This window comes from Mobula birostris, chromosome 4 (genome assembly GCF_030028105.1).
Source record: "Mobula birostris isolate sMobBir1 chromosome 4, sMobBir1.hap1, whole genome shotgun sequence".
NCBI classification, from domain to species: Eukaryota; Metazoa; Chordata; class Chondrichthyes; order Myliobatiformes; family Myliobatidae; genus Mobula; species Mobula birostris.
The window spans coordinates 174553692-174625780 of NC_092373.1; the positions used below are offsets into that span (position 1 = coordinate 174553692).

At 43.1% G+C, this 72089-nt stretch overlaps 1 protein-coding gene across 1 annotated transcript; it reads right to left on the reverse strand.

Moving 5' to 3' along the window:
• Positions 1-15537: 15537 nt before the first annotated feature.
• On the reverse strand, positions 15538-50061 carry rchy1 (ring finger and CHY zinc finger domain containing 1). Its single transcript, XM_072256518.1, has 9 exons — positions 49964-50061; positions 48474-48593; positions 40948-41063; positions 36412-36490; positions 29791-29835; positions 29025-29083; positions 24167-24196; positions 20496-20616; positions 15538-17002 (listed from the first exon to the last, which is right to left on the reverse strand). The coding sequence occupies exons 1-9, from the start codon at positions 50015-50017 to the stop codon at positions 16880-16882; spliced, it is 747 nt and encodes a 248-aa protein (XP_072112619.1). The 5' UTR covers positions 50018-50061; the 3' UTR covers positions 15538-16879.
• Between the last annotated feature and the right edge of the window lie 22028 nt (positions 50062-72089).

Below are 72089 nucleotides of genomic sequence, written 5' to 3' on the forward strand. Positions count from 1 at the left end.
CCTTCAGCCCCCTGCCAAGCCTCGCCTCGTCTCTTGCCTGGCCTCGAGCCTGTAGACTCCAGCCTCAAGCCTCGAGCCTCTTGCCAAGCCAAGCCAAGTCTCTAGCCGCTAGCTTCTACCCTGAAGACTCCAGCCTCATCCTGCCTGCTTGCCAAGCCTCGTCCTTGCCTAGTTCTGGGGTCTGAGCCAGAGGCAAGACCCAGGTACTGGGTCCTTGTCCAGTCTCTGGCTTGGAGTCCAAGCACGGGCTCCTAGCTCTCTTGTTCAGTCCTGTTACAGGTTCCTGGTTTTCCTGTCCTTGTCCTTGCCATTGCCCTGTATCCTAGTCCTGTCCCTAGTACTTCAGTGTCTGTGTCTTGCACTTGGGTCCGTTCCCAGCCGTGCCCTTATGACAGAACGATCCAGCCAACCATGGACCCAGCGACACAGAGACTGTCGTTTTCCTCTTGCCACCCGGGGTTCCTTTCTGTTACATACCCTCCCACCCGCCCGGGTCGTCCATAGTCTGGATACCCTGTTTGGTCGCCCGGAGGCTCCCGTGGGGGGGTGGGGGGTGGTGTACTGTCATACTCCAGTCCGTTTTTCATATTCCGGTTCACAGTCCGGTCCATCGACCCTTGCTCCAGGTTTTCCTATCTACCCTGTTTCTGTCCTTGTTGAGCTATTTGAGGCAGCTGATGCTAGTTGGGGCTGGCTGCATAAATACCTTCAGACACCAGGGTGTGGCTGCTGGATTGTTCTTGTCCTTACTCCTTGGATCCCATCCCCTGCCTTCTGTCTCCAGCCTCCAGCCTCGCCTCTAGTCTCCAGCCTCCAGCCTCCGGCCTCGTCTCAAGCCTCCATCCTCCGGCCTCGCCTCTAGTCTCAAGCCTCCAGCCCCCTGCCAAGCCTCGCCTCGTCTCTTGCCTGGCCTCGAGCCTGTAGACTCCAGCCTCTAGCCTCGAGCCTCTTGCCAAGCCAAGCCAAGTCTCTAGCCGCTAGCTTCTACCCTGAAGACTCCAGCCTCGTCCTGCCTGCCTGCCAGCCAAGCCTCGTCCTTGCCTGGTTCTGGGGTCCGAGCCAGAGGCAAGACCCAGGTACTGGGTCCTTGTCCAGTCTCTGGCTCGGAGTCCAAGCCTGGGCTCCTAGCTCTCTTGTTCAGTCCTGTTCCAGGTTCCTGGTTTTCCTGTCCATGTCCTTGCCATCGCCCTGTATCCTAGTTCTGTCCCTAGTACTTCAGTGTCTGGGTCCGTTCCCAGCCTGTTCCCTGATGACAACTCTTCATTCTCATAAAGGTGTCTTCTACCATCCCTATTCTTCTTTTGATGTCCATGTTGCACCTGCCATCTGATTCTACCCAGCTTCCTAAGTAGCAAAAGTTCTGTACATGTTTTATGTCTTCCCCATTTATTCTCAGCCTGCAGATAGGATTCTCCTTCTTTTTGGATATCACCATACATTCTGTCTTTTTGCAATTGATAGATAGACCCATTTTTGCACGTTCTTCAACAACTATAACAATTAAGTTTTGTAGTTCTTCCTCCGTACTTGCAATTAACACAGAGTCAACTGCATATCTGAAACTATCGATGTTTTCACCGCTAACTTTGATTCCCAAGATGTCTCTTATTTTTTGTAATATTGTTTCACTGTACACATTAAATAAATCAGGGGAGAAAACACACCCTTGTCTAACGCCCCTCTTGATTTTTGTAAACTGACTCACTTCTCCATCTATTCTTACAGCGGCAGTTTGTTTACAGTACAGATTTCTGATTAGGCGGAGGTCTTTCAAACTTAGATCTAGAGTTTCCTGTAATATTTCAAATAACCTATTGTGCTTCACTTTATCAAATACTTTTATGTAGTCGATAAAACAAACAAACAAATCTTTTTGCACTTGAATAGCTCGTTCTGATAGCATCCTTTGCATCAATATCACGTTTCTTGTACCCTTGTCTTTCACAAAACCACATTGTTCTTTGCCTATTTCAGCTTGTATCTTACTTTTAGCTCTTGTCATCAAAATTCTTAGAAGTATCTTGGTGATATGACTCATTAAACTTATGGTCCTATGTAATTCACTTTCTATTGCTCCAGGTTTCTTAGGAAGAGTGATAAATACTGATTTTGTTCACCTCTTCTGGTATTATTCCAGTCTCATAAATGTCATTGATTAAATCAGTAAGTTTTTCAATTCCATAATCCTCAAGGGTGATAATTTGTTCTATTACTAATTCATCAGGACCTGCTGCCTTTCCTTTCTTCGTCTTATTTATTGGTTTACGAACTTCAGATTTTAAAATACTTGGACTTTTAATGTTTTTCTTAATTTCTGGTTTGTCGCCTCGATCGTCTTCAAACAATTCTTGAACATACTCAGTCCATCTGTTCCTAATGCGAGAGTAAGAGTTCGGCACGGACTAGAAGGGCTGAGATGGCCTGTTTCCGTGCTGTAATTGTTACATGGTTATATGGTTACATAATCTCATCTTTTTCCATGATATTGGTACTGTCTTTTGCTTTCAAACATCTGCCTGAAGAACAGGAGCTTTTTACCAGTGATATTCTTGATTTGTTGATGCACCCTTTTTGGATCAATAATAGAGATTCTTTCTAGTTGTTCACATTCCTGGTTTAACCATTCTTCTTTGGCTTTTTGACATAAGCTTTTAACTTTTTTATCTAAGGACATATATTCCATAGGATTTGCTTTCTTCTGTCTCCTTTCTTCCATTAGATTTTTGATTTCACCTGTCATCCATTTATTCTTTGTGCATTTTCTTTTTTTAGGAATCACTGACTTTGCTGACTCTACCAAGGCATCCTTCAGAGAGTTAAACTTCATTTCTACATGACTGCTGTAATCTTCAACAGATTCTATTTCTAGACTTTGAAATCTGTTCCTTACTTCAATTGTAAATCCTTGTCTGAAGTTTTCTTTAGTTAATTGCAAGTAGTCAAGGGATTGTTCAGGCTTTTGTAGTTTTTCAAGTTTTACTTTTATACTTTTACATGACATACTACTGGGTTACGGTCACTATTACAGTCTGCACCTGGAGATGTTTTGCATTGAATCACTGAGTTTCTAAATATTTGGTTTATAGTAATAAAGTCAGTTTGATTTCTAGTTTTATCACCTGGACTTTTCCAGGTCCACAAGCATCTTGGATGGTTTTTAAAGTAGGTATTCATAATGACCTGATTATTCATCTTACACCATTCTACCCATTTCTCACCTCTTTCATTTCTTTCCCCCAGTCCAAATTTTCCTATGGTATTTCCATCAGCACCTTGTCCTACTTTAGCATTTAGATCTCCCATGACAATAACAATATCTTGAGATTTGCATCCATTCTTTGCTTGTTCAAGCTCTTCATAGAATTTATCTATATCCTCATTTGTTCCATCTGTTGTTGGTGCATAAACCTGTATAATTGTAAAATCAATTGGTTGTCCTCTGAATCTAACAAGGAGCACTCTTTCTGATATTGCCCAATGTCCTAAAACACTTTTTGCCATGTTTTCATCCATAAGAATTCCTACTCCATTAGTATGGGATGTTCCACAAGAATAAATTAGTGTTTTATTTCTATTCTGACATGTCCCAGCACCTGTCCAAAGAACTTCGTTAATTCCCATGATGTTAATCTTTTGTCTTTCCATTTCATTTATCACATTGTCCAATTTTCCTGCTTGATATAGGGTTCTTACATTGCAAGTGGCAATAATTTTCTTTTGTGTTACTTGAATTTTATGAGCAGTAGCTTGATGACAGTGGGGGATCCCCTACTGACCAGAATCATCTCTACCGAGCAAAGCATCTTCAGAATTGTCTTGAAGATCCTCTTGATACTGTTGTGTGATACATTTTGTGAGTTCGGCCATGGTTTTCTTAGCAAATAGATTCTAGGAAACCTAGTATCTAGCAGCAGTGGTTTGCTATTGCCTTCCATTGGGTGAACTAAAGAAATCGCTATTTCTCTTCCCAGATGTTCATCCGCCTGTACTATAGCCATTGACATTGTCGTAGCTCATCCGCCTTCTCCGTCATAAGTTCAGTTACTGAACCTGCCGGATCTGCCGTTGGCCTTCGCTCGTATCCTGAGCAGGAACCCTTGCAGGTGCTACCGTTCCGGGTTAGAGCGACCCTGGGAGCAATGAATGACTGAGGGGTAACTCCACTTTCTCCAAAGCTCTGAAAGTCCCCAGTCAGAGCCTCATCACCGGTTGCAGGTTAGAGTCATACCCAGGGCAACTAATCAGATTACACTTCTCTAAATGCTCATAAATCATATCTTTAAGAATCCTCTTCAATAGTTTGCCCACCACTGATGTAAGACTCACTGGTCTATAATTCCCAATGTTACTCCAATTAGCTTTCTTGAACAAAGAAGTAACATCTCCTCTCCTCTATTATTCAGGTACTACTCCTGTGGTCAGTGAAGTCATAAAGATCATTGCCAATGGTGTGAAAATCTTTTCCATCACTTCCTGCAATACTATATTCCATCCAGCCTCAGGGGCATATTTATCCTAATATTTTTCAAAAGTTTCAACACTGTTTCTTTCTTAACCTTGACATGTTCCGGCATATTAGCCTGTTCTACACTGATCTCACATTCGTCAAAGTCCCTGGTGAATATTGAAGCAAAATATTCATTAAAGACCTCCCTACCTCCTTTGTTCTCTTTTATCCCTAATCGATCATACCCTCACTCTATCCTCATGTTCTTTGCGTATGTGTAGAATGTACTTGCTAAGACCTTCTAGCTCTCCTAGGTCTTGTGTGGGTGGGTGAGAGTGGAGTTTGTGGGGGTAGAAGGTCATGGGCACATGAGGGAGGCAGGAAAGTAAGCAGGGAAAGGGATCGATGAAAACACTTAGTGATCTGGCATAGAACCAATGAGCCAAATAGCCTCTGTCTTTGTCAAAGAAAGTATCAAAAAAAACCTTGCTAAAACTCCTATCTCTGGCCACTCATTTCGAAAAACCATCTGGATTCATGTTTGATCAGTGCATATATATTCAATGGTTCAATGACAGAGTGTGGTTCCATTTATTTGTTGACACATAATGGCCACAGAACCATTATTGTATCACTGTTATTTCAACAGAGACAAGTCTCACTCTGCATACAGTAATGACAAAACCCATTAAAGTAATATAAGACTCACAGGGAAAGAAACAGAAGGCATGTTTTCATATGGATGGCAATTAAGTGTGAGCCATACACTCGATCTGTAACAGCACAGACCTATGTTATTAGCAAGGGGCACATGAAAGGGTTGCAGTAAAAGCTTCCTGGAGATTAAGAAATACAATGCAGAGAAAGGTATAATACAGTTAGCAGCACAATAGTGTAGCAGTTAACATAATGTTGTCATAGCGCCAGTGACCCAGGTTCAATTCCACCACTGCGTGTTATGTTCTCCCCATGACCACATGGGTTTCCTTTGGGTGCTCTGATTTCCTCCCACATTCCAAAGATCGTATGGGTTAGTAGACTTATCGGCCACATGAGTGTAAACTGGACAGTGCTGGCTCATTGGGCCAGAAAGACCTGTTACCGTGCGGTATCGCTGAGTAAAAATAAATAAATAAAAGCTGCCAGTAGTGATGCTGTATCAGGGTCTAAATTGGTATTTAATTTGTTATTTTTTCCTGTAATCTTGTTTTCTTTATGCTCCCTTATATATTTGTATAATCACCTCTTGGTCTCTAAACTTTCAGATTTGTAATATTGTTGATCCTGTACTTCTGGAATTTTCTTTTTGTCTGTGAACCTGAGATGGCATAGCGGTGTAAATCAAGATTGTTGTTGTTTCACAAACTGTTCTTCTCAACGAAACTCCCTTTTTAAAACCAGTTTCTACTAGCTTGCAGTATAAAGAGAGAACAGAAGGTCCAGTCCTTTGGTATTTCCCTTTTCTCTTGACTTGTTGCTTGCTGTTGTGATACTTGCCTCACTGGTACAGACTAATTCTATCTGATCTGTACTACGATGAACATCAAACAAAATAGCTGTAACCATTAGATTTGTTCCTCATTCTTGACTTCTGAAGAGCCTCCTGGACAATCTCCAGATCCGACAGTAACTTTGACCAGGGTGCCAAAAGCTTTCAAAAGGGAAACGTGAGAATAGGACACAGAGCTCACTGTCTTGGAGGGGGAGAAAACAGCTGAAAAACAGCTTTTTCCTCAGGGCTGATGTGCAACTGAACAATGCCCCCCCCCACTCACCCACCCATAGTCCACAGGCAGTATAGACATTCAATAAGTGCAATACATGGGCATGAGCAACATTTCAGTTTAAAAGGGGTGGCTACTTTGATTTCAGAGCTCTCTTTTTAAAATCTCAGCTTTAATTCTAGATGCCATTTTCTACTGAATTTAATAACATGGCCATGTGCAATACTTGTATAGAGCAGCTACTGTTTTTTTAAAAGTTGTTTGCTTTTAATTCAATTGAAACTTAGGTGTCACTCTAAATAACTCAGACATTATTTTAAATTTAGTCATGGTGTTTTTAGTAATTGAATTGCCAGGATGCTGTATTGAATGGAGAAGCACTGCAATCTCATTACCTTCAGCAATGACAACAAAGCTTTCAACGAACTAAAAAAAAAGCAGAGGATCACAGCAGAAGCTTGAAGGCCCTCACCACCAGGTTTGATAACAGCTATATGGTTCCAATTATTTAGTTCTTGAACCAACTAATCACTAGGTTTCAGCAACACAATGAAAACTTTGATTAATTCACATGAAAATGGATTTTTTTTGTTCTTTCTTGTAACTATCACACACTGATAAAAAAGCTAACACTACCAAATTCAGTTTCCTTTAAAAGATTCACAGACAATGAACTTATAGAAGCCGTGGCCACTGATTGTGTTGTCACATAATCATATCTATGCCTATGTGCAGTTCAAAGTACGTGGGGCCATATTATTGCATGGATCATTTGTTGTAAAGTAATGTGTCTTTACCTCAAGATAGTGCGAGTCCCTTCACATCAACCCTTGGTTTCTGACTGGCTCCTCTGATAATATTTATCATTTTCCATTTTTTAAGCAACCCCTCTAAATGTTTTTGGATTTCCAATGTACAATGGATTTTACTTTATCCTATTGCTTCAAGGGAGAATCGGACAGAATAAAAAGATCAACAGCAAGACACTTTCATTTCAAAGGGAAGGGACAAAGTCATGTTTATTGTCATATGCACAAGTGCAGGAAGATCCCAATCATGTCTTTGCCTCTATAGATGCTGCTTGACCCATTGAGATCCTCTAACAGTTAGATTATTGCAGTTGTTTAAATAATGCAGTGTCTATATTTAGATGGAATAATTAACTACTGTCAGCCTGATTTGTTTTGGGCACAGAGCAGCAGAACCTCAGTAAAGGCTGCTTCCACTCTCTCCACACCAATTCTAATCTTACTATCAAACCCACAGACAAAGGGTTTGCTGCTGTAGTGTGGCAGATTTACCTCTACCTTTTTGAGGCCAGGCGGCAACTCTCAGACACCTCCCTTTACTTACCCCTTGAAAAGGTTCTCACTCTGGACCATGCGAAAATTGTCTCCAACACCATCTCTAACCTCATCAACTCTGAAGAATTCTATCCACTGCTACCAAACTTAGTTCCCTGACCCCACAATGCACATTTCTATCTCCTACCCAAGATCCACAAAACTGACTGTCTGGGTAGGTCCACTGTCTCTGCCTGCTCCTGCCCCACTGAACGTGTGTCTACATATCTCAACTCCATTCTATCCCCCTTGGTTCAGACCTTACTCACCTACATCCATGACACTTCACCTTCTCTTAACCTCACAGCTTTCCATTTCCTGGCCCTGATTGCCTCATTTTCACCATGAATGTCCAGCCCCTAAACACTTCATTCCCTATCAAGAAAACCTTAAATCGCTCTGCATCTTTCTCAAAAAAAAAGACCCAACCAGTTCCTCTCCACCACCACCCTCTTCCATTAGGCAGAACTGGTCCTCACCCTTAACAATTTCTCCTTTGGCTCCTCTCACTTTCCCATAACTCAAGGGGTAGCCATGAGTCCCACCTATGCCTGGCTTTTTGGTAGCTACATAGGAAATTCCATGTTCCAAGTCCTTCCCAGTAATGCTCCCCAACTCTTCCTCTGCTATATTGACAACTCCATTGGTGTTGCTTTATGTATTCACACTGAGCTCATCAATTTCATCAACTTTGCCTCCAATTTCCACCCTGCACTTAAATTCACTTGGTATCTTTCTTGATCTCTCTGTCTCAATCTTTGGTTACAAACTGTCTATCAACATCTTTTATAAATCTACTGATTCCCACGGCGATCTTAACTATACCCCTTCCCATCCTGTCCCCTGTAAAAATACTATTTCCTTTTCTCAGTTCCTTTGTCTCTGCCAAATCTGTTCCCAGAATGAGGCTTTTCTTTCCAGGATATCAGAGATGTCTTCCTTCTTCAAAGGACAGGGTTTCCCTTCCTCCATAATCAATGCTGACCTCACCAGAATCTCCTCCAATTCCTGGACATTTGAGCTCACCCCATCTTCCCAACACTGTAACAGGGATGGAGTTCCTCTTGTCCTCACCTACCAGCCCTTAAGCCTCTGCATCCAAAACATCATTCTCTATCACTTTTACCATCTTCAACAGGATCCTACCACCAAACACATCTTTACTTCCTCCCCATTCTCTGCTTTCCACAGGGATTGCTCCCTCCACGATTCCCTTGTCCATTCATCCCTCCCCACTAATATCCCTCCTAGCTACACCTGCTCATTCACCTCTTCCCTTACCTCCATTCAGGGCCACAGTCCTTCCAGGTGAGACAATTCACCAGCAAATCTGTTGGGGTTGTCTATTATATTCGGTGCTCCTGAAGCGGCCTCCTCTATGTTGGCGAGACCCGACATAAATTAGCAGACCTCTTTGTTGAGCACTTAGAAACATATAGAGACATAGAAAATAGGTGCAGGAGTAGGCCATTCAGCCCTTCAAGCCTGCACTACCATTTATTATGATCATGGCTGATCATCCAACTCAGAACCCTGCACCAGCCTTCCCTCCATACCCCCTGATCCCCGTAGCCACAAGGGCCATATCTAACTCCCTCTTAAACATAGCCAGTGAACCGGCCTCAACTGTTTCCTGTGACAGAGAATTCCACAGATTCACCACTCTCTGTGTGAAGAAGTTTTTCCTAATCTCAGTCCTAAAAGGCTTCCCCTTTATCCTCAAACTGTGACCCCTCGTTCTGGACTTCCCCAACATCGGGAACAATCTTCCTGCATCTAGCCTGTCCAATCCCTTTAGGATTTTATATGTTTCAATAAGATCCCCCCTCAATCTTCTAAATTCCAACGAGTACAAGCCCAGTTCATCCAGTCTTTCTTCATATGAAAGTCCTGCCATCCCAGGAATCAATCTGGTGAACCTTCTTTGTACTCCCTCTATGGCAATGATGTCTTTCCTCAGATTAGGGGACCAAAACTGCATACAATACTCCAGGTGTGGTCTCACCAAGGCCTTGTACAACTGCAGTAGTACCTCCCTGCTCCTGTACTCGAATCCTCACGCTATAAATGCCAGCATACCATTTGCCTTTTTCACCGCCTGCTGTACCTGCATGCCCACTTTCAATGACTGGTGTATAATGACACCCAGGTCTCGTTGCACCTCCCCTTTTCCTAATCGGCCACCATTCAGATAATAATCTGTTTTCCTATTTTTACCACCAAAGTGGATAACTTCACATTTATCCACATTAAATTGCATCTGCCATGAATTTGCCCACTCACCCAACCTATCCAAGTCACCCTGCATCCTCTTAGCATCCTCCTCACAGCTAACACTGCCGCCCAGCTTCATGTCATCCGCAAACTTGGAGATGCTGCATTTAATTCCCTCATCCAAGTCATTAATATATATTGTAAACAACTGGGGTCCCAGCACTGAGCCTTGCGGTACCCCACTAGTCACCGCCTGCCATTCTGAAAAGGTCCCGTTTATTTCCACTCTTTGCTTCCTGTCTGCTAACCAATTCTCTATCCACATCAATACCTTACCCCCAATACCGTGTGCTTTAAGTTTGCACACTAATCTCTTTGTGGGACCTTGTCAAAAGCCTTTTGAAAATCCAAATATACCACATCCACTGGTTCTCCCCTATCCACTCTACTAGTTACATCCTCAAAAAATCTATGAGATTCGTCAGACATGATTTTCCTTTCACAAATCCATGCTTTGTCCGATGATTTCACCGCTTTCCAAATGTGCTGTTATCACATCTTTGATAACTGACTCCAGCAGTTTCCCCACCACCAACGTTAGGCTAACTGGTCTATAATTCCCTGGTTTCTCTCTCCCTCCTTTTTTAAAAAGTAGGGTTACATTAGCCACCCTCCAATCCTCAGGAACTAGTCCAGAATCTAACAAGTTTTGAAAAATTATCACTAATACATCCACTATTTCTTGGGCTACTTCCTTAAGCACTCTGGGATGCAGACCATCTGGCCCTGGGGATTTATCTGCCTTTAATCCCTTCAATTTACCTAACACCACTTCCCTACTAACATGTATTTCGCTCAGTTCCTCCAACTCACTGGACCCTCTGTCCCCTACTATTTCTGGAAGATTATTTATGTCCTCCTTAGTGAAGACAGAACCAAAGTAGTTATTCAATTGGTCTGCCATGTCCTTGCTCCCCATAATCAATTCACCTGTTTCTGTCTGTAGGGGACCTACATTTGTCTTTACCAGTCTTTTCCTTTTTACATATCTATAAAAGCTTTTAGTCAGTTTTTATGTTCCCTGCCAGTTTTCTCTCATAATCTTTTTTCCCCTTCCTAATTAAGCCCTTTGTCCTCCTCTGCTGAACTCTGAATTTCTCCCAGTCCTCAAGTGAGCCACTTTTTCTGGCTAATTTTCTGTTCCATCTGCCAAAAGTGGGAATTTCCCAGTGACTAACCATTTTAATTCCTATCCACAGTCCCATATGTCAGTCCACAGCATCCCATTTTGCCACAATGAGGCCACTCTCAGGGTGGAGGTGAAACACCTCATATTCCTATATAGCCCCCAACCTGATGGCATAAATATCAATTTTTCCTTCTGGTAAATTTTCCCTCCCCCTCCCTCTGCTTCTATTCCCCACTCTTCTCCTCACCTGCCTACCACCTCCCCTGGTACCCCTCTTCCCTTTTTCCCATGGTCTACTCTCCTCTATCAGATTCCTGCATCACCAGCCATTACCATTCCCACCCACCTGGCTACACCTCACCTTCCAGCTAATCCTTTCCCTCCTCCTGCTTTTATACTCTGGCGTCTTCCCCTTTCCTTTCCACTCCTGAAGAAGGGTTTTGGCCCAAAATGTTGATTATTCATTTTCATAGGTGCTGCCTGAGCTGCTGAGTTCCTCCAGCATTTTGTACCTGTTGCTCTGGATTTCCAGCATCTGCAGAATCTCATCTTAACTATTGAATAGTTCCCTAGTACACTAAGATGGACGCTTGACCTCACAATCTACCTCACCATGATCCTGCACCTTATTTGTTTATATACACTGCACTTTTTCTGAGCTGTTACACTTTATTCTGCATTATTGGTTTCCCTTTCTCTGCCTCAGTGCACTGTGTAAGGATTTGATCAGTTTGTACAGTATGCAACACAATCTTTTCACTGTATCTTGATACATGTGACAATCATAAACCAATCCAATGGTGGGTTGTACTCATGAGGGAGCTGGGCGAGTTATTAACTCAATTGTTTTCTTTCTTCATCTGATGCCTTGGATATTACAGTTCCAGCTCTCCATGTGTGCCTTTGTAGACTGCAGCTTTCCGTAAAATTCCTGAGATGAGCAGCACAATCAAGCTGAAAGCATCTGCCTGTAAAGTGATGATCTGAAGCTGCAGTTAGACCCACTGTATTGTGTCATGGTTAATTGCAAAAGGGAATTCAGAAGTGTGTAAAGGGCAACCTGATATTATGAAATACTGAATAAGGTTGACATGATGTTTCTTGTGGGGAATGTAAAGTGATGGCTAACAGAAGCAGGAGAGAATTCAGAGGGAGCTGACTTTCTCAGAGAGTAAATCAGACAAAACACATCTAAAGGAACCTGATGAAATTCAGCAGAGGAAGAAGCCTAAGCTCTGATCTTCAGCTGGTAAAGCCACTGTCTCTCAACTCTGGGGACTCTGATTCAATGCTGACTTCTGGTGCTGGCCGTGATGTGCTTGCACATTCCCTGTGACTACATGGGTTTCTTCCCACATCCCCAGCACATGCAGCTGGTGAGTTTAATCAGGCAATATAAATTGAGCCTAGTGCGTGTAGGTGGGTGATTAAATCTGGGGGTGTTTACAGAGAAAATTGGAGGGGGATAAGATTATTCTGGGTGTTCACCTAGATTTATTCAAAGTAAATTTATTATATTGCCATATACTATCTTGAGATTCATTTTCTTACAGGCATTTATACAAAAAATACATTAAAATTTTACAAAAAAACTACACATAAATAAAGATGGACGAGCACCAATAAGCAAAAGACAAATAGCAAATAAAAATAATACTAAAACTATGAGATGTCAAGTCCTTGAGAGTGGGTCTGCAGGGCACAGAATCTGTTAATAGTGGTGACTGAAGCTATCCACGCTGGCTCAGGAGCCTGATGCTTGTATGGTAATAACTGCGGAACCCAAGGCTTCTTTACCTCCTGGATGATTGATGGTAGAAGTGAGAAGAGGCCATGGTCTGGATGGTGGGGTCTTTGACGATGGATTCTGCTTTCTTGTGACAGTGCTCTATGTAAATGTACTGAACGGTGGGATGGACTTTGCCTGTGACGGCCTGAGCCACATCTATCATTTTCTGAAGCCTTTCCATTTCTGGGCATTACTGGTTCTATACCAGCCTGTGATACAAATAGTTAGGATACTCTCCTTTGACAGACTGAATAGGCTCCAGGTCACACAGAAACTGCTGATAAGTCAAAGGAAGGAGCATTAATGAGGCACAAACAGCGGCAGAGAGTAAATAGGCCTGTTTCCATGCTACATCCAGATTGTGTAAGCAGCTCAATTAGCCACGTGTGGAACTCCTGGCTATTCTGAGTCATTTTTCCAGACTTGTCCCTTTATTACACTGCCCAACCACCATCACTCCTTCAGTCATTCTCGAACCATCACAATGTCATAGAATCAGGTGCTGAGAACCCATTTAGCCCTTCCATTCTACACTGGCACTATCAAACTCTCTTCCATCAATCATTTATTTGTTCACCACCCCACCTTCACCAGTCTTTCTCCAAATGCATAATTTCCATCTTTAAAAAGCAAATTTAGTTTAAACTGCTTCCACTGCATTTTCAAATACCACATTTTACATTAAAGCATTTGTCACAAAACATTCTCATCTGTCTTCTGATTTGGTTGCCAAAATGAATTCCATAAGACCATAAGATACAAGAGCAGAATTAGGCCATATGGCCCATTGAGTCTGCTCTGCCATTTCATCATGGCTGATCCATTTTCCCTCTCAGCCCCAATCTCCTGCCTTCTCCCCGTATCCCTTCATGCCCTGACTAATCAAGAATTTATCAACCTCTGCCTTAAATATACCTAATGACTTGGCCTCCACAGCTGGCTGTGGCAATGGATTCCACAGATTCACCACTCTCTGGCTAAAGCAGCTCCTCCTTATCTCTGTTCTTAAAGGATATTCCTCTATTCTGGGGCTGTGTCCTCTGGTCTTAGATACTCCCACCAAAGGAAACATCCTCTCCACTCTTTCGAGGCCTTTCAACATTCATTGAGGTCACCCCTCATTCTTCTGAATTCCCGTGAGTAAAGACACAGAGCTGTCAAACACTCCTCGTTAGACAAGCCTTTCAATCCCAGAATTATTCTTGTAAACCTCCTTTGAACCTTCTCCAATGTCAGCACATCCTTTTTTAAGATAACGGCCCTAAAACTGCTCTAAGTGAGGCCTCACTAGTGCTTCATAAAGCCTCAGCATTGCATCCTTGCTTTTATATTCTAGTCCTTGAGATATTTGGACAGGTACACAGTAGGAATACGGGCCAAATCTAGGGAAATAGAATTTGCTCACATAGGCAACTAGGTTGGCAATGGACAAGTAGGGCCAAAAGGCCTCTTTCCATTCGGTACAACTCTGACTCCTGCTACTTATTTAGTGATAAAGATACATCAGCAGCTTAGTCATTCCAATATTTACTGATGGCTTCACGTGTTCTAGTTGTGAAATCAAAGCAGCAGCACCAGGAAATGGACAATAATTGCAGGGCAGTGTTCTGTCCACACCCAGTAGGTTTCAGTGTCAGTGAAAAAGCATCACCAGGAAAGTGAAAAGTGAAACCTTTTGGAAAGGGAGAGTTGGAGTAGGAAAAGGAAAAGAGAGACAGCAGGGAGGGAGGGAAGAAAGTTGGTGGGAGGAGAGGGGTGAGAGGGGAGTTGGTCATGAGGTGGGGTGAAGAGGTGAGTCGGATGGGGGAGAAGAATTCGGGTGGGGGGGTAGAGTTGTTGTCTCCAGGCAACAATTAGTATATTTCTCTATTGCATAATTTCATCTACTCCATCATTATTCAGTGTTGATTATCTTACACACGTTTGTAGTTCATACAATTTAAAGTGAAATTACACTGACAGAACACTCAAACCCAGCAAAGCTCGTTACCGAACATTGACAAACTTTTACAGATGTACTGTTGATTAGTTGCATCATGGTCTGGTAGAGCACTTCCAATGTGCCAGAATTTAAGGGGCTGCGCAGAGTAGTATCTATAGGAGGTACTGACTCAAGAAAGCAACATCTATCAAAGCTCAACATCATCCAGGTTCAAGAACAGCTAACTTCCAGCTACTACATTACCTTAGTATAGCAACACTATACCACTTTGGACCAAATGACTTTGTTTTTGTTCTAATTCTTTTGTTTTAAAATTTGTGCATAATTTATGTTTATGCTTCACTTGTGAATACCCTTATGTGATGGTATGTGTCTGTGATACTGCTGCAAGTTTATAATGGCACCTGTGTATATGACAATAAACTCCACATTGACTTTTCATACATCGTCTGCTTCCATTGTATTGAATGGGCACCTAAATCCTAGGCATTGTCTATCTGTTCTGTAAGATACCGGCGCCATCTAGCAGTTGAAAAGACCAAGATGCACAGTTAAAACCAAAGTTCTCACTGCTGTTGTACACGAGGGCGAGGAGATAAACCTACTGAAATGAGGCATTTGGAATGATAGACATACTATTCACAAAATGGGGCAGCCTGGTAGTGTAGTGGCTAGTGCAATCCTATTACAGCTTGGGCATCAGAGTTCAATTGCACTGTCCTCTGTAAGAAAGTCTGTATGTCCTTCCAAAGAAACATAATGTACTGCCTAATAGGTAGGGGTGTGTGTCTCTGTATGTGTATGTATATGTAAAAAATAAAATCAATGTATAGTGGACAGTGAAGAAGATTGCCTACAAGCTTTTTACTCTATCTTGGTACATGTAACAATAATAAAGTAATAAGAAAGCAACACAATTGTTTTAAGGTTAAAACATAATATTGAGTTTTGGGCAATAAATACAATCCATAGAGATTCACATCCATCTGGTTAAATGACAGCTTAAATAATTTGTACACTTGTCCCTGCAATCACACCAAATCAAAATGTTACCAGGAGATAATGAAAGTAGCTGGGATCTGATGTATTAGGCACATTTCAGATCTATGGACTCCAATTACATTTCCAGGATATATACACTCCATGTGGTAACTATTATCCCTTTCATTTATTATAGAACTTCTCATGATGTCAGAAAATCTTAAACAGCTTTGAAGCCAAAGAAGTATTTTTGAATTACTGATAAAATGGAGGAAATATGGTGTATACTTTTCACATAGCAATTAAATATTTTAGCTGTTGGTTGAAGAGAAAGAATGCCCTTGCTAGTCTTCAAGACTGCCACAAGACACTTTTTAGAATCTGATTAGGCAACAGTTAATTTCAAAACTGGCACCTTTGACAGTGCTGCACTCCTTTGCTACTAAACTGGGCCTGATGAAGGGTCTCAGCCAGAAGCATTGACAATACTTTTTTCCACAGATGCTGCCTGGCCTGCTGAGTTCCTCCAGCATTTTGTGTGTGTTGCTTGGCTTTCCGGCTGCTGCAGATTTTCTCGTTTGTGACGTCAGCCTAATTTTTTGTTTGAACCTCTTGACTCAACGGAAGATGTGCTACCCACTGAGCTAATGTTAGCTCTAACCAAGTTGGTAGCACACTATGAATGGGTCACCTGTAATTACTGGGCTGTGTCACTAAGTGTGTAACCCAAAATCGTCCTGTTAAAATCACAGAGGAAATTGTATAAAACAATACAGCATTCAAATGTCACAGAGGAGTAAACTAAAGTCACCTTAGAATAAGTGTTATACATTTATCATGCTTAAAAGATCTTCTGATATTTCTAGAGTATGTTGCCAACATAGGTACTCTTGGAAAGAATAACGAGACATGGAAAACTTGCATCAGAAATTTTGAATTGCAGACTGAAAGAGATTTTTCCAATAGCCAAAATTATAGGTCATGAAGATGTCCAAAATAAAGCGTCTTACAGAACATTATGATGAACAATAAGAACACTTCTTCTAAATAATTGGCTCTTGTAAGAGGCAGGAAATTGTTAGGAAACGGAGACAATAACAGAACATACTGCTGAAGAGCTGAAAAGTATGACTGGTTTCTGAATCAATTAGAATCAAGATTGCTGGTTGAAAAATAGTCCAAAGGAATGAGATATTGCAAGCCTACTTTTAAGAGTTTAATTGCGCATTCTACAGAATATGGGTTGTGTATCATTGCTGCAGAGTGATTAGTCCTCCATCCTGGGCAGTGTTGTACGATCCACACCCACTGCACTTCAGACCCAACACATGAAATGGCACAGTACTGTGGAGCTGACAGTCATTACACATGATCTACAGAGGTAATCACAAATATAAAGTATTCATTAGCAATAATGACAGAACATGATGCATACACAGATGCTTGCATTTCTATAGCACCTTTAATGTCCTTAGGACACCCCAAAGTACTTTCAACCCATGAAGAAAATTGATTTCTGCACAGTAAGCTCCCACAGGCAACAATAAGATAACAATCAGATGTTGACGTAGAAAAAGCGAGAGACCTACTACTACTAAAAGGGAAGCTAGGAACTTGCTCCCTTGGCTCTTCCCAAGACATCTGTTTGCTTATCGTGCAGTATTCTTCAGTACAAGCACTGGGACTCCCAAGATGGTTCATTGGAGTGAAATGGGAACCAGCCGCTATGTTCTGATTCAAGAACGAAGATCAAGTATCCATAGAAACCATAGAAACTACAGCACAGAAACAGGCCTTTTGGCCCTTCTTGGCTGTGCCAAACCATTTTCTGCCTAGTCCCACTGACTTGCACACGGACCATATCCCTCCATACACCTCCCATCCATGTATCTGTCCAATTCATTCTTAAATGTTACAAAAGAACCCACACTTACCACCTCGTCTGGCAGCTCATTCCATACTCCCACCACTCTCTGTGTGAAGAAGCCCCCCCTAATGTTCCCTTTAAACTTTTCCCCCCTCACCCTTAACCCATGTCCTCTGGTTTTTTTCTCCCCTTGCCTCAGTGGAAAAAGCCTGCTTGCATTCACTCTATCTATACCCATCATAATTTTATACACCTCTATCAAATCTCCCCTCATTCTTCTACGCTCCAGGGAATAAAGTCCTAACCTATTCAACCTTTCTCTGTAACTGAGTTTCTCAAGTCCTGGCAACATCCTTGTAAACCTTCTCTGCACTCTTTCAACCTTACTTATATCCTTCCTGTAATTTGGTGACCAAAACTGAACACAATACTCCAGATTCGGCCTCACCAATGCCTTATACAACCTCATCATAACATTCTAGCTCTTATACTCAATACTTCGATTAATAAAGGCCAATGTACCAAAAGCTCTCTTTACGACCCTATCTACCTGTGACGACACTTTTAGGGAATTTTGTATCTGTATTCCCAGATCCCTCTGTTCCACTGCACTCCTCAGTGCCTTACCATTAACCCTGTATGTTCTACATTGGTTTGTCCTTCCAACGTGCAATACCTCACACTTGTCAGTATTAAACTCCATCTGCCATTTTTCAGCCCATTTTTCCAGCTGGTCCAAGTCCCTCCGCAGGCTCTGAAAACCTTCCTCACTGTCTACTACACCTCCAATCTTTGTATCATCAGCAAACTTGCTGATCCAATTTACCACATTATCATCCAGATCATTGATATAGATGACAAATAACAATGGACCCAACACTGATCCCTGTGGCACACCACTAGTCACAGGCCTCCACTCAGAGAAGCAATTCTCTACCACCACTCTCTGGCTTCTTCCATCGAGCCAATGTCTAATCCAATTTACCACCTCTCCATGTATACCTAGCGACTGAATTTTCCTAACTAACCTCCCATGCGGGACCTTGTCAAAGGCCTTACTGAAGTCCATCATTTCAAAACTAAAGTTACATAACAGTAAAAACCTAGAATGTTATAAACAGAGCAGAATAAAAAAAAAAATTCAGAATCAGATTTAACATCACCAGCATATGTTGTGAAATTTGTTAACTTTGCGGCAGCAGTGCAATACAATATATAACAATACAGAAATAAACAAAACATATCAAATAGTTAAATTAAATAAGTACTGCAAAAAATAGAAATAATATAGCAGTGAGGCAGTGTTCATGGGCTGAATGTCCATTCAGAAATCAGATGGCAGAGGGGAAGAAGCAGTTTCTGAATTGTTAAGTGTGTGCCTTCAGGTTTCTGTACCTCCTAACTCGGTGGTCCCCAACCTCCGGGCCATGGACCGATATCAGGCCGCGAAGAATGCAGCGATAGCTGGAGTGCACCCAGCACATCTTTAAGAAAAAAGCCAAAATAAACAAGCTAATTAATTAGGTGCCGCCCGGCACATTAATGTCTGCCCAGATCAGAGGTGATTGCCAATTGCGTCACCTCTGATCTGGGCCGACATTTACGTGCCAGGCGGCACCTAATTAATTAGCTTGTTTATTTCCGCTTTTTTCTTAAAGATGTGCTGGGTACGTTCGGGCTACCGCTGCACCGCTGCATTCTTCACGGCTCCGTATCAGTCCGTGGCCTGGAGGTTGGGGACCACTGCCCTAACTGATAGTAGCAATGAGAAGAGGGTATGTCCTGGGTGAAAGGGCTTATTCTCACAATTGCAGACAGAAATCACTCAGAGGAACAAGCTGCCAGCGGAAGTGGTGGATGCAGGTTCCTTTGCAACATTTAGGAAAGGTTTGGAATGGAAAGGGTATGAAGAGCTACAGTCCAATGGGATGAGGCAGAATAAAATGTCAGCACAGACTAGATGGGCCAAAGGGTCTGTTTCTGTGCTATAGCACTCTATGACTCTAAGTGGCAGGCTAAGATTTAAATTACCAACTGAGGCAATCAAATGACTGGTCAGACCATTTCCGAGGGCTTCACGTCAACATGCGGTACAGGATGGGAGTTACCTGCAGACCAGCTAGGAAGAGTAGAGCCCCTCTTGTGAGAGATATCACACGGCCCTGGCACATGGAACTGGAACTCCTGCTGTCTCCGTTAGTGGTCCATCACTACAGTTACTGAACTGTCAGAAGCTAAACTGTCATAAATATAGCAGTACAGACACAAAGTGCAGAGTTTGGAAATTAGTGTAAAGAACAAAACGTTAGAGGAACTCAGCGGGTCAGGGAGCACCTGTGAAGGGTAATGCTTAGTTGGTGTTTTGGGTTGATACCCTTCATCTGGACTGCAGGAGTAGATTGAGGGTGAGACTGGAAAGATTTCAAAGGGACCTGAGGGATAACTTTTTTTCTACAGAGGGTGATCGAGTATATGGAATGAGCTGTCAGAAGAAGTGGTTGAGTTAGGTACAGAAGTATTATTTAAGCAGCACTTGGACAGGTACATGGAGAAAAACAACATAAAGGAATATGTGCTGAAAACAAGAAACTGGTATTTCTGGGAAGAGGGATGGCACAATGGCCAGCATAGACTGGTTGGGTCAAGGGACCTACATCTATGCTGTATTGATCTGTGACTCTAGTGTAAATGGGTGGTTGATAGCTGATGTGGAATCAGTTGGCCAAAAGGCCTGTTTCACTGCAATGTGCCTCTACATTTTGTTCCATGTAATAGCATGTGTTTCCTAGGTCCATAAGGCAGTTAAGTGAAGTTTAAACAAGGACATCATCAGTAGTATAATCACTGCAGAATCTGTTTAATGGATTAACTTTGCAGCCTTAGGCAGTGCCTGGAATTATGGAAATGGTCAGCATGGGTTCCCTGAGCTAAATAGTCTCGCTGTATGGCTCTAATACTCTTATGACTAACACATTAGTTGCGTACAATTGAACTCTTACCTTAACAGCCATGTTCTGATAGTCAGATGGCATTGGTGTCTGAGCGATTTCTGTATCCAGCTCTTCCCAGTACTTACTCATGTCCGTCGCAGACTGCATACACAAAGGACACCGATAGGCTCTGAAACAACAGGTATATAGATGAGTTTAGGTAGGCCAGTCAAACACCATGGGCTGGATTTCACTGTTATCAGAAGAGACACAAGAGACTCTAGAACCAGGAATTTGGGGCAACAAATAACCTGTTGAAAGAACTCAAAGGGGCAAGTAGTGAGAAAAACTGTTGATGGTTTGAGTTAAAACTAGAAAGAATTCCTCTCCCCTGCACAGAAAACCTTGAGCCACTGAGTTTATCTAGCAGCCTGTTTGTTATATGCTGTTGGACTTGTGCTGTTCCTTCATATGCTGCCGGGAAAGGCATCCCTCTCTCTGGCTCTCCAAAAGTACCAAGTGCCATGAAATTAAGTTACACTGATGTCTTATGATACACATGTGAACATTTCTTAATTTTAAAGCAGAGCACAACGGCAATCATTTCTAGGTTAGGTCCATAAGACCATAAGCTATAGGAGCAGAAATAGACCATTTGGCCAATCGAGTCTGCTCCGTCATCATCATGGCAGATCTAACTTTCCCTCTGAGCCCCAACCTCCTGCATTCATCCTGTATCCCTTCATGCCCTGACTGATCAAGAAACTATTAACTTCAGTCTTAACTATACATAAAAACTTGGCCTCCACAGCTGCCTGTGACAAAGAATTCCCCAGATTCACCACTTTCTGGCTAAAGGAATTCCTCCTCATTTCCATTCTAAAAGGACACCCCTCTATTCTGAGGCTGTCCCCCCCAGTCTTCGGCTCTCCCACCACAGGAATCATCTTCTCCACATTCACTCTATCAAGGCCTTTCACCATTTGATAAGTTTCAATGAGATTACCTCTCATTCTTCTGAATTCTAGTGAATACAGGCCTAGAGCCATCCAGCACTCTTCATATGACAAGCCATTCAATCCTGGAATCGTTTTGTGCACCTCCTTTGAACCCTCTCCAGTTTCAGCACATCCTTTCTGTTCACAAACTGTTCACAATACTCCAAGTGAGGCCTCATCAATGCTTAATAAAATCTCAACATTACATCTTTGCTTTTATAGTCTAATCCTCTTGAAATAAATGCTAACAACACATTTGACTTCCTCATCACAGACTCAACCTGCAAATTAACCTTTAGGGAATCCTGTACAAGGACTCCCAAGACCCTTTGCACCTCAGTACTTTTTTTGTATTTTCTCTCCATTTAGAAAAGAGTCAAGCATATTATCTCTTCTACCAAGATGCATGACACTACACTTCCCAACATTGTATTCCATATGCAATTTCTTTGCTCATTCTCCTAATCTGGCTAAATCCTTCTGTAGCCTCTCTACTTCAAAACTACCTATCCATAATCATCAGCAAACTTTGTAAAAAGCCATCAATTCCATCATCCAAATTATTGACATAACGTAAAAACAATCAGTTCCAACAGAGACCCCTGTGGAACACCACTAGCCTCCAGCAACCAGCCAGAAAATGCTCCCTTAATTCTCATTCTTTCCCTCCTGACAGTCAACCACTGCTTTATCCATGCTAGAATCTTCCCTGTAATATCATGGGCTCGTAGTTTGTTAGGCAGCCTCATGTGTGGCACTTTGTCAAAGGCCTTCTGAAAATCCAAGTACACATCAACCAATTCTCCTTTGTCTATCCTGCTTGATATTTCTTCAAATAATTCCAACAGATTTGCCAGGCTAGATTTTCCCTTGAAGAAACCATGCTGACTACAGCCTATTTTATCATGTGCCTCCAAGTAGCCTGAGACCTCATCCTTAATAATCAACTCCAACATCTTCCCAACCACCAAGGTTAGAATAACTGGTCTATCACTTCCTTTCTTCTGACCCTCTCCTTTCTTGAAAGATAGAGTGATATTTGCAATTTTCCAGTCTTCTGAAACCATTCCATAATCTAGTGATTCTTGAAAGATCATTACTAATGCCTCCACAATCTCTTCAGCCACCTCTTTCAGATGTACAGCATCTGGTCCAGGTGACTTATCTACCTTCAGACTTTTCAGTTTCCTGCAAACCTTCTCTCCAGTAATGATAACTTCAAACAGTTCATGACCTCTGACACCTGGAACTTCCACCATACTGCTAGTGTCTTCCACAGTGAAAACTGATGCAAACTACTTAATCAATTCATCCGCCATTTCCTTGTTCCCCCCATTACTACCTCACCAGCATAGTTTTTCAGCGGTCTGATATCCAATCTTGCTTCTCTTTTACACTTCATGTATCTGAAGAAACTTCTGGTATCCTCTTTAATATTATTGGCTAACTTACTTTCATATTTCATCTTCACCTTCTTAATTACTTTTTTAGTTGCCTTCTATTGGCTTTTAAAAGCTTCCCAATCCTCTAATTTCTCACTAATTGCTGTTGTGCTGTCATCCCTGCCAATGTTCCTTTCCAACTAGTTCTGGCCAACTCCTCTCTCATGCCTCCAATTCTCTTTACTCCATTGTAATACTGATATATTTGACTTTAAGCATCTCGTTCTCAAATTTCAGGGTGAATTTGATCATATTCTGATCACTTACCCTCAAGGGTTCTCTTACCTTAAGCTCTCTATCAATTCTGGTTCACTGCACAACACCCAATCCAGAATTGTTGATCGCCCTAGTGGGCTCAGCCATGAGCTGCACAAAAAAAGCTATCTTGTAGGCACTTTAGAAACTTCCTTTCCTGGAATCCAGCACCAATTTGATCTTCCCAATCTAGCTGCATAATGAAATCCTCCATAACTATTGTAACATTGCCTTTTGGCATGCATTTTCTATCTCTTGTAATTTGTAGACCACATCCTAACTACTGTTTAGGTATCTATATACAACTCCTATCAAGGAGTTTTTACCCTTGCCGTTCCTTAGCTCTATCCACAATAATTTAACTCCTTCTGACCCTATGTCTCCTCTTTTATTTATCTGATTTCCTTTTTTACTAACAGAGCAATACCTTTCTGTCTGTCCTTTTGATTCAGTGGTGTACCCTAGGACATTAAGCTTTCAGCTATAATCTTTTCAGCCATGATACAGAGATGCCTGCAACATTATACATGCCAATCTGCAACTATGCTACAAATTCAGCTACCTCATTCCGTATATTGCGCACATTCAAATGTAACACCTTCAGTCCTGTATTTACCTTTTTCAATTCTGTTGGCCTTTTACATTGCAACTCATCCTGCTGACTGCAATTTTGCCCCATCAACAGCCTCTCCTCACTACACTTTGCCTGTTTGTAATCCAGCTATCTCATCTTCAGCACGATCACCTGTCTTTCCTACAACTTGCACTGATATTTACACAACTCAAGACACCAGTTGCACCATGCTCAACCTTTTCATTTCCAACTTTGTCAGAGGTATTACCAACACCTGCCTCCACAACCTCTCCACCAAGCGTTCTGGCACTCTGGTTCCCATTACCCGCAAGTCATGCCGCTCTGGAAATTTAAACATACACTTCTGATGGGCTGGGAATGCTACATGTTAGTTTCTAGGCAATGTTCCTTTGGTATGTTGCTCAGAATTTATTTTGCTTTCCTAAGATGGGTCAGGAAGTAAAGACTCACCCTTTATTAAACAGCATTTCATGGCAAGTCCTGGAAAGAAAAATAAAAAGTAAATAAAGTTGTGTTAAGGTTCACACCAACCAATTTTCATGTCTACCTACATTTGCATCAGAAACTGGATGCATGCATTCATTTTCAGGAAAATATTGATTCACTGTTATTGAGTCTCTATAAACAATTCTGGTCCAGATGAAATAGTTCAAATTAATCCAATCCTCACAAAACTTAAAATTTAACACCAAGCAGCAACAAGTAACTTGTAAACTTTTCCTCCTTTCCTGTGATGTTAACCTGAGCACAACCATAGTAAGGGAATTGAAACCGCTTCATTATTGGGACTGCTTTGTTCAATATTCACTGGGCCCAGGCATAGCCTTTTATGGTGATTAACAGTAACCTATGGAAAGTTTGCCATGGGAAGGGGACCTGCATGGTTAGGAAGATGCATTTGATAACTACCATTTAACTTTTAGACATTTAATTTTTAGTAGTTAGCACACTAACAAGGCTATAGGTCATGTGAGCACAACAGACCCCAGCATGGTTCTGAGGGGAGTGTAGTCTTGGCAAAGGCCTTAATTACCTCAATTGGTTCCTCAATTTCTTCACTTGCAGACACCGGTCTGTTCAGATTGACAACATTTCCTCCACAATTACCATCAGCAAAGATGCGTCACAGGTTGTGTGCTTATCCCCCTGCTCTACTTGCTTTTTACTTATGACTGGGAGACTAAACACAGCTCCAATGCCATATTTAAGTTTGCTGATGACACCACTGTCATTCGCCAAATCAAAGGTGGTGACGAATCAGCATACAGGAGTGATATTGAAAATCTGGCTGAATGGTTTATTGTCTACAGGATGAAGAAACTGGAGGCCCATTAACCTGACCCTATCAGGGGATCAAAGATGGAGAGGGTCAGCGCTAATGTTTCAGAGAATCTGTCGATCTCAGTGCCATTACAAAGAAGGCACGGCAGCGCCTCCACTTTCTCAGAAGTTTGCTAAAATTCAGCATGTCATCTAAAACTTTGACAAAATTCTATAGATGCACGGTGGAGAGTATAGTGACTGACTGCATCGTGGCCTGGTACAGTATAGAACACCAATGCTCTTGAATGGAAAAACCTACAAAAAGTAGTGGGTACAGCCCAAATACAAGAAAGTCTGCAGATGCTGGAAGTCCAAAGCAACACACACAAAAAAGACTGGAGGAACTCAGGTCAGGCAGCGTCTGTGGAAAAGAATAAACAGTCGATGCTTTGGGCAGATACCCATCTTTAGGACCCTGGTCATACAGCCCAGTTCATCATGGTGAAGCCCTCCTCACCATTGAGCACAACTGCACTGTTGCAGGAAAGCAGCATCCATCATCAAAGACCCTCACCATCTAGGCCATGCTCTCTTCCCACTGCTGCCATCAGGAAGGAGGTGTCAGCCTCAAGTCCCACACCACCAACTCCAGCAACAGTTATTACCCCTCAGCCATCATGCTCTTGAGCCAAGGGGGAACAACTTAACTCACACGAAAACTGAAGTGATTCCACAACCTATGGACTGACTCACTTTAAGGACTCTACAAAACTTGAGCTCTTGATATTTATTGTTTTTTTTTTCTAATTTGTATTTGCACAGCTTGTTGTCTTTTGCACATTGGTCGTTTGTTTGCCTCTGTAATCTGCAGTTTTTCATTGATTCTATTGTGTTTCTTTCTATTTACTATGAATGCCCTCAAGAAAGTGAATCTCAGGGTAGTATGTGGTGACATACATGTAGCTTGATAATAAATTTACTTTGAATTTTCAGGTATTAGGCACCAGACTAAAGTTGTTAAAAGACAGAAGAGCAGGAAAGTTCTCTCTAAAGTTCCTGATAATACTTAATCCTAAAATGACATTACCCTATCACTGAACATAATTACACTGAGCTTGTGAGAGCTTGCTGTACACAAATTGGCTTTTGCATTAAAATGGACACTACAGAGTCAAAGATAGTGCAATAGCTGTGAATCAGTTTCAGACATACCAATAGATGCAAGAGGCTAAAGAAACAAATTTTTCTAGGTTTTATCTAATTGTACACTGTAAACTCAAATTACCCTTTGAAGTGATATTACTGGCCATTTAATTTATTGTATCTGCACTGCCTTTTTCCATAAACCTAGTAGGAAGTTTACATATACATCTCCAATTCTCCTTTGAAAGTTCCTTCTGCATCCACTTCCATATTTTAGATAGCACATTCCAGAACTTCACTACATTATGTAAAAGAACTCGCATTTTCTTCACATCTCCTCCAAAGCATTCTTTTTTTTTTTTATTTTTTTACCTTGAGGAAGATAACCCCAGCTTCTCCAGTGTCTCCATGGAAATGAAGTTCTTCATTCCTGAAGCTATTCTAATAACTCTCCCCTACATCATTCCTAAACTGCGAAGCCCAGAACTGGACAAAAATCTCCAGCTGAATCTGAACCGGGGGTTTGGCACACTGTCACTCCATTTGAGTGAAATGTTTAAATAATTGGAACTTCCCTACCAGGTTGATGAAGCCATCTAACAGGAAGCTCAACGATGTTAAAGGTTTAAAAACAATAAGCAATTTACAACTTGGTGCTTATCATTATCATAATGGGGAGATTCTTTGCAGGATTGTTGCCCATCAGAATCTGATATTAAGTCAGGGACATACAGCATGAATACAGGCCCTTATGCCCACTGAGTCCAGGCTGGTCACCTAATGCTGACCCTACAATATTCCCTTCTTTTCCCCGCCATACAGTCAACTCAAGATATATGCTAACTCTTCCCTACATAAGACACAATTTACAGTGCCAATTAGTATACCAACCTGCATGACTTTAGGACATGGGAAGAAGCTGGGGTAGCTGCAGAAAATCCACTGGTTCACAAAAAGTACAAACTCCAAAACCAGCATCGGAGGTCAGGATGGAACGCGCATCACTGCAGTCGTGTGGCAGCACAGTTGGAGTTACAATACTACTCATGACAGGAATCCAGGCCAGGCTACAAACTAATGCATAGAATGAAAATTTCTGTTCTCTTGTGGCCAAGCAGAGAGAAATTATGGGCTTGAATTTGTCCAAGTACCAGTATGCCATCCTTTAATGGTGACCATGTATGAGATACTAGGCAGATGATCAGAAACATTAGTAAATGTGGGATTTAAACAGTGGTCCTGAAACCAGAGCTTTATAAACCTAATTCCAGATATTGGGCAAAAATAGCCAAAGCCATGGCCAGTGATAATTAACATCAACACACTATAACTTTTTTGAGCTAGAGGTGAAGGGAAAGGTCCCATAGAGCATGACTCACTTGGACAAATTCAAGTCCATAATTTCTCTCTGCTTGACCACAACAGAACAGAGATTTTCATGCTATGCACTAGTTTGTAGCCTGGCCTGGATTCCTGTCATGAGTAGTGTTGTAACTCCAACTGACGTGATCACCGAGTCTCAAAGATTCAATACATTTCATTCCCAACATACTGCAACAAGATCAATAAGTTGAGAAAAATGGTGAAGACTTTCAACTTTCATTTGCACCACTGAGGTGCCCACCATATAAAGATGCAGCTACATAGGCACATTACAATCAATAACGTCAAGAATTGCAGTGAGAAAATAACACCAGGCAGACGTGGGACAACAGACAGGCAGTATGCTATTTCTTATTTTGCTCTGATGCAAGACAAGGGGACAATTGATTTGTTCTCTCTTAGCCTGCTTAATTTCAAGCTTTCCACTCCAATGACAGATGCTCACGAGTACATGGATCACTATTTAAAGAATACACCATACCAAATGTTATTACTTCACCTGTCAAAGACACAATGTACATTTACATTAACTTAAACTTTGGCAGAGTGCATCAAAATGATTCTAATAATGCTTCTCCTGTACATTCTGCGTCATGTAGGTGGTCACATTACAATAAAATTCCAATAATCTGACTTTGGTGGTGCCATATTGGCAGATTTCCAAGACAACTGAATGTTCTTCCCATTAATGCCTCATCGACATTTAATTTCTTGTTTTACGTCACACCATATTATTATAAATTTTCTAGGAACTGGGGCCCTGCAAGTGAAACCAGAGTGGGATGGAGAGTGCAGGAACCAGAGCTACATGAGTGGACAAGGAACATGGCAAATATCACCTGGAAAGTGGATTATCAGAATAGTGATATTTCATGTTGAAACTGTGCAGAGTGGAGAGGCAAGATCTCCTCTCGGGACAAATACTGCTCATCCCAGAGTTCCTCCAGCAGATTGTTCGTTGTTTCAAATTCCAGCATCTGCAGTCTCCTACATCTTGAGCAGATTAGTTTTACTGTACAATGCAAACAGCCCCTAAGGGAGAACTTAATAGCATACTGTCCCAGCTTACCACTAAACTATTTTAAAACCTTTAGGATCACAATAGTACATGTGCTGCTGATAATACTCTAAGAGTAAACTTTAGCCACCAAAAGAGATGAATTAAGAATGTGCCCATTCATAGCTTAAACTCTTGCTTTGGTGCTATTAGTTCCAATATGTATCTACAGGTCTGAAACTGACTGCTGCAGGAAGACACAGCTCAAGGAAGAAGAATAAAGCACCGGGTCCAAACCTTTAACACACAGTATACTTTTCATTTTCATTTCTTTCAGCCAATTGTCAAGTGTTGACAGATACCCAAGAATGCTTCTAAGGAGGTATACTTCTAGCTGCACTGGATCATCACTGCACTTCATCAATTGCTTTAATGAATAGCTGCAGATCTCACAAGATGCAACAGAATGCACATTTACCCAAGTCACCTGCTTGGTGAAAAGTTAGAATTAAGTTCACCTACTTGTGAAGAAGATGCCCACAGGCAAGGACGTGAGCGCCAATACGAGACGTATGAATGTCCTGTTACAGTAAAAATGAGAGAGTCAGGAGAAATAACTGGTAAAGTGTAGAGACAGAGGGAATTTTAGTTCCCAAGATAGATTCCCTGCCGGGACAGGTGAACCTGTTTCAAAGAAAGCAAGGCTCAGGAAATCAACACAATTTTGTTACCACCATACGAGAGTAACTTCCTGTGGAGTGGAAATCCCCAGCAAGTACCCCTGGACCCAAAGGCTGTATTTTGAGCTGTATATCCAGCACACATTTCATTTGAGTGTGCCAAAGATATGTGAACACAGCTCAATGCAGTGACCTTTTCACTTAGACTCAACTCAGAGTCTGAACCAAAGCCTCTTATTTAATAGTCACGTGCTCTGGCTCCTCCATCATACAATCCTCATGGAAAGGATTAGTAGTGTCGACAACCTACTAAGAATCAATCATTGTTGGAGATCCATGTGTTATTCATGACTCTAGGGCAATGTTTTGTTGTTCACAATAACTTGTGCTTGGTTAGTTTATGATGAAAACTGTTGCCTTCAGAAGGTGGACAAATCTGTAATGTATATGCCTAACACCCAACTGCTCAATTTATCCGTTGTGAACTGGATGAGAGGAATTGGGTGGCTAAGGTTAGGAGCTAGTGGTCAGTTCTGGAATATAGAAATACTTGTAGTCAGCAACAGACCCAGCACCAATTCTATCTACAACAAATGCTTTGATCTTACCTCCATGCATACTGGGCAGTTCTGTCGTGAAACGTTTTCAACACACTGAAAGACATAATACTCAAGTCAGTATTCAAATACCATTAATGATAGCAATGAACAGAAAAGGTTAAACATACCAACAATAAATACACCGATACAACTCCGATGACAACTAACATTATTTTGATTAAAAACCACAGACCACGTTAAGCTAGTGTATTTAGTGAAGTTTTCATGACAGTGGGCATGAAGTAAAATGAGAAAATTGACAAATCAAGTGCAAGAAATGGCTCTGCCTGCAGTGAATGAGAGAAAAAGGGCCAGTATTGGAACTCCAGTGGAATAAATGACTACAAAAGCAATGCTTGATAGAAAGCGAACAATTGAAGGGTGGAGGGTATAGTCCCAAAATTGAGGGTGAAGGGGCCCCAAACTCATTCTCTCTTCTTTTAAGACAGTCCTTCGATCTCATCTTGCTGAGCAAACTGTTAGCTCCCCCGATTAGCTCCTTATGCAATTCTATAATCAAACAACGCATTTGTTATCTGTCACTCCTTCTGCATGTAAAAGCCTCATTTTTTGACCCAGCCTAAACAGAAAATCTAAACAAAATTCTAGATGAAGTGACAAGTCACATTTTCATGACTCAGAACTATTTTCATCCTGATGCTCACAAGAGCAGGGGTATTATTGGTCTTTAATTCTGTTATCACTCTTGAACAGAGCTCTTGTACAAGATGACTCGACTCGACCTCACAATCTACCTTGTCATGATCTTGCACTTTATCATTTAACTGCACTGCACTTTTTCAGTAGTCTTTACACTTTATTCTGTATTGATACCATTTAAAAAAAAATAAATTTAGAAATACAACGTGGAATAGGCCCTTCTGGCCCTTTGAGCCACACTGCCAGCAACCCCCGATTCAACTCTAAGCCTAAACAGTGGACAATTTACAATGACCAATTAACCTACTAACCAGTACATCTTTGGACTGTGAGAGGAAATCAGAGCACATGGAGAGTATCCAGGCATTCCACGGGGAGAACGTACAAACTCCTTACAGAGGATGCTGAGATTGAACTCCAAACTCTAATGCCCCGAGCTGTAATAGCTTGCATTAATCACTATGCCACCATGGCATGCTCACTGAAGCACAGAAGCTACAGGCCAAGTACTAGAAAATGAGATGAATATAGATGGTCAACAGAATTAGGCCATCTGACCCAGAGTCTGCTCTGCCATTCAATCATCGCTGATCCTTTTTCTACCCCTCCTCAGTCCCACTCCCCGGTCTTCTCCCTGTAACGTTTGATGCCGTGTCCAATCAAGAACCTATCAAGCTTTGCCTTAAATACACCCAATGACCTGGCCTCCATAGCTGCATGTGGTAATAAATTCACCACACTCCGGCTAAAGAAATTTCTCCACATCTGTTTTAAATGGATGCCCCTCTATCCTGAGGCTGTGCCCTCTTGTCCTAGACTCCCCCACAATGAGAAACATCCTTTCCACATTTACTCTGTCTAGGCCTTTCAACATTTGAAAAATTTCAATAAGATTCTCCCCCTCATCCTAAATTCCAGCAAGTACAGACCCAGAGTCAAACATTCCTCGGATGATAACCCTTTCATTCCTGGAATCGTCCTTCTGAATTCCCTCTGGACCCTCTCCAATGCCAGCACTACTTTTCTTAGATGAGGAGCTCAAAACTGTTCGCAATACTCAAAGTGAGGCCTCTCCAGTGCCTTATAAAGCCTCAGCATCACATCCCTGCTCTTGTATTCAAGACCTCTTGAAATGAATGTTAACAATGCATTTGCCTTCCTCACCCCCAACTCAACCTGCAAGTTAACCTCTAGTGTGTTCTGCACAAGGACTTCCAAGTCCCTTTGCATCTCAGATTTTTGGATCTTCTCCCCATTTAGAAAATAGTATGTACATTTGTTTCTACTACCAAAGTGCATGATCATGCATTTTCCAACATTGTATGGGGTGTCTAGGGAGGGGTAGCACCTCTGGTGGGGGGGGGGCCTCCCGTGCCCTTTTTAGGACAGTTCGTCCACCTTTGGTTCCCACCTGGCGCTCAGCTCTCACCTGTGGCTCCAAGTAGCTATAACACACGCAGCGACCACACCCTGGTAAACCGTCTCAGCAGACGGGCCAGACCAGGTGAGGGTAGCTGACGGGTCTTCGACCCTCGGTGAGGTAGGGAATCTGTCTATCTCAGCGTGTGAAGTCTGGCCCTGGCAGATTGAGTGGAGGAGACTGATTAATGGTCCAACAGTCAAGAAGGCAGGCCCAGCAGGTGTTGTGGAGCGCTAAGAGCATGACAAGACACTTAGATGTCCTGGTCATCCACTGCAGCAGCAGAGGTCTCCAGCCGTAACGGTTGTCTGTGCCACTGGATCAAGGTCTCATCTGCTGAGAGTGGGATTGCCCCTGTGCAACGGCTGTTTCAAACTCCATCACGCACAGGTTTCTGTTGTGCGATTCATCTCAGTCCAAACTCAACTCGTCAAGCCCTGCGGCGATGGAGGAGTGGCGAAGCGACAGGTGGAAATAACCACCAGCAGTCGTAGTCACAGACCTGCACATAGGCGGCCTTTGAACCCAGTGGTCGTTCGTCTCTGTACCCGGGGCAGCAGAGATGTCCGGCAGCATCCAGGGCGACTGGGCAGCCTTTTTTAGGACAGCACTGCCCACCCTCGCATGAGGGAGGGGGTAAGAAAAGGTCCCTAAACATTGCCTGCACCACAACATCTGGCTAGCTAACTGCAGCTGGCGGATCATCTCCTTAGCAGTCAACATGCATCAAGAAAAACAAATCAAAGAAAGCCCATCTTTGGAGCCTGGAACATCCGCACCCTGCTGCATAGAGACAAGGTGGCAAGGCCTGAAAGACGAACAGCACTCACAGCGGCCGAACTTCGCCGTTATTGCACTGACATCACTGCACTCAGTGAGACCAGGCTTGCAGACGAGTGTTCATTACCGGAAGCAGTGAGTGGATATACGTTCTTTTGGAAAGGGAAACCACAGACTGACGACAGGATCCATGGAGTAGGTTTTGCAATCAAAACTGCTCCGTTGAAGAACATCCCTACTCTACCCACTGGAATAACTGAACGTTTCATTAAGTTCCGCTTTCCTCTCAGCAAGTCCTGCTATATCACCATTGTCAGTGTCTATGCACCAACTCTCATGAGTCCAGACAAAGACAAGGAAAGTTTCTACGAGGACCTGGACCAGATTATTTGGACAATCCCCGCCAGCGACAAATTCGTCACCTTGGGCGACTTCAATGCTAGGGTGAGGACAGACAGCGACAACTGGGATGGCGTCCTTGGGAGACATGGGGTGGGAAAACTAAACAGTAACGGCCTGCTGCTTCTGAGCAAGTGTGCCGAGCACAATCTGTGCATCACTAACACGATGTTCATACTTGCAAACAAATACAAAACAAACTGGATGCATCCCAGGTCCAAACACTGGCACCTACTCGACCATGTTATAGTACGCCAGCGTGACCTTCAAGACGTCACCATCACCCGGGCCGTGCGAGGTGCTGAGTGTTGGACAGATCACAGGCTGGTTTGGTCGGTCCTCAACCTGCACATAGCCGCTTTGCATCGTAAGCAACCAAAGACTGTCAGAGTGTCATTCAACATCGGCAGACTGCAAGACCCAGGTCAAGTCCAACATTTTCAAGATGCACTTAATGAAAAACCCTCCGGCAATTCACCGCTTGTGGGAACCTGGTCCGAAAGGTGGACGCAGTTCAAAGATGTCATCACGCAGACTGCAACAACCGTACTCGGACTGAAAACCCGAGTGCATCAAGACTGGTTTGATGAAAACCACAAGACCATCTCAGTAGCCCTTCGGGCCAAGAACAAGGGCTATGCAGACTGGCAGAATAATCCATCATCTGTCTCAAAGAAAGACAAGTTTAAACACCTGCAGTCCAAAGTACACGCAGAACTGCGAGAAATGCAGGACGAGTGGTGGCAAAGAAAGGCTGAGCAGGTGGAACGCTATGCAGACATACATGCCACCACAGAGTTCTTCAGCACCATAAAGTCAGTTTATGGTCCTTCTAAATCTGGATGCTCCCCCTTGCTGTCATCTGATAGGTCGAGCCTGATCAAAGACCAGGAAGGACTGAAAAACTACTGGGCTGAACACTTTACAAACCTACTCAGTAGGCCGTCCACAGTTGATCCTGATGTCTTACAGCAGATCCCTCAGCAGCCAGTCCTGGACGACCTAGACCTGCCACCCTCTACTGATGAGATCAAGAAAGCGATCTCGCAGATGAACTCAAATAAAGCAACAGGGCAGGATGGCATTCCTGCCGAGATCTACAAAGCATTAGGCGCAAACGCCTTACAGGCGTTCCAAGACACCCTGGAAGACATCTGGATCACAGAGGAGATGCCTGATGACTTCCGTGATGCCCTCATCGTGGCTCTCTACAAAAACAAGGGAATTAAATCAGACAGCGGAAACTACAGGGGTATCTCACTGCTGTCCGTCGCAAGCAAGATTTTTGCCCGCATTCTCCTGAACAGACTTGTCACTGTCTTGGAAAGGAACCTCCTGGAGGCGCAGTGTGGATTTCGGCCAGAATGGAGTACAGTAGACATGATATTTGCTGCGAGGCAAATCCAGGAGAAGTGCATCGAGCAGAACAAGCCTCTTTACTCTGTCCTCATTGACCTGACAAAGGCATTTGACACTGTAAATAGGGAGGCTCTTTGGATCATCCTGAGACGTTACGGATGCCCGAGGAAATTCGTGAAGATGATTCAGTTGCTCCACGACGGAATGACAGGACAGGTCCTTTGCTGTGGTGATACGTCAGCTGCATTTGCCATTTCCAGTGGAGTGAAGCAGGGCTGTGTACTAGCCCCAGTCCTGTTCAATCTGTTCTTCACTTGCATGTTATCATGTGCTGTCCAAGGTCCGAAGGAGGGAGTGTACATCAGGTACCGATTGGATGGCTCTCTCATTGACCTTTCCCGCTTGAACGCACGGACAAAATGTCATTCAAGAAACCCTCTTTGCTGATGACTGTGTGCTCCTGGCATACAAGACAGTGATCTACAGTTGCTGAACAAATTCTCAGCTGCTGCTATGCCCTTTGGCCTATCAGCCTGAACAAGACTGAAGTACTTCACCAACCCGTGCCAAACACCAATCCCATAGATCCAAAAATCACTGCTGATGATGCCCAGCTGACAAATGTAAACAGCTTCAAGTACTTGGGAAGCATCATCTCGAGTGATGGGTCTTTGGACAAAGAAATTGACTCCAGGATCAGCAAGGCCAGCCAGGCTCTGGGGAGGCTGCGTACCAGAGTGCTCAATCAACACAACGTCCACACCTCCACAAAGCTGAAAGTCTACAGAGCCGTGGTCATCCCTTCTCTCCTATATGGATGTGAGACCTGGACTCTGTACCAACGACACATCAAACAACCGGAGAAATTTCACATGCGCGCCCTCCGCTCCATCCTTGGCATTCGTTGGCAAGACCGTGTCTCCAGCCTGGAGGTCTTGGATCACGCGGAGCCCACCAGCATTGAGTCCCTGATCATCAGAGCCCAGATGCGGTGGGTACGACACGCCATCAGAATGGACGACCACCGTATGCCTCGCCAGCTGCTCTATGGTGAACTGGAGACTGGAAAGAGACCTCAAGGTCGTCCACGCAAGCGCTACAAAGACGCTGTGACGGAAACCCTACGCTACTGTGACATCAGCCAAGGGAACTAGACGCTGCGGCTGCTAACAGAACCCGCTGGCGAGCCCTGTGCTACGAAGCCTACACCAGTTTTGAAGACAGGTGCTACCAAAAACTGATGGAAAACCATGAGCGGCGTCACAGAACAGCAGCCACAATTATTACAACAACGGACTTCCAGTGCCCCCATTGTGCTAGACTCTGCGCTTCCAGACTGGGACTGCAGAGCCACCTCCGCGTCCACAGATGAACTGCACAACAGCGTGTCTTCTTCGAATCCGAAGGACTACCAATTAGTATTAATTAATTATTTCATTTGCCACTTCTTTACCCATTCTCCTAATCTGTCTAAGTCCTTCTGCAGCCTACATATTTCCTCAATACTATCTGCCCCTCCACCAATCTATCTTATCGAACTTGGCAACAAAGCCATTTATTCTATCATCTAAATCATTGATATACAGCACAAAAAGAAGCGGTCCCAACACTGACCCTGACAAGGGAGTGCAAAGAGTCTACTTCTGTGTGTACATGGTTCGAAACAGGCTAATCAGTCTAAATGATTTTATATTTACCCTCTAAGAGTCCCAACTTAATCCCATCACTACTTTTCTTCTGTATAGGCTGGTGACCTATTTAAATCCCAACTTTACAATAAACTTTGCTTTCAAGCAAATTCTTTGTATTTTCATATAAAACAGAAGGTTTTTATTTTGTCTTTTCACCAAATGGAGCTTTGGTGGCATCTCGAGGCCAGGTGCTGCAAGTTTCCACCCTACATGATCGGGAACTCTTGAAAACTCCAGGAATCTGCATCTCTCTACTCAGAAAGGTAAAAGGACAAGAGATACATTGAGGACCAATGAACCCTTAAACCTGGTCTCACTAACCTTGTGGTTCCCACGGAGATGAGTAGCTAGACACAAGTTACACTTCACACAGTGGAAAAAATCATCCTTTGGCCCAATCCTGTAACGAAAAGCGAAAGGCTAAAATAGCATAAAGTCTAGAGGTATGCATTCTGACTAATCCATTGCAAATGGTGTGCCACATTCATATGAGATGATACAGTAACTTACAGGTAGAGGAAGGTATCCAAAGTAGTAGTATAAAGATAGCAGGGCTTCCCAGAGACCTGGAGCCAACATTCATCCCAACGAAGATGATTAAGATCTGATATGATCATTAAACTCCCACGGCCAACATAACCTTGTGCTCAAATTTGATGCTGATTTTTTTCATTGCAGAAGTGATTCATAAAAGTGCACAGAAAAAAAAAATCACCCAAATATTCCTTTCCACAGCTCAACCAATACAAGCAACTCATGTACAGGTTTAGTTTGAAAATTGCTGTAGTAGTGACATCAATGTCACCTTTTGCTCTTCTTTGAGAGAACTATACAAGTCACATATAATTAATGGCAACTTAATTCAAGTGGAAGTCAGAAATAATACCCCAATAGCTGCGTATGATGTCATTAGGAATCAAAGTGTTTACAAGCAACCTCATAAGGAAATGGAAACCATGTGTAATGCCCTGGGTGAGATTTCTACTGTCATACTCTGTGGGAGGAGGATATGGCAGTGCAACGCAGCGCATGCGGCCGTTCCGAATGAATATCGATATGTGTAACTAGGGGGCCGTGCATCAATCTGGATTTGATGGGACAGCCGTGAAAGCGCAGAGGAACATCTGGAGCAACTTCTGAAATGCCTCCTTCGCTGCCGCTGCTACTGTGCGATCGAGAATCTCTGGAGATGTAGGCCCCAAATCCCCGGCTTTGCGCATCGCCTGTTGCCAGGGCCGGGGTCGAAATGCTCGGCAGAGATGGTGCTTGGAGTCTTTCGGACAGACTTGGAGTCGGACTGTGGTCGGATGCTTCCGGGATGCTGCATCGGCAAGTTGGCAGTGCTGGGGGTTTACCGTCTGCATGAGATGATGGGACTTTTGAGAGACCCTGAGACTTTTACTGTGCCATGGTCTGTTCTTATCAAATTACAGTACTGCTTTGCACTGTTGTAACTATATGTTATAATTATGTGGTTTTTGTTAGTTTTTACGTCAGTTTGTCATGTGTTTTCGTGATATTCTGGGAAAACATTTTTATCATTTCTTAATGCATGCATTACTAAATGACAATAAAAGGGGATTGTGTGTCCTCATAATCATAATAATAATATTTTTATTTTAGCAGTTTTCTGTAAAAGTAGTGTCTCCTGCTAGTAAGAACACTTTGGCTTCAGCTAAAGGTAAGGAGCCATGTTGTCCAACTTAGGAATGTGGTGTCAGCCAATCAGGATTGTCTTGGTACGTGTAACTTTCTGCCCAGTGGAACATCTGGAAGTGCTGGGCGGAAGGAGATTTCTGAGGGACAGTAGTTTGGTTTGGGGTCTTTTGGCAGGAGCTGCGGAGAGGAGCACAAGGGAAGATGTCACAGAATGCCATTCAAAGGAGAAACCCCGTTGTAAGAAGTGCTTTGTGCAGATGAATGGTTCCAAGGAGGAAAAGTCAGTACTCCTGAGTTAACCATTTCATTTGAGATGGTCCTTAAGGGAAGTATGAACTATGGCTGGTATCCTTCATACAGAATGTGGGTTCAGCGCAAGAGTAAAGCATTACACCCAACTATTCCAGAAACAAGCTCCAATGTTTATGTGCACATTTAGACTGGTTTAGCTGCAATGCGCCCTTTTTCTATGCAACAGTTTGTTGAAGTTGAAAATTTGGTAAATATATTTCCTTCGTAATTTTATGATCTGTTAATTTTCCGGTGAATGATAACTTTACATGGAGCAGTATTTACACAGCATTCGCTACAACCCATGTTCCTTAATTGGAACATCCTACCTTCCCTGTTTGGTTGAACCCCAAATTATACTGACGCTAGATGTATAATGTTCATGAAAAGTGGCCTTCTCGCTGCTGAGTCACGTGGCTGTTAGCAGAGTTAGCTAACGAACCAAGTTTGTATATTGTTACATACCTTGTGGGTATCTTATGACTGTCTTATGACCATGATGTAATTGAGTGTCTTGTGAGCATGATGTAATGGTCTTCTGATGGTGGGGCGATGTAATTTTCCCGCCAGTGTGAGGTCACTTGATGACATGTTCCTAACAGGTATATAAGGGGAAACCCCTTTTGTCACGCAGTTTAGTTTGTTGTTTAATTTGTCAGTTACTCCGTTATGCTGCGTATTCGTCTCATGACGTAGTTTCGTTTTAAAGTGGAGTTTTACTTTCTATTGTAAGGTAAAATCATTGTGCCGGCAGTTTCGCCAATCGCTGACAGTTTTGTTTGGGGTACCTTTGATTTACTTTTACAGTCTAGTATTGAAGAGTGAAGACCCTACCACAGTACGGGAATCTGAAGGATTGAGTAAAGCTGGTGTCGTTCGGCGGTTTCATAAAGGTTCGACCTTATTTAATCTTCGTTCAGAAATAGTGCCCTACATCTGAGATAACCCCTGCAAGATCAGGAAGGTTTGTGCAGTGTTCACCATCCAGGAAAAAGATCAGTTCCTTTAAGCCATTTTATTTCCTTCGTTGTGAATCGTTTGGACGGGATCAGCAGTAACGTCACCTCTTCGAAGAAATCAGTTTCCAGAGAAGTCTCTCCTTATAGACTGTATAAATCACTTGGACTTTCGAATTTACCACTTTAAGAACTGTTCCAGAGTTGCCGTATAGCAGTTAACTTCCAGTTAACTTAGTCGTTTGAATACTTTTCACTATTGTTGAGCAGAGTTTAATAAACGTTTATGTTTGTTTATAAAACCTGACTCAATTCTACATTCATTGTTGCTGATGATGTAACAATAACAAGCCGGTATCAGGATTGCACATGAATGAAGGGAAAGGTTATTTAGTCCAATACTTCCACCTCTGGCAAAGACCAACATAATCTGTTCTGTCTTAGACACAAAAATCAGGGCAAAATATACCAATACACCCTGACCCTCAAAACTGATTATTTATCCAATTTCATTTTTAAAGTAGCCCATTGCCTTCCACAGGTAACACACTCCATGATCAGGGGAGTAGAGAAAGAAAGTATCCCAGAAAGGGTTTTGCTATCACAATGTGCATAGAGTTTACAGCATGGAAACATGATCTTCGATCCACCTTGTCCATGCCAACCAAATTGCCTACCTCAGCTAGTCCCATTAGCCTGTGTTTGATCCCTATCATTTGTTCTCTGTCACCTCTAAAAGCACAATCCAGATGGCATTGACCAATTCTTTAAATCCAGACGTGAGAGCATGGAGGAACATCTGGTGAAACTTCTGAAATGCCTGCTTCGCTGCCGCTGCTACTGTGTGATCCAAAATCTCTGGAGGGGAAGGCCCCAAATCCTCGGCTTTGCCTGTTGTTTAACGGCCAGGGCCGGGGTCAAAGCGCTCAACAGAGAGGGTGCTCGGTGTTGAAGGCTTGAAGCTTTCGGACAGACTCAGAGTCGGGTGCTTCCAGGATGCTGTATCGGCAAGTTTGCGGCGCTGGAAGCTCATGGCAGGGAGAGTTTCTTCCTTCTACCGTCTGCGTGAGATGCTGGGGCTATCGGGACTTTGAGACTTTTTTTTAAACCATGCCCATGGTCTGCTCTTATCAAATTACGGTATTGCTTTGCACTGTTGTAACTATATGTTATAATTATGTGATTTTTGTCAGTTTTAGTCTTGGTCTGTCTTGTGTTTCTGTGATATCATACCGGAGGAACATTGTATCATTTCTTAATGCATGCATTTCTAAATGACAATAAACAAGGACTGAGTGTCCTAATAATCTAAAAAATCCTTAATTGCCTTAACATTTCTTAACATACAAGAACATATTTTAAGAAATACTATATTTCTTAGCATTTTTTTTTAATCAGCACATTTGGCCCATCATACCTATGCCAGGTCTCTGAAGGAGCTCTCCACTCATTCCTTCCTCTTCAATCTCTCTTCCCAGAACTGCAATTTCTTCAGTTTCTCCAATCCCCTTGTGAAGGTCTCTACTGATCCGTATAGACTTTCTTTCAAGCTTTGGATTATCTCACTTATGTGGCTCAGTACCAAATTTTCTTTTGAGAAATCTTGTATTGCTTTACATCAGAATAGCTTACATCAATATAGCCCTTTTTTCCCCATCTGTTTCAATCTCATTTTACACTGTTCTTTCTGGATCATAAACAACAAAATGTGTTTAAAAATATTCAGCTCCCTTCTGCTTCTTCTGAAGAATATCAATTTTCACAGTTACAACTGACAGCTATTTTAATATGTAAATTATTCTCAATCAGACTGTGCTACCAAATATTTCTCAATGTATTTGCTTCTCTCAACTTTTAAACAACACCAAATTAAGATTACTTCAATAAGCAAACATTAGTGTAAAATCAAAACACAAAAACTAAACATTAGAAAGCATGTCCTAGTACTCACCTGCATATACCACAAGATTGGCAGTGGTACTGTTTCTTGTCCACATCAAACAGATGACACGTGTCACAGTAATATTCCCCAAATACAGTTTTACAGCTTTCACAGCTCTGTTGAACCTGCAGTGAAAATGTTCAGGATGATATTTGACTTTCCCAACAGACTGACCAGCAACAATACAACATAATTAGTACACAAACTGGCCATGTTCTGGAAAAAATGGTTTATTTGATTTAAAAAAATTAAATGTTGCATATTGAAAACATCTGGCCTCTCATTTTAATTTTGCATAATTAAATTCAATTCCCCATGTCTTCTATTAGCAGAAAACTAAGTTAAATAAACTGTTAGTGACTTCTTGGTAAATTGGTTTATTATTGTCACATGTACCGAGGCACGTGAAAAACATGCCTTGCAACCATTTATACAGACCAATTCATTACAACAAAACATTGAGGTAGAATAAAGGAAAACAGTAAGAGTGCAGAATAAAGTTTTACAGTTACAGAGAAAGTACATTGCAAGGTGGATTGTGAGGTCAGGAGTCCTTGGAACTGTTCAACAGTCAGCAGGATTAAAGCTGCCCTTGAGCCTGGTGGTACGTGTTTTCAGACCTTTGCATTTTCTGCCCAGTGGAAGAGAGGAGAAGAGGGAATGACCAAAGTAGGTGGGGCTTTGATTATGTTCAATGCCTACCAAGACAGCAAGAAGTGTAGACAAAGCCCATGGAGGGGAAGCTGGTGACCTTTCCTAGCATGGCATCAAAATAATTGGACCCAGACAGGATATCAGTGATCTCAACCTTCTCAGGACTGTAGATGTAAACAGGAGCACATGCACTTTCTCCTTTCCTGAAGTCAATGACTAGCTTCTTCCCCACTGCCATCAGGTTAATGACCCCGAAGACCATAAAATGACCACAACATAACCATAACATAAACCAAAGCCATAACATCTGGAATGTTTTTTCCTTTCTCCCAATCTTGCACTAGCATCATTGTGTATATCTTGCATGTGCACATTATGTATAATTGATATTAATTTTAACTTGTGTAAACTTAGAGTACCGTGCAAACGTCTTAGACACATATAGATAGCTAGGCTGCCCAAGACTCTTGCACAGTACTGTATCTGTCAACAAGAGGAGAGAGAGTTTGTAAATCTAGCGAGCGCAAAAGATGTTGGGAATGGCGAAGGTGGAGTGCTGTGAGAGGGGTGTGGGACAGGGGGCAGAGGAGTGCCAGGGGCAGGGCGTGACATGGGTGCAGACACAACCAGCCCCAACCAGCCCCGAGACACCTGGCAAGATCATTTGGTTCAAACATTCCGTTTATTGATCTTTACAGAATGATTCTGGTGCTTCCTGCTCCCTCCCCTTACCCATTTCCTTTGTCCAAGCATGATTCCCCTCTCCCTGTCACCATCCACCTTTCAGTCCACAGGAGACCTATATCAGAATATGTCATGAAATTTGCTTTTTTCTACTGAAGCAGTACAGTACAACGCACAAGACTAAAAGACGAGAGGCAAGGGTGGACCACTGGAAAACGATGCTGGAGAGGTAGAAATGAGGGACAACGAATTGACAGATGGGCTGATTAAGAGATTTTCTTAATCTTTTAATCACTCCAACTCTTTAATCTTCTCTTTTATAAGAGAAGTCAAAGCCAACATAAAAGCCAAAGAGGGGGAATATAATAGAGTGAAAATTAGTAATAAGTTAAAGAATTAGGAAGCTTTTAAAAACCAATAGAAGGCAACTAAAAAAGTCATTAAAGACAGAATATGAAAGTAAGCTAGCCAATAATATTAAAGAGGATACCACAAGTTCCTTCAAATAGGTAAAGTGTAAAAGAAAGGTGGGAGTGGACATTGAAGTGCTGAAAAACTATGCTGGAGAGGTAGAAATGGGGGACAAGTAAATGGCGAATGAACTGTTTGAGTATTTTGCATCAGTCTTCACTGTGGAAGACACAAGCAGTATGGTGGAAGTTCCAGGTGTCAGGGGGCATCAAGTGTGTAAAGTTACCGTTATTAGAGAGAAGGTTCTTGGGAAACTGAAAGGTCTGAAGGTAGATAAGTCACCTGAACTAGATGCCGTACACCCCAGGGTTCTGAAAGAGGTGGCTGTAGAGATTGTGGAGGCATCAGTAATGATCTTTCAAGAATTCCTCAGAGATTCTGATCCACGTTGACATAATAGCATCACACAGTTGTTTCAGATTTGTCGGTTACACATTCAAGTTGCGAATCTCCCATTCTGCCACAACCCAAGGATTACCATCTGGTGACTATGGTGGCCACTGGAATACACTGAACTTGTCATGTTTGTGGAACCAGCTTGAGATGATGTGTACTTTGTGATACGGCATGTTATCCTGCTGGAAATCCTTTGGAGGATGGGTAGACTGCGGCCATAAATCAATACACACGGTCAGCAACAATACTCAGATAGGCTGTGGCATTTAAATGATGCTCAACTGGTATTAAGGGGCCTAATGCGTGCCAAGAAAACATTCCCAATATCATTACACCACCATCACCAACCTGAGCCATTGACACAAGGAGGATGGATCCTTGCCATCTGCACACTGCAGTAGAAATCCAGTTTCGTCAACCCAGATAATGTTTTTCCCATCTTCAACTACCCAGTCTTGGTGAGCCTGTCCCCACGGTAGCCTCAGTTCCCTATTGTTAGCTGACAGGATTAGAGGCCGGTGTGGTCTTCTGTTGCTGTAGCCCATCCACTTCAAGGTTCAACATGTTGTGCATTCAGAGATGCTCTTCTGCACACCACTGTTGTAACGCGTCATTATTTGAGTTACTGTCGTCTTCTTGTCAGCTTAAAACGCTCTGGCCATTCTCCTCTGGCCTCTCTCATTAACAAGATGTTTTTGCTTACTGCCACTCACTGGCTGGTTTTTGTTTTTTTGCACCATTCTCTATAAACTCTAGAAACTATTGTGTGTGAAAATTCCAGGAGTTCAGCAGTTTCTGAGATACTCCAACAATCCTGTCTGGCAACAACAATCATTCCATGGTCAGTCACTTAGATCACATTTCTCCCTCATTCTGATGTTTGGTGTGAACAACAATTGGAGACCTTGACCATGTCTGCGTGCTTTTATGTATTGAGTTGCTTCTACATGATTAACCAGTTAGATCTTTGCATCAATGAGGTGTAGAGGTATGCCTAATAAAGTAAATACTGAGTGCATGTCCTATGATTAAACATAGGGAAGCATCAAAATGAGTAACTAAAAAATTATATTGCAAGTGTTTGCAGCATACAAATTAAACTAATAATAGAACCAGCATTACCAAACCAATCTACATCTGATTATTCATCCCCATTACTATTGAGAGATGGTGAAAAGCTCGAAAGACATTGAACAAGATCAGTCACGATCCTGATGAATGGCTAGAGCAGGCTCGAATGGCTAGAGTAGGCTCAAAAGGCTAGATGGCCAACTCCTGCCCGTATTTATGTCCTTATTACTCAAAATAATTCTTTACATCCAAAACTTGAAATATTCTTTTGACACTATCTCTTTCTTTGCTCAGAATTTACCAAAACTTTGGTCCTCTTGTGTAAAGTTGATGGTGGGATAGAGATAGATTTCTATCAAAGGAGGTTTAAGGCGCTCCTTCCCTCCACTACCCTTCAGGCCACCCTTGGGCAAGGTGTAGCACCTGCTTAGCCCCCCTAGTCAGGGTCATGTGAAGCCATGGGATCAGGTGCTGGATGGTTGTATAAGCAGTTAAGTACCTATCACAAGTCCTGGGTCACCCATCTTGTAAACACCCTACCCAGAAGGTAATGGCAAACCACTTCTGTAGGAAAATTTGTTAAGACCAATCATGATCATGGAAAGACAATGATCAACCAAGTCATACAACACAGCACAAAATGAATGAACGTTTGTGTGAAGTACCTCAAGATAGTGGAACTTGGGAGACGGTGACACCTAATGGCGACTCTTTGCTTGCACCTTTGGAAACAGCTCTTTTTCTATCTTTATTATCTCTATTTTTCCCTTTCAGGGTTCATTTCAAAACCCTGACCTGGAGTTACATGCTGGCTTCAGTTCTTTGCGGGAATGGGACCCGCTATCGGGATCTTACGACTGGCCGCTATTCAACATACCACAGACACGGCCTAGGATACTAGCACACTTACAGGGTTCTGGGATTTCATGGCTCTGGATGCGGGCGGACGTGAGGTCAGTGGCTCCGCAGGAAATCGTTGTGTCGTGGGAGACGGAAGATTGAAAGCAACAAGCTGTCTGCTGGCTGTGTGCCCACAGACTCAAGTTCTTTAGGCACAGAGCTCAGAAAAAGCGATGCAAGAGAGTTTTAACATCATAAATCAGCGAGTTTGATATGTCTCCCCTCTCACTGTGAAACGGGGACACCTCTTTTTCCCTTATTAGAGAGAGAGAGAGCGCGCGAGCCTGTGGTATGTCAAATTACCGGGTGGACAAGTAGTCTTTGGAGTACTGCAAGTCTGTGTCTTTACTGATGCTTTGCTGCACGCTTGAGTGCTCGGTGGGGGGCGCCGATGCTTTTTGCTGGTGGGGGGGGGGTCGTTGCTTTGTTGCTGCTTATGTGTGGGAGGGGGGAGATGGGGGAGCTTTGGGGTTCTAACATTTAACTGTCATTCATTCTTTGGGGGCACTCTTCTGTTTTCGTGGATAGTTGTGAAGAAAAAGTATTTCAGGATGTATATTGTATACTCTTCTCTGATATTAAATATCCCTTTGAAACTTTTGAAATTACATTTGTGACTTATAAGAGCAGAGCAGGGAAGTACAGCTGAGGTCAAAGCCAAGATGTTACTGAGCAGCAGTGTCAGTGACAGTAGAGCCCTCTGCTGTTATTAAGAGGGCTTTATTCTACAAATTGCTGCACAATTCAATGATCTTGAATGGAGGCAACCATTCTGCTTAATAAATACACACAGATGCTGGGGAGCAAGCTCAACAAATATTTTCCTGTGTCTTTAATCTCTTTCATACAAATCAATCAACTCCCTTTTGATTCCCTTCACAACTAACTCTTAGTAAAGGGAAACTAAAAGGCCAATTACCTACCAACTCATCTTTGGTACGTGGAAGGGCACTAAAGCACCTAGAGGAAACCAACCACTGCCATGAATTGGAGAATGTGCAAACTTCCACACAGACATTACCGCAGGTGAACATTGAACTCAAGTTCCTAGCCGGCACAAGGCAGCAGTGCTGACTGCTGCACCACTTGCAGCCTTCAATGAAAGCAACCACTGATTCATAGAATCACACAGTAACACTACATGGAAGCAGGTCCTTCAGACCAACTTGTTCATGCTGACCATGGGACCAAGCTAATCATGTGCAATGTGCCAAATATGTGCATATGGGACTAGTTTAATGATACCTTTGTAAATAAAAATGATGTTACTTTTCTGATTTCATTGTGGAACAAGCTAAAAAGGTACACTGCACCTTTCAGAATTTCCATGATTAAACCTGTTTGCCCATTGATTAGTATCACTAGACAACAAAGATTGTGTTTCCTGAATATTTTGGGGTATATCATATGGATTTTGGGCTGCTGATCATGAAAATTACCAGGGAACTTTCATATCACACACGATTTTTTTCTTGAAATTGCCTATATTTGTTATTTCAATTCACATTTCAAGTCAATTAAAATATTGCCCACAATGTAAATTGAAAGATATCTTTTTCAGGCATGCCTGGGCACGCTAAGGCAGGGCAGATGCTGCAGAGCTGGGCAGGTTTTTAGAAAAGCTATAAAAGCATCACGCGCACACACTGTTCTATGCATTGCGTTTACACGTATTGCGATCATGTTGATGCGCTTGCTCTATGCACATAGGATATAGTGTGTACTCATTATAATGAAGTAATTGCATTTTGTGATATCAAAATGTCTTGTCAATGTTGCAACATCTGCAAATACTTTGTTATATCTCTGGTAATTATACACTTAAATCTAAAGATGGAGCATGACTCCTCTTTTATTAAGGAAGCCCATGAGTTCTACTTTGGGTGTAAAATTAGCGACTAAGACAAAGCCTGGGCTCCTCACATTTGTTGCACAACATGTGCTGTCGATCTTCGAGCTTGACTCATGGTATGGCGAGAGCAGAAGGATATGACAGACTGCTACTGTTGTCTGACCAGTGTGTCTGGTTTCTCTGCTAAAAACAAGAAGTCTCCCTTCTCCCATGAGACCGATGCCACATGACAATAATCTTCCAGTACTGAAGCCACCAGAGACATGGAGACTAGAGGAGGCAAACGAAGATTTTTCCCAGGGCTGAAATGGCGAACACGAGAGGGCACAGTTTTAAGCTGCCTAGAAGTAGGTACAGAGGGGATGTCAGGGATAAGTTGTCGTGTTGTTTGTTTGTTTGTTTTTTTACGCAGAGTAGTGAGTGCGTGAAATGGGCTGCCGGCGACAGTGGTGGAGGCAGATACAATAGGGTCTTTTAAGAGACTCCTGGAAAGGTACATGGAGCTTAGAAAAATAGAGGGCTATGAGCAATTCTAGGTAATTTCTAATTTAAGTACATGTTCGGTACAGCATTGTGAACCTAAGGGCCTGTATTGTGCTGCAGGTGTTCTATGTTTCTATGCCATGATGATTGAGCCAGGAATGGAAAAGGATACTGATACAGATTTTGAACCCTTTATGTCAAATGAGCCTTATGTGATAACTCAATGAGTCAAATAACATGGTCAGACATGGGTTTGTCAAAGTCAAAAGCAGAATTACTGGGTACAAGACTGCAAGGATGGAATCTGCTCTCACTAGGCACAATAATTTCTGTTAAGGATTTCAATATTTGAGACAGATGTTTCCCAGAATAACTGATGCCAAGAATAAGGAAGCATGGTGGTTGGTCCACAAATCAAACAGGTTATCAATCTCTGGCAATTTGAAGAACTTCTAGAAGGACCAGAGAAAATCACATGAAAGGCATTCAGGCATGTTGTTGAAAATTTTCTGGGCAAATACAGAGCACCAAACTACATGCAGCTGGTTGACAACATGCTTCAAGCATACAAAACTATGAAGTGCAAATTATCACCAAAGATTCATTTTCTACATTCCTATTTAGACTTCTTCCCTGAAAATCTTAGCACTGTCAGTGACGAGCATGGTGTAAGATTTCACCAGGACATTGCGGTCATGGAGAAATGGTATCAGGGCAAATGCAATCCATCAATGCTGGCTAATTATTGTTGGACACTTAAGTGAGAAGCCTCAGACACTGAATACAAATGAAAATCATGAACATTTCAGCTCAGTTGAACTATTGCAAAGCACCAGCACTATTATACAATAAGACATATTTTATTCAATAGAAGTTCATTGCTTCTTTCTCCAAATTCTTACCTGATATAAGTAGTCTGAAATTATATTTGTGCTCAGTTTCGGGCGGCCCATCATAACAAACAAAACATTTATGAGGAAGCAACAGTATCAAAAACAAATTGTTGTCCAGTGTATTTACTTACCTTCTGAACTGTTTCACACTTTGCACACTGAACTTCAGTGACCTTGAAGCGATCAAGCTGATGATTTTCTGCATCGTCATGACACAGGCGACAGATGTAAAACTTTCCACAGCATGGTGCCTGAAAGACCAACATTAACGTTCAGAAATTGCCTTTGCCACCCAATATGTTCAACATCTACTTGCTGCAGACACCAGTGGTTGAACCCTGAGAAAGGGTCTTTGACCTGAAAAGTGAATTCTGATTCTTTTTCCAATGTAGCTGCCTGGCAGTTTCCAGCAGTTTCTGTTTCATATGGGAAATTTCCATGGTCAGTTATGTTGTTTAACAAGTGTTCGAACAACACACTGTTAAGTAGAACATCTTCCTGTCGCAGATGGATGAGTTCAAATAAGATATTTTGCAGATCAGAACCATGTTTCATTTATTAAAAAAGCATAAACAAAACATAAGGCAGTTTGAGCCTTCTGCAGCTCTCAGCAGAATGACTGCTTATCCTTAAACTCAGATAGTAATTCAGGCCAGACCTAACAATACAGAGGCTAGTAGCCTCACAGTACCAGAAGTACACCATCAGCCTTGAAGTCAGATGTATATTGTGTGGAGTTATGGCTAATATGAGGTGGCATAATTTTAATGTAATTGGAGGAAAGTATGGGGGGGCATGTCAGAGGAAAGTTTTTGTTTCTTTTTACAGAGTATGGTGGGTGCGTAGAACGCAGTGCCGGAATGGTGGTGGAGTCGGATTCATCTGGAACATTTATGAAACTCTTAGGCACATGGATGATAGGAAAATGGAGGGCTATGTAGGAGGGAAGGCTTAGATTTGGTTAAAAGGTCGGCACAACATCGTGAGCCAAAGGGCCTGTCCTGTGCCCTAATGAAACGTGATGTTCTATCGTAACATGCGGGTTGGCAGGTTAATTGCTAACTGTAAATTGCCCCAAAAGTAAAGGTAGGTTCTGGAGATGGGAGATTTATAAGAATTAGAGAATAAAAATGGAACCATTGGGCTAATACAGGGCATGTGTTAGTGCAAATGGGTAGTTAAGGGTTGGTGTGCACATGATGGGCCCAAGGCTCTGCTTATCTGTCAGTCATACGACTCAAATCAACTTCGGCAACTGTGAAATTTGATTTTTTTAGTAATGAATTAGTAAAGACGATCACAGAATTACAATGTCGTAAATATCGCAAGATAATTTAATGGCCATCCGAGGAGGAAACCTGCGGCACTCTCCACAATCTGGCCGAGATGACATTCCAGACCAACGTGGCTGATTGTTCAAGTCCCATAAAAATGGTCCAGCAAGCCACTCAATTCAAAGACAGTTGGAGGGTCGTGGAGTCGAGAGGACAGTGGGGGTGGACGTGGGGAAGAGATGCATGTGGAGGAGGGAGGGGGATGTACGAGGAGAAGGAATGGGGCAACGGAAGATGACAACCGAGGGGTGGGGACTAATCTTGGGAAGAGACGATGACCCACTCACCTTGAGCAGACAGGAACGCAAGTAATGTTCACACCCCGCAGCACCCTCCGCCATCACTAACCTAGAAGACAGTTCAGCGCAGGCGCAGTGCGAACCGAAGCCGGCACCATGGAAGGCCGGAGAGGGGGCGTGGCGGTTGGGGTGATCCGCACAGGCGCAGTTAAAACCGAAGCCGGCACCATGGAAGACCGGAGAGGGGGCGTGGCGGTGTTGGTGGGTCTATCGCGCGAACGCACAGTGGTCCACGCAGGCGCAGCGAGGGAGGATGATGGGATAAGCGGCGCGTACGCTATTAGAGGCTGTGTGTTGTGTGGGTGTTGGGTAGAATGGGGAGGGGGTGTGAGTTGATGACAATGTGGGAGAATAAAAGCTCGAAATAAATATATTGCCAAGGCACATATATGTTACCACATACAACTCGTAAGATTCGTTTTTTTTGCGAGCATACTCAGTAAATCCAAGACACGCAATAGAATCAATGAAAAACCGCACCCAACAGGATAGACAACCAACCAACTGTACCAAAGACAGCAAATTGTCTTTACGAATTAAGTAATGTCACGATCATGAGATGAAGAGTCTTTGAAAGTGAATCCATAGGTTGAACATTTCAGTGATGGGGTCAGTGAGTTGAATGAAGATATCCCCTCTGGTTAAGAGCCTTATGGTTGAGGGGTAAATACTGTACCTGAACCTGGCGGTGTAAGTCTTGAGGCTCCTGCACTTCTTCCTGATTGCAGCAGTGAGAAGAGAGCATGACCTGGTTGGTGGGAGTCCCTGATGATGGATGCTGCTTTCCTGTGACTTCACTGTGTGTAGATGTGCTCAATGGTTGGGAGGGCTTTATCTGTGATGGACTGGGCCACGTCCACTACTTTTTGTAGGATTTTCAGGAAAATGGGATTAGTATATGGGTCTTTGATGGACTGAATGGGCCAAAGGACCTTCTATCGTGCTGCATGTCTCTGTGAAAGAGTGCTGAGGGTGAAATGTTTGGCATAAGGAATGGCAGAATATAATCCATGAACCTGAAGGTACAGGCAGCACTCAGTAAGAATGGTCGTTAGCTCCACACTAAGGTATACCGTCCCACTCCAGAGGTTTCACAGAACTCTGGTCTGAGACTCCCATTGTAATACTGAGAGAGCACAGAACAGCTGAAGAACTTTGCCGAGAGACCACTTTGCTGGGAAAGAAACTTTTAAACCAAGACTCTCCTCTCTCAAGTGGATTGAAAGATTCCCGCAATATTATCTGAAGGAGAGCAAAGGGTGCTATTTGTTATGGAGTTACACTGTGTAGGAGGCCATTTGGCTCATCTTGTGTGATCCCACTTAATTCAAGATCTATCCATTAAACTTCCTTAGAACTTCTCTGTCTGCCAGAGAAAGCAGTATCTCTCAGTGGCCACACATTTTAATTCCACGTTCCATTCCCATTCTGATATGTCTATCCACGGCCTCCTCTACTGTAAAGATGAAGCCACACTCAGGTTGGAGGAACAACACCTTATATTCCGTCTGGGTAGCCTCCAACCTGATGGCATGAACATTGACTTCTCAAACTTCCGCTAATGCCCCACCTCCCCCTTGTACCCCATCCGTTATTTATTTATATACACACATTCTTTTTCTCTCTCTCCTTTTTCTCCCTCTGCCCCTCTCACCAATCCTCTGGGTTTTCCCCCCTCCCCTTTTTCTTTCTCCCTAGGCCTCCTGTCCCATGATCCTCTCATATCCCTTTTGCCAATCACCTGTCCAGCTCTTGGCTCCTCCATCCCTCCCCCCTCCTGTCTTCTCCTATCATTGTGGATCTCCCCCTCCCCCTCCCACTTTCAAATCTCTTACTAGCTCTTCTTTCAGTTAGTCCCGACGAAGGGTCTCGGCCCGAAACCGTCGACTGTACCTCTTCCTGGAGATGCTGCCTGGCCTGCTGCGTTCACCAGCAACTTTGATGTGTGTTGCTTGAATTTTCAGCATCGGCTGATTTCCTCGCGTTTGCATCTTTAGAACTTTGCAAGGTTCTTAATTTCGAGTATACATCCGCTTCTATTGGAAATTGACTTTTGATTCTGCCTTTAAGCGCTTTCCAGATCCCAACATCAAAATAAATTCTTCTCATTTTCTTTATCTGCCAATCTTTTAACTTGACTTGTTGGTTGCTCCTCCCCTGTCCACAGAGGTAGTTTCTCCTTATCTATTCCCCATAATTTTGAACAATTGTGACATCTCCTCATTCTTCTGCTCTGGTGACAGCAACCCCGACCACAGCCCTCTATCTGTTGGTCATCTTCCTTGTGAGTTTGGGGTTACTGCATGAAAAGTGTAATGGGAAAATGTGGCTAGAATGTGCTGAAAACTGCATGGCCAGTCAATACTTGCCTTATTATTTACCAAACAACAGGAATTCTGCAGATGCTGGAAATTCAAGCAACACACATCAAAGTTGCTGGACGAAGAGTCTCGGCCTGAAACGTCGACTGTACCTCTTCCTAGAGATGCTGCCTTTATTATTTACCATTTGCCTTTGACTTCTGTCCTTGCAAAACTTACCCCCAAGATAGTGAAAAGTAAAACAAGAAGTTGGAAATCTAAAATGAAAGCACTCAGAAGGTGAGGCTGGAAGGATAAACAGACTTAATGCTGCAGTTTCAGGACTTTTCATCAGAAGTGGGAAAGTATTTTCAGCATTTTCTGTTTTTGCCTAATGTTGGTTCCATGGGTATCAGCACCTGTTGTCCCAATACCCACTTCCATTCCTGTGAACTGTCCATAACGTGGGCAGCTTGCAAGTCAGAACTGCGGACATGAACTGAGTTCACAGATATCCAAAGATGCCTGTAGCTCTGCAGTGATTAGCAAGTGCATCCCAATGCTCACTTGAATGTGCATGCTGTACAAATGTTGGACATTTGTAAGCTAGGGTTGGCTGTGTAAGTGAATACTATATACCTATATACACATGTGAGTAAGTCCTGACACAGACTCAGTCTGAAATGCCACTTATCCCTTTGCCTCCACAGACGCAGCTCGACCCGATGAGTTCCTCCAGTAGATTGCTTTTTGATGCACATGTTAAACTAGCCATTAACAGGGCACTTTTAGACACCCATTAAAAGCAATATAGAAATTAAAATAAAAATAATAATAATGCTGCAAAATGTGTACGAAGTTCTAATGTACAATTTGAAAGTCATAATCGAGACTGCACTGAGTTCTGACACCTGTAGAGGGTGTCAGTGGACCATGCAAATAAAAGCAGCGCACATTATCACAATATATTTTCATGTATATCATCGTTGCACCTCTATCCTTAAACTCTACCCAATGCTCAACAGCATCTGTAGAGAGAGAAGTTAATATTTTGGAATGATGACTTTTCAAAGTCAAAGTCGAGTTTATTGTCATATGCACAAGTACACGTATGCAGAATTACAATTATAGCAGCAAAACTAATCCAAAATCAAAACAATTGCCACCAGCCTGCGACCAGCACGGGGTTGTTATACGTGCTGGACGCACCAATGAAATGATCATTCCAAAGAGTCGAATCCTTTATTCAATCTGTTATTAGCAATTAACAAATATAAAATCTTAAAGTGATATTAAGTGGTCAGTAAAGTTATGACCTCCACCTGTCCCAAGCCACAAACAGCCTCAAAATAAGCAAGAATATGTACCTCATTCTCTTCGCTTTTACCACACTCCCCCCCCCACCAACACTTGTGACTAGTTACCATAATAAATGCGCAAATAGAGAACAGGTACATGGCTCCTACATTGTAGCCCCCTAATTATTATACTACAATAATTACAACTACATGATACTAAGACACAGGAGACATGAAATCTCAACATTTACATAAGCATCCTCTTTTGGTAAGCAGTATGTCCTGGATTATGATCTTCTGCCAAACCAGGCTGTCCCTATTGACTGCATTCAGGAAAATCTGTCTTGAATCACTGCTGCCAAAGCTCATCCAGGTTCGAAACTGAAATCCTGTTAACTGTCAGCTCTAGCCGAGTATGGTTTCTTCCACTATCACAGTCACCTTTCAATGGTCCATTAATAGTTCAACCCAACATTGTTCTGGTTGCATAGGGTCCATCATTAACATTGCAAATCACTTCCAACGGCTCCAAATACTTTGGGCACATTCGTCCCCATCAACAGTTCAACTTCTGGCAAATAGATATGCTTCAAGTGAGACCATTCCTGAAGATCTCTCTGTTGAGGAATGTTCCTCTGTATTGATGTTTAGCAATTCACAATAGTTTTCACTATCCAAGCCAGCCACCTCCAATCCTGAAACGATACAGCTACACAGGACCGTCTCTTAATCCATGTTCCTTTTCCTGTCGTTGAGCTTGTCCATGAGGCTCTCTGTACAGAACACTACTGTACTTCCTTAATCTAGGATATCATAAGAAACCACTGTCTTGTTACTCCTCTTAGACTTCACTTGAACTGGAATTATAGGAAGTTTACAATCACGATCACCAGCCCCCGTAAGACCAATAGATACTAGAGTGGTACTCACTGCTGTGTAATGGCTTGTTTCAAATCTACACCTTTTTCATCAGCTCCAGGCTCCGTTTCACTTTCCACAATAGCCACAGTAGTCGCAAAGCTGCTTCCTTTAGCTTGAGAACAAATTTTTGATCAGTTTTATTCACACCTTTATTTATTGCCTGCAATGTAGTCTTGTATACTTTCCCAAACACTGGGTGTGTAGCAATCTTCACTTGCCTTTCAATGAAATTGACAAGGTCAGTGAAATCAACCATACAATCGCGCCTTTCTTGCAATTCATTCACTGCCGATCTCCATTCTTTTCTGAGTCCATTGAGTAATTTATTTACAACAATCTTCATGTGTGCAGGCATGTTCAACCCATCTACAGCCTGCATGTCTTCCATAGCACTGCAACAACTGCTAAGAAAAAGACTGTAATCTTGAAGAGCTTTTACATCTTCTGGGTTAAGATGCTACCAAGAAAGAGCCTTTTCCAGGTAGGCCACAGCAGGTATCTGCTCATCACCAAAACATTCCTGTAGTAAAGCTTTGGCCGTCAGCTATCCTTCCTCTGGGCTGACTCGATTGTAACTTCGAACAAGCTCTTCAGGGTAACCTCCAGTGTACTGTTGAGAAAATAGAGACAGTCACCAAAATCTTCAGTCTTCCCTTCAGTGCTATTCTTGAAAGCCCTGATAAATGAATGATCACCAATGAAGATTTGAATCTCTCTTTTAGGCAGAGGTGCAATGCATTGTTGTTGTATCACTAAACTTGTTATTTCTCTTTGTGGCCTTACAGCTCCAGTGTGGCACTCAGACCTTTGTCATTTGAAACTCGAGTGTCATCACGTTGTAAACCAATGTTCTCCAAAGCACCTTGTGCTTTTGGATATGGCATAGGTTTAGAGTTCCTCTTTGGTGCAGGCTGAGTGTGAACTACCCCTTGGGGTTCAAACTCGTGGCTCATCAGCTATTGCCTTAAATGCATCCACTTTGAGATTGAGTTAAACTTCCGGTTTAAGATGGTGCTACTGACGACATGCACCTGCTCACTGGTAGTTTGAAAGCAAAGGAATTGTGGTAAACTAACACCGCAAGCAATGAAGAAGTGAGCGGAAGCAAAGTGAAGTCGTGGGATGTGCCCTACCACTGCGCTGCAAAATCAACGCCCTGGGAGTTGGACCCGTGCTGGTTGGAGTGAACTATTCGGAGGCAAGAAGATGGAACAGAGAAGTTCTGCTGCCTGTCCAACTAACTGGGGTACGAGGGTGGATTGCTCTAAACGCCGAGCCAAATAGGAGAGGTTAAGAACAGCTTCTCCGGCAGTGGAATCCAGATTCAAAGTGAATCGAGGAGCAGCTGCTGTGCTTCATGTCTGCCAACGTTGTGGCGATTTGCCTTGCTGATATGATGAATTGAATACCGAGGCTTTGGGTCTACTCCAGACTGGTCTGGGGATCTCGATCTAAGGATTCGGTTTGGCTTGGAGTGCTGTTGTTGTTGCTCACTTCCATTATTTATACGATTTGTTTTGTGTTTTTCTTCTCTCTTTCTCTGTGGGCTCTGGGGGGGGGGGGTTGGTTTTTCTAATGGGGTTATTTTGTTTTCCTTGCTTTGCGACTGCCGATAAGCAAACAAATCTCGAGGTGTTGATGCACTATCAATAACTCCAAAAGACTGGAAGTAGAGTAAATACTGAAAGGCTTTTATTAGCAGTAAAATGTGACCTCCACCATCTGCCTCTGGACTGAGAGGAGGAGCAATGGCACAATCGCCTTTATTCAGGGGTCTGTGGGAGGAGCCACAGGAGCAGTCAGCAGAGGGGCGTGTCCAGACAGGTAACCCAGTTACAACATATATATATGGTTTACCGCAGGTGTATAATTTATACATTCTTTAATAATAAATGCACTTTGAAACTTTGAGTATGTTGGATTTTCTCTGTGCTATGTCAACATAGGAACTCTCGCCAGAGAACTGCTCTGCTGAAGCATGTTTAGCACCCACAGCACTTGCAGCTCTTAGCACTTTAACTCTGACTATCTTGGCTGCAATTTACTCCTGCAATTTAAGTTCCTCCATCATCCTTTGAAGCTGTTTTGCCTGCTCTTCCTGATTTCACCAAAGCTGTTCCTGGTTCCTTCAAAGCTGTTCCACCTGTTCTTCTTGATTTCCCCAAAGCTGTTCCTGGCTTCTTCGAAGCTGTTCTGCATGTTCTAACAAGGCATACTTCTCCTTCAATTTCTGTTGTTTTGCTAAACTCAGCTAAATCAAGGCGTGCAAACGAGACAAAACAGTGGCAGTTTCAATTCAGCTTTTCAACAATGGAAATTCAGTACTTCAATTCTTCAGCTTTTCAACAGGATCAAGGGTCAAACACTTCAGGCATGTAGCACGATAGAGCTTTCCAGTCCAACCCAGTTGGACACAGCAATGTTGACCACTTTAAAACTGCATTTCAAATCCAAACAGAAAGAGTATAACAACAAAAAAGGTCATTACTTACCACAAGCTGCTCCAGGCTGGTGCTTCCAATTTCTTGGACACATCCAAGTGCTGATGTTGGTTTGGTGTAACTGTCGAAATCTTTGCTGACAAAATGCAGTGGCGAAACTAATCCAAAAACAAAACAATTGCTGCTAGCCTGGGAGCTCCATGGGCTTGTTAGACATGCACAACCCACCCTCAGCTTCAAAGAAATGATCGTTCTGAAGAGTCAAATCCTTTATTCCATCCTTTATTAGCAAAGACACAATCTTGAAGCAATACTGAGCGGTCAGCAAAGATACAACCCGCGTTGGTCCCAAGCCACAAACTGCAGTGAAATAAGCAAGAATATGTAAATTATTCCCTTCGCTTTTACCGCGCCCCCGCTCATGTGACTAGTTACCATAATAAACACGCAACACGAATACAATAGTCATAGTCATACTTTATTGATCCCGGGGGAAATTGGTTTTCGTTACAGTTGCACCATAAATAATAAATAGTAATAGAACCATAAATAGTTACATAGTAGTATGTAAATTATGCCAGTAAATTATGAAATAAGTCCAGGACCAGCCTATTGGCTCAGGGTGTCTGACCCTCCAAGGGAGGAGTTGCAAAGTTTGACAGCCACAGACAGGAATGACTTCCTATGACGCTCTGTGCTGCTTCTCGGTGGAATGAGTCTCTGGCTGAATGTACTCCTGTGCCCAACCAGTACATTATGTAGTGGATGGGAAACATTGACCAGGATGGCATGCAACTTAGACAGCATCCTCTTTTCAGACACCACCGTGAGAGAGTCCATTTCCATCCCCACAACGTCACTGGCCTTACGGATGAGTTTGTTGATTCTGTTGGTGTCTGCTACCCTCAGCCTGCTGTCCCAGCACACAACAGCAAGCATGATAGCATTGGCCACCACAGTCTCGTAGAACATCCTCAGCATCGTCCAGCAGATGTTAAAGGACCTCAGTCTCCTCAGGAAATAGAGACAGCTCTGACCCTTCTTGTAGACAGCCTCAGTGTTCTTAGACCTGTCCAGTTTATTGTCAATTCGTATCCCCAGGTATTTGTAATCCTCCACCATGTCCACACTGACCCCCTGGATGGAAACAGGGGTCACCGGTACCTTAGCTCTCCTCAGGTCTACCACCAGCTCCTTAGTCTTTTTCACATTAAGCTGCAGATAATTCTGCTCATACCATGTGACAAAGTTTCCTACCGTAGCCCTGTACTCAGCCTCATCTCCCTTGCTGATGCATCCAACTATGGCAGAGTCATCAGAAAACTTCTGAAGATGACAAGACTCTGTGCAGTAGTTGAAGTCCGAGGTGTAAATGGTGAAGAGAAAGGGAGACAAGACAGTCCTCTGTGGAGCCCCAGTGCTGCTGATCACTCTGTCGGACACACAGTGTTGCAAGCACACGTACTGTGGTCTGCCAGTCAGGTAATCAAGAATCCATGACACCAGGGAAGCATCCACCTACATTGCTGTCAGCTTCTCCCCTAGCAGAGCAGGGCGGATGGTGTTGATCGCACTGGAGAAGTCAAAAAACATGACCCTCATAGTGCTCGCTGGCTTGTCCAGGTGGGCGTAGACACGGTTCAGCAGGTAGACGATGGCATCCTCAACTCCTAGTCGGGGCTGGTAGGCAAATTGGAGGGGATCTAAGTGTGGCCTGAGCATAGGCCGGAGCAGTTCCAGAACATCTCTCCAGGGTCTTCATGATGTGGGAGGTCAACGTCACCGGTCTGTAGTCATTGAGGCCGCTGGGGCGCGGCGTCTTCGGCACAGGGACAAGGCAGGACGTCTTCCACAGATAGAGAACAGAAATGTGGCTCCTATGACAATGGAAAAGGTACCAGCAGCAGCATCACAGGCACATAGCATCATTAAAGTAGTGTCAGAGTTACAATCCGAAACGTCCCAGGGTATACAGCATGGAAGCAGGCCGTTTGCCCCAATTTGTCCATTCAGACAAAGTTGCCTTCTTGAGCTAGTCCCATTTGCCTGTGTTTTACCCATACGATGCAAGCATTTTCCTATCCATGTACCAGCCCAAATGCCTTTTAAATCTTGCAGTTGTACCACTTCCTCTGGCAATTTGTTCCATATACCCAGCACCCTCTGTGTGAAAAACAGACCCCTCATGATGCTTTAAATCTTTCTGCTCTCACCTTACACCTGTGTTTTCTAGTTTTAAACTCCCATAACCTGGTAAAAAAACTATATCTTATTTATGTCACTCATGATTTTATAGACCTCTAGAGTCTAGAAGGTCACCCCTCCGCTTCCTACAGTATGTCCAGGGAAAAAGTCTATCCCATCTCACCTTCAGCTCAAGCATTCCACTCCCAGTAATATCCTTCTGAATCTTTTCTGTACCCTTTCCAGCTTAAGGATATCCTTCCTCTAGCTAGGCAACCAGAATGGCACACAGTACTCCCAAGTGCACTCTCGCCATTCTCCTGTACAGTTTTAACATGATGTCCCTACAAATCATTCATATAAATAATGAACAACAATGGGCCTGGCACCAAATCCTGAGACACACGTAAGAATTAGGAGCAGGAGGAGGCTATCTCACCTGTCGAGCCTCCTCTGCCTGAACTGGCCAGAATCAGAATCAGGTTTATTATCATCAGCATGTGTCGTGAAATTTCTTAACTTAGCAGCAGCAGTTCAATGCAATACATAATATAGAAGAAATGCAATACACAATATAGAAGAAAAAGTAATAAGTAAATCAATACAGTGTATGTCTATTGAATAGATTATAAATCATGCAGAAACAGAAATAATATATATTTTAAAAAGTGAGGTAGTGTTCATGGCATCAACGTCCATTTAGGAATTGGATGGCGGAGGGGAAGAAGCTGTTCCTGAATCATTGAATGTGTGTCTTCAGGCTTCTGTACCTCCTACCTGATGGTAACAGTGAGAAAAGGGCATGCCCTGGGTGATGGGGGTCCTTAATAATGGACACTGTCTTTCTGAGACACTGTTCCTTGAAGATGTCCTGGGTATTTTGTAGGTTAGTACCCAAAATGAAGCCAACTAAATTTACGACCTTCTGCAGCTTCTTTCAGTCCTGTGCAGTTGCCCCCAGCCCCACCACCCCCATACCAGACAGTGATGCAGCCTGTCAGAATGCTCTCCACAGTACATCTATAGAAGTTTTTGAGTGTTTTTGTTGACATACCAAATCTCTTCAAACTCCTAATGAAATATAGTCACTGTCTTGCCTTCTTTATAACTGAATCGATATGTTGGGACCAGGTTAGGTCCTCAGAGATCTTGACACCTTGGAACTTGAAGCTGCTCACTCTCTCCACTTCTGATCCCTCTATGAGGATTGGTATGTGTTCCTTCATCTTACCCTTCCTGAAGTCCACAATCAGCTCTTTTATCTTACTGACATTGAGTGCCAGGTTGTTGCTGCGACACCACTAAGCTAGTTGGCATATCTCACTCCTGTACGCCCTCTCATCACCATCTGAGATTCTATCAACAATGGTTGTATCATCAGCAAATTTATAGATGGTATTGAGCTATGCCTAGCCACACAGTCATGGGTATAGAGAGAGTAGAGCAGTGGGCTAAGTACGCACCCCTGCTGAACAGCATCCTGACATTGGTGTTTGTTGACTAGGTGGTCTAAGGCCGTGTGAAGAACCATTGACATTGTGTCTGCCATTGACCTATTGTGGCAATAGGCGAATTGCAGTGGGTCCAGTCCTTGCTGAGGCAGGAGTTCAGTCTAGTCATGACCAACCTCTCAAAGTATTTCATCACTGTAGATATGAGTGCTACTTGGCGATAGTCATTAAGGCAGCCCACATTACTCTTCTTAGGCACTGATATAATTGTTGCCTTTTTGAAGTAAGTGGGAACTTCCACCTGTAACAGTGAGAGATTGAAAATGTCCTTGACCACTCCTGCTGGTTGGTTGGCACGAGTTTTCAGAGCCTTACCAGGTACTACCTCAGGGCCTTCCGCCTTGCGAGGGTTCACCCTCTTTAGAGACAGCCTAACATCAGCCTCTTGTAGCTGTCGAAGAGAGAAGATCATGTCGATTGTGGAGCATTCTGACCTGAAACCGCACTGAGACTCGGGATATACCCTTTCGGCTATTTTCTGCAGTCTGTTCAGGACCACGCGGGCGAAGACCTTCCCAACGATGCTCAGCAAGGAGATTTCCCTGTAGCTGTTACAGTCGCTTCTGTCCCCTTTGTTCTTATATATGGTGACAATGTTGCAGTCTCTCATGTCTTGTGGCACTGCTCCCTCTATCCAGCACTGGCACAGTAGTTTGTGAAGGTGGTTTAGCAGGACGCCCTTTGCGCATTTGATAGCTTCTGGTGGAATACCATCCAAAGTTGCAGTCCACAGGGCCTGCGTCCTCAGCACACTGCTTTACGGCAGTGAGACCTGGAGCTTCTACTACAGACAAGAGCGGCGTCTCAACGCCTTCCACCTTCGCAGCCTAAGACGCATCCTGAACATCACGTGGACTGACCGAGTCACCAACAATGAGTCCTGGCCCACGCCCAGATACCCAGCCTCTTCACCCTGATCCAACAACGCTGTCTCCGCTGGCTGGGCCACGTACACCGCATGTCAGAAGGGAGGATCCCGAAAGACCTCCTGTACGGGGAACTGGCCTCCGGCAAGAGAGCACAAGGGAGGCCCCATCTTCGTTTCAAAGACGTTTGCAAGAGAGACATGAAGTCACTGAAAATGAACGTCGAGAGGTGGGAGGACATCGCAAGCGATCACTCCCTGGAGGCTGGAACTACACAGAGGTCTAAAAAGAGGACAAGAGAAGCTGAGGTTTGCTGCTGAAGAAAAGTGCACTCATTGGAAAAACAGCACCAATACAACACTGGAGGACAGCGTCTTCAAGTGCAGTTGATGCAGCTGAGACTGTCACTCCTGTGTGGGCCTCTACAGCCATAACAGACGCTGCTCTAACACAGACTGAAGCAAGACCTTCCAGGTGCAGATCCATGGTCTCACGAGACTAACGGATGCCACCAACATCGGCCTCTGAGACAGAGATCACAGGGTCAGCAGGAATCTTCACAGCTGTAGTTGTGTTCTCCCTTTCAAAGTGGGCATAGTTGAGTTCATCTGGTAGTGAAGCATCGCTGCCATTCATGCTATTGGGTTTCACTTTGTAGGAAGTAGTGTCTTGCAGACCCTGCCAGAGTTGTCACACATCCGACGTCACCTCCAACCTCATTCGAAGTTGTCTCTTTGCCCTTGAAATAGCTCTCCGCAAATTTACCTGGTTTTCTGGTACAGACATGGTTCACCAGCTTTGAATGCTGTAGATCTAACCTCTAGCAGATGACATACGTCCTGGTCCATCCACGGCTTTTGGTTTGGGAATGTACAGCGAGTCTTTGCAAGCACATACTCATTCATGCAGGTTTTAATGAAGACAGTAACAACTTCAGCATCCTCAACCAGGTTCAAAGATGAATCCCTGAATACAGTCCAGTCCACTGATTCAAAGCAGTCCTGTAGGTGCTTCTGTCCTTCCCTTGTCCATACCTTCTTGGTCCTCACTACTGATGCTGGCCTTGGACTCAGCTCCACATATCTGTCTTTTCCCAATAACCTTTAATTCTCTCCTATGCAAAACTCTATCTACCTATGTCTTAAATATATTTAATGAGGTGGCCTCTACTGCTTCCCTAGACAGAGTATTGCACAGATTCACAGAGGCTATATCCCCTAGTTCTAATCTCACTTACCAGTGCAAACAATTTTCCTGCCTCCATCTTATCTATCCCTTTCATACTTCTATGTTTCAAAAAGATCCCCTTTCACTCTTCTAAATTCCAGTGAGTATAGTCCTAGGAAACTCAATCTTTCCTCATGGATTAAGCCCCCCATCTCTGGAATCAACCTCTACACCACTTCCAAAGCCAGTATATTTTACCTCAAGTAAGGAGATCAGAACTGCACGATGTTCCAGGTGCAGCCTTACTAGTACCCTGCACAGTTGTATCATAACCCCTCCCTGCTCTTAACTTCAATCCCTCTAGCAATAAAGGCCAACATTCCATTTGTCTTCTTGATAACCACTAATCACAGGCCTCCACTCTAAATACAGCTTTCTACTATCACCCTCTGCTTCCTACCATCAAGCCAATCATATATTCACTTATTTAGCTCTCCCTGGATCCCACCCAATATAATCTTTCAAACTAACCCTCCAGACAGGACTATATCAAAAGCCTTGCTAAAGTCTCTCTAGACAATATCCACTGCCCTGCCTTCGTTAATCCAAAAAACTCTAACTGAGACAGGATTTCCCACACACAAAGTCACACTGACTACCCTTAACAGCTGTTGTCTATCCAAATGCTGGTAGATCATGTCCCTCAGAATCTCCCTCCAGTGATTTACCTGCTCCTGATACCAGGCTCATTGGCCTGTAGTTCCCTGGCTTGTCTCTGCTGCAATAATAAATAGACATCCGTTAGTCTCGTGAGACCATGGATTTGCGCCTTGGAAGGTTTCCAGGGCGCAGGCCTGGGCCCTGCTGCCCTTCATTAATAATGGGACAACATCAACCACGTTGAGTCTTCTGGAGATTCACCCTTAGGCAAAGATGCTGCAGATATCTCTGACCTCCACAATTTCTTTCCTAGTGTCCCACAAGATCCAAGGATGCACTTGGTCAGGCCCTGTGGATTTGTCCGCCTTAAGATACTTTAATACCGTCAATACCTTGTTGGTAATTCACATGTGGTTCAAAGTATCATAACTCAATTCCTTAGCCCCATGATCTTCTCCAAGGTAAAAGCTAATAGGAAATACTCATTAAAAATCTTACCCATCTCCTATGGCTCCACACATAGATAGATGGTCATGTTGATCTCTAATCAAACCTACTTGTTTTCTAGCCACCCTTGTACTCTTAATATACCTATAGAATCTTGTAGGATTTCCTTTGACCTTGCCTGCCAGGCCCACCTCATGCCCCCTTTCTGCCCTCCTAAGTGTACTACATCTTTTACGTTCATCAAGAGATTCACTTGATCCCAACTGCCTAAACCTACTGTATGTCTCCTTTCTCCTGACCTGATCCTCAATATCTTACAACCAAAGTTTCCTAAACTTGCATCCTTGTCTTCACAGCAGGAACATGTACCTGAACTCTGGTTGTGACATTTTTAAAGCCTCCCAGTTGCCAATAGTGCCTTCACCTATAACAGGGGTTCCCAGTCTTGGGTCCACAGACCCCTTCATTGGAACAATATGTGGAACTGTAACGTTGTGGCCATTACAGAGATTTGGATATCTCAGGAGCATGAATGGCTGCTGAGTGTGCCAAGCTTTAGGTGCTTCAAAAAGAACAGAGAGGGAGGCAAAAGAGGTGGGGGCGTAGCATTGCAAATTAGGGATAATGTCACGGCTACTGAAAAGGAGGAAGTCGTAGAGGTCTACTGAGTCAGTGTGGGTGTAAGTCAGAAACAGGAAGGGGGCAATAACTCCACTGGGTGTTTTTTATAGACCCCCCAATAGTAACAGAGATATCAAGGAGCAAATAGGGAGACAGATTCTGGAACGGTGCAATAATAATAGGGTTGTTGTGATGGGAGATATTAAACTTTCCTAATGTTAATTGGCATCTCCTTAACGCAAGGGGAGTTTAGAGCTTGTTAGGTGTGTTCAGGAAGGTTTCCCGATGCAATATGTTGATAAACCAACTAGAGGAGAGGTTGTACTTGATCTGGTATTGAGAAATGAACCTGGTCAGGTGTTAGGTCTCTTGGTGGGAGAGCATTTTGGAGGTAGTGACGTGACTCTATCTCCACCATAGCTCTGGAGAGGGATAGAAGCAGACAATTTGGGAAAACATTTAATTGAGGTAGAGGGAAATATGATGCCATTAGGCAGGAACTTGGGAGCATAAATCGGGAGCAGATATTCTCAGAAAAATACGCGGCAGAAATGTGACAAATGTTCAGGGAACATTTGCATGGAGTTATAGAACATAGAATAGTACAGCACATTACTGGCCCTTCGGCCCACAATGTTGTGCCGACCCTCAAACCCTGCCTCCCATATAACCCCCCACCTTAAATCCCTCCATATACCTGTCTAGTAGTCTCTTAAACTTCACTAGTGTATCTGCCTCCACCACTGACTCAGGCAGTGCATTCCATGCACCAACCACTCTCTGAGTAAAAAACCTTCCTCTAATATCCCCTTTGAACTTCCCACCCCTTACCTTAAAGCCATGTCTTCTTGTATTGAGCAGTGGTGCCCTGGGGAAGAGGCGTTGGCTATCCACTCTATCTATTCCTCTTATTATCTTGTACACCTCTATCAAGTCTCCTCTCATCCTCCTTCTCTCCAAAGAGTAAAGCCCTAGCTCCCTTAATCTCTGATCATAATCTATACTCTCTAAACCAGGCAGCATCCTGGTAAATCTCCTCTGTACCCTTTCCAATGCTTCCACACCCTTCCTATAGTGAGGCGACCAGAACTGGACACAGTACTCCAAGTGTGGCCTAACCAGAGTTTTATAGAGCTGCATCATTACATCGCGACTCTTAGACACTATCCCTCGACTGATGAAAGCTAACACCCCATAAGCTTTCTTAACTACCCTATCCATCTGTGAGGCAACTTTCAGTTGTTCTGCATAGTTATATGTTCCACTGAGGCTGGGAAAAGATGGAGGAGTTAAAGAACCATGGTGTACAAAGTATGTAGAAAATCTAGTTAAGAAGAAAAGAAAAGCTTACGAAAGGGTTCAAGAAACTAGGTACTGTTAGAGCTCTAGAAAATTACAAGGTTGCTAGGAAGGAGCGTAAGAATGGAATTAGGAGAGCCAGAAGGGGCCATGGAAAGGCCTTGGTGAGCAGAATTAAGGAAAACCCCAAAGCATTCTACAAGTATGTGAAGAGTAAGAAGATGGGCTGTGTGAGAATAGGACTAATCAGGTGTGATAGTGGAAACGTGTGCATGGAGTTGCAAGAGGTAGCGGAGGTACTTAATGAATACTTTGCTTTGGTATTCACCAGGTAAAAAGACCTTGGCAATTGCAGGGATGACTTAAATGGACTGAAATGCTTAAGCATATAGACATTAAGAAAAAGAAGGTGCTGAAGCTTTTCAAAAGCATTAAGTTAGATAAGTCACTGGGACTGGATGGGATATACCCCCAGGCTACTGTGGGAAGTGAGAGAGGAGATTGCTGAGCCTCTTGCAATGATCTTTGCCTCATCAATAGGGACAGGAGAAGTACCGGAGGATTAGAGGGTTGCAAATGTTGTTTCCTTGTTCAAGAAAGAGGGTAGAGATAACCCAGGAAATTATAGATCGGTGAATCTGACTTCAGTGGTGGACAAGTTGTTGGAGAAGCTCCTGAGAGGCAGGATTTATGGGCATTTGGAGAGACATAATCTGATTAGGGAGAGTCTGCAAGGCTTTGTCAAGGGCAGGTTGTGTTTTACAAGCCTGGTTGAATTATTTGAGGGTGTAACAAAACACATTGAAGTGTATATGGATTTCAATAAGGCACTTGATAAGGTTCCCCATGCAAGGCTCCTTCAAAAAGTAAGGAGGTATGGCATCCAAGGAGACCTTGCTTTGTGGATCCAGAACTGTCTTGCCTACAGAGGGCAAAGGGTGGTTGTAGATGGTTTGTATTCTGCATGGAGGTCAGTGACCAGTGGTGTTCTACAGGGATCTGTTCTGGGACCCCTCCTCTTTGTGATTTTTATAAGTGACCTGGATGAAGTAGTAGAAGGGTGGGTTAGTAAGTTTGCTGATGACACAAAGGTTGGGGCTGTTGTGGATAGTCTGGAGAGTTGTCAGAGATTACAGCGGGATATCAATAGGATGCAGAACTGGGCTGAGAAGTGTCAGATGGACTTCAACCCCGGTAAGTGTGAAGTGGTTAGTTTGGTAGGTCCAATTTGAAGACAGAATATAATATAAATGGTAAGACTCTTGACAGTGTACAGGATCTGAGCGATCTTGGGGTCCGTGTCCACAGGACACTCAAAGCTGCTGCGCAGGTTGACAGTGTTGTTAAGAAGGTGTATGATGTGTTGGCATTCATAAACCATGGGATTGAGTTCAAGGGCTGTGAGGTAATGTTACAGCTGTATAAGACATTGGTCAGACCCCACTTGGAGAACTGTGTTCAGTTCTGGTCACCTCACTACAGGAAGGATGTGGATACTATAGAGAGAGTGGAGAGGAGATTTACAAGGATGTTGCCTGGATTGGAGGGCGTACATTATGAGAATCGTTTGAGTGAACTTGTTTTTTTCTCCATGGGGCAACGGAGGATGAGAGGTGACCTGATAGAGGCGCATAGGATGATGAGGGGCATTGATCTTGTGGATAGCCAGAAGCCAGAAGCTTTTAAGAGCCTCTTAGGTACATGGAGGCTTAGAAAAATAGAGGGCTATGCACTAGTGAAATTCTAGACAGTTTCTAGAGTAGGTTGCATGGTCAGCACAACATTGTGGGTTGAACGGCCTGTAATGTGCTGTAAGTTTCTATGTTTTATGTTCTGTTTAACAGTATTGGTCCATGGCATAAAAAAGGTTGGGAACCCTTGACCTAATTGACCTCTGCAAGTCCCCACCTAATGCCTCCAAAACTGGTTGTGCCCCAATTTAAGGCATTAACTGTAACCCTAACTTTAACTCATGGACCAGGCCTGTCTTTCTCCATGACCATTTCAAAACAAATAGAATTCTGGTCAATGGTTGCAAATTGCTCCTTCATTGACACCTCAGTTACTGGACCTACCTTGTCCTCCAAGAGGGGGTCTTAGAGAAGCATAGGTGTCAATAATAAACCATTTTCTGTTGGGACTATAAAGGTCCCAGTCCCCTGGTCCGATTTGTGCATTTTATGTCAGGAGAGGGTGGAGATGTTCGCAGTGGGAATTTCAGATCTGAAGCAGCTGAAGATATTACCAACAGTGGCTGAGCAATAAAAATCAGAAATGTATAAGAGGGAGCTATCAGAGGAGTACCAAGATCTCAGAAGGCCATGGAACCAGAGGAAGTTACAGAGACAAGGACAGGACCAGGTCTTGAAATTTTAAAGCTGAGCTTTTTTAGACAGATCCAAACTAAACCCTCAGCAGGTCAAGCCAGTGAAATCTGTGGGAAGGAAAGTGAAGCTAACATTTCAGGTCAAAGAAGCCTTCTAATAAAGGATCTTCAAGTTTTGAATGAGCTGTGTGGTAGAATGAGGAGAGTTCTTCAGGTAGCCTGCTAAGCCTAAACCCGGATATACCAAATATACAGTACTGTGCAAAAGTAAGTGAGTGATGATAAACCTGATTCTGATATCATATTGTGGATTGAGAGTGGGAAGGGAACAGGGAGAAAGGAATCATGGTTGGGAAAAGGGGAAGGGAGAGAGGAGGGAGCAGGAAGCACCAGGGAGACATTCTGTAATGATCAATAAATTGATTGTTTGTAATTGAATGGCCTTGCCTGGTGTCTCAGAGCTGGGTATGTTTGCACCTGTGTTGCTGCCCCCACCCCTGGCATTCTTCTGTACCAGCTATCCACACCCTCACCATTCCCAACATTCTTTGCTCCTGCCAGATTTACAAAATCACTCTTCGCTTCACATTGACAAATACAGTACTGTGCATAAGTCTTAGGCACCTGAGCAATATACAGTATATGTGCCTAAGACTTTTGCACAGTACTGAAAAGATATAAACCCAGAAACCCAGACTCTGAAACTACCCAAAACAAATTATACAGCAATGTTGGCAATTCACAATCAAATGAACATGCCAATTCATATAAAAATGGGAGCGAACTGGAGAAGATGAATTAAGTTATTAACTAAAATAGTAGTTTCTGTGGAATCTTGGGCACAGCAACCTTGTTTTTTAATTTTATTTCCTGTAGATTCAAATCATCCCCGGTACAGTTAGTAATTACACATTATCCAAAATATTTGTTGCAGAAGCCTGTATTGGAGATGTGTTTCCTTTCTGCAGAATTGCTGAATCCACAGTAATATTCAACACAGCCTTCAAGGATTACTAATGTAGCAAGTTCAAGATAGTAGGTTTGACTTGCATTCTTACCAGGTTCTGACAAGTAGCTACAAACCAACCCTTTCTGAGACATGCTGAGTTCCTCAGATACTTCTCAGTCAGCAGGGCTACCCAATCTAATTATAGAGGATGATTGTTCAGGAATGCAAATCTTGGATTGTTTGGAGGATGGGTTTGTAAGCAGAATATTATCTTAAACCACAATTTATGAGGAAAATTGTTCTGATGGAATGGGTATGATTTTCCTACTTACCTCACCTGCACTTTAAAATTTCACACTGTTTTTCAAGTCTCTATCATGTTGCTCTTCCCTGTCTCTGGGATGCCTCCCAATGCCACAATCTTCCAATATCTCCATTCCTCTAATTCTAACAATAAGTCATAGAGTTAGCAATGGGGGAAATGGGGAATTAATGGGGAATGAAAGTTGTTGAGGGGGTTGGCCTCATGGTGACCCACACCACTATGGGATGACCCAAATGTTCAAAGATACTCAGACCCATGCACTTAGACACAAGAGGAAGTGCAGATGCTGGAGAGGTCCTGATGAAGGGTCTTGGCCCAAAACATTGACTGTTTATTCCCATCCATAGATGCTGCCTGACCTGCTGAGCTCCTCCAGCACATCATGTGTATTGACCTGTACACATAATCCTCTGCTGAATTTCATGTTGACCATTCTGCGTTGTTAATCCTTACTCATGATAATACACCCAACCGTACAATTGGCAGTCCGGGTACACAGACTGACAGACTAATACTCATGTACAGGAGCTTGTGCCAACCTGTGTCTCTGCTGTACACTGAATCACATGCCTATCTACATCCTGACCACTATCTGACATACACCGATCTGTAAACTGACTCTTACATTAAAACATTCCATAAAGGAAAACAATTTCCTATTATAACACAATGATAGGAAATCTTTGGCGAACAATGAAGTTCTTAGCCATTGATCAGCACAGGATTAGTAACATACAGATCAGTTGTAAAGTTGGACAAAGCATTGGCAGATGGAATGTAATTGATTGCTTGAGTGTATTATTGTGTGTGAGGATTAATAACACACAGTGGCCAACATGAGATTGAATTGCAAGGTGGTTCCTTTTGAGAAGTCAGTTAGGGGTAGGACATATACTTTAAACAATAAGGTGTTGAGGAACAGAGAGACCCTTTTTTAATTTGCTGTACAGTTCTGTGATTTATTGAATGGAGTGGTCACTGGCTCACTGTAGAATGATCCTAATGCATGATCATCATACAGTTTTCAGGTCAATCCCATTTTGGTTAAATTCATGCAGGGATGGATTGAGTGGGACTGGGAACAGGAGCTCACTGCTGATCTTTGATCTTGAATATCTGCCTTGTGTCATAGAGTCGAAATATAACAGCATGGCAACAGGCCTCTCAGCCCAACTTGTTTGTACCCAACAGGGTGCCCACTGGAACGAACCCAATTTGCTTGCATTTGGACCATATCCCTTTAAACCTTTTTCATCCAAACACTTATCCAAATGTAATTTTAATGTTGTTATTGTACCTACCTCAACTATATTCTCTGGTAATTCATTCTATATGCACACCATCCTCTGTGAGAAAAAGATGCCCCTCATGTCCCTTTTAAATCTTTCCCCTCGCACCTTAGAAACAGAAACATAGAAAACATATAGCACAATACAGGCCCTTTGGCCCACAAAGCTGTGCCGAACATGTCCCTACCTTAGAACTAGCTAGACTTTACCCATAGCCCTCTATATTTCTAAGCTCATGTAGCCATCCAGGAGCCTCTTAAAAGACCCTATTGTTTCCACCTCCACCACCGCCACTGGCAGCCCATTCCACGCACTCACTACTCTCTGCGTAAAAAACTTGCCCCTGACATCTCCTCTGTACCTGTTTCCAAGCACCTTAAAACTGTGCCCTCTCGTGCTAGCCATTTCAGCCCTGGGGAAAAGCCTCTGACTATCCACACAAGCAATGCCTCTCAATATCTTGAACACCTCTATCAAGTCACCTCTCATTCTCCGTTGCTCCAAGGAGAAAAGGCCGAGTTCACTCAACCTATCCTCATAAGGCATGCTCCCAGTCCAGGCAACATCCTTGTAAATCTCCTCTGCATCCTTCCTGTAGTGAGGCGACCAGAATTGAGCACAGTAATTATATGCTGCCTGGTTCTCAGATTCCTTTCCCTGGGAAAAAGTCTGTGTGTGTTCAACCTATCTATGCCCCTCGCCTCTATAAGATACCTTTCAGTCTCCGACATTCCAAGGTATAAATTCTAGCCTGCCCAATCTCTCCCTGTAACTCAAGCTCGAGTCCTGGCAATATTCTTCTCTACCATCTTTCCAGTTTGCTGACATTCTTCTCATAACAGTGTGACCAAAGCTGTACACAATACTCCAAGTGACCTCGTTAATGTCTCGTACAACTGTGATTTAATGTCCATGCTGCTATATTCAATGTTGAAGGTCATCATGCTAAATGCCTTCTCGACAGAGAAGCTCAATCATTGAGCTGGCAAGGCATGGATCTCCTGAGACCAACTGCCAATGAATGGAATGGGTATAGATACAGTGGCTGGCATGGATGTGGTGGGTCAAGGGGGTTTGCTTCTGTGCTATATGATGCTATGACTCATCTGAGAAGGTATCATCCGAAGGGCGGCTTCCCCGAGCAGGCGGCACTGAACTGGGAGGATCATTTTGAAACCTGAGCATGGAGGGTTTAGTTTCAACAGGGTCTTAGATCACATGGAATAGGTGAGGAGGTTAGCATCAGAGAATCTCATAACTCTGTGCTGCCCCAGCACTGCTCACTGGTTTCTTTATTACTGTACATCCTGTGATATCTCTCATTGTTAATCCACAAATCAAGCCATAAATATGTTGTGCTGGAACTGTAACCTTTTACACTTTCACATCACGTGAGAAATGAAATGACTTATCTGGCAATGAGATTGTGGCCTGGGACTAAGTCTGAGAACCACTTTAAACTGGGAGAACTCAGCAAGTCAGGTAGCATCTATGCAGGGGAGTAATCAAT

Bases quoted from the DNA above. Each gene is read 5' to 3' on its own strand.
- rchy1 (XM_072256518.1), bottom strand. From the start codon at position 50,017: ATGGCGGAGGGTGCTGCGGGGTGTGAACATTACTTGCGTTCCTGTCTG. The intron at 41,064-48,473 runs GTAAGTAAATAC...TTTTCACTGCAG, and splicing joins AGTGTGAAACAGTTCAGAAG to GTTCAACAGAGCTGTGAAAG. The intron at 29,836-36,411 runs GTTAGTGAGACC...TATGTCTTTCAG, and splicing joins ATCTCCGTGGGAACCACAAG to TGTGTTGAAAACGTTTCACG.